This window comes from Podarcis liolepis, assembly GCF_965112155.1.
Source record: "Podarcis liolepis genome assembly, chromosome: 11".
Classification (NCBI taxonomy): domain Eukaryota; kingdom Metazoa; phylum Chordata; class Lepidosauria; order Squamata; family Lacertidae; genus Podarcis; species Podarcis liolepis.
The window spans coordinates 64,767,415-64,836,584 of NC_139565.1; the positions used below are offsets into that span (position 1 = coordinate 64,767,415).

Below are 69,170 nucleotides of genomic sequence, written 5' to 3' on the forward strand. Positions count from 1 at the left end.
GGGACCACATTTCCCTGCGTGACCTTGGGGCTGGGCCGGCCCTGGTGTTCCCTGGCTGTTGCTGGGGCCACAGGAGCCCTTGGGAGATACAGTTCCGTGGTCCTGGGGTTCTGTGAATAGATTGGTCCCTGCTGGCCTGATCCAGCTGCCTCTTTGTACGTTCTCACATCCCCGCACCCTGGGAGCATGAGATGGTCCAGAATCCCGGGGGGGTGTCCAACTCCCCCCTCCACACACCTCATGCCCTCCAACATTTCTCTGATGAAAATAGGGACGTCCTACTCAATGATGATGATGGTGATTTTATTATTATTTATACCTCACCCACCTGACTGGGTTGCCCCAGCCACTCTGGGTGGCTTCCAACAGATACAAAAACATAATAAAACACTACGCATTTAAAGGTCTGTATAGTTCAAGCTCTGGTTTTCCCAGTAGGGATGTATGGAAGTGAGAGCTGGACCATAAAGAAGGCTGATCGCCAAAGAATGGATGCTTTTGAATTCTGGTGCTGGAGGAGATTCTTGAGAGTCCCATGGACTGCAAGGAGATCAAACCTCTCCATTCTGAAGGAAATCAGCCCTGAGTGCTCACTGGAAGGACAGATCCTGAAGCTGAGGTGCCAAGACTTTGGCCACCTCAGGAGAAGAGAAGACTCCCTGGAAAAGACCCTGATGTTGGGAAAGATGGAGGGCACAAGGAGAAGGGGATGACAGAGGACGAGATGGTGGGACAGTGTTCTCGAAGCTCCCAGCATGAGTTTGACCAAACTGCGGGAGGCAGTGGAAGACAGGAGAGCCTGGCGTGCTCTGGTCCAGGGGGTCACAAAGAGTTGGACACGACTACCTTCCAACATTTCTCCATGAAAATAGGGACGTCCTAAGGAAAAGCGGGACATTCCAGGGTCAGATCAGAAACCAGGACAGCTGGGAAATAGGGACACACTTGGAGGGTCTGCCATCTTCTACAGGCAGAGTGAGGCCTCCGGCTCCCTTGGGAAGATGACATCACATCCTTCCTGCCACCAAGAGGGTTTCCAGCCCAGCTCCTGGCAAGTTTCCCACCTTTACAGCGACAACGGCGACTGTTGAGTGGGAGGACACACATTGCCTTTCATGGCGATGGCGGGGAGGGGGGGAGGCGCATCTCACTTTTCACCTAGAACAATTCCCACGCTTGCCTGGATGCTTATTTACAGCCTGCCAGCCCCCACACCACCCCCAGACACCGCTGAGCTCCCAGCCAGCAGACCTGATCCACAGGTGTCCCCTCCTCTTCCATCAACACAGACGCTTTGCAGCTGCCCGTCTCCAAAGGAGGCTCCCCAAGCAGAAATCCTCCCCCCTGGGGCACCAATGCCACCTGCGCCCCCTCCACCCAGCACCCCTTCCCAAGATGCACTGGGAACTAAAGGACATGGGCTGTTCCCTGTCAAGGGCTCTGCCCACACTGGACAGTGATCCATTCTACCACTGAGCAGTGAGCAGCCATATGGGGGGTGGAGGAAAGCCCCCCCACAATCAGGCTGGAGGGGCTCATTTTTCTGTGATGCTGATGGAGACATCTTGGTGGCCAGCTGAGGTCAGGAGCGCCATCTGGGTTGAGCTGAGGGGCCAAGGCCCCCCCCCCCCAATTTTCAAGAACAGGGCCGGGGCACCTCCGTATTCTGCAGCGATGTGTGCACGCCGTGTGCGTACTCCATGCGATGTGCTCACGTCACTCACGCCTCATGCCACGCTCAGGTCACATGCCCAGGCATGCGTGTGACACACCAGCACATTGCGCAACAGGCACAAATGATGCCAGCATGTCGGGTGGCACACACAAATGACATCAGCGTGTTGTGCAGCGAGCACGCATGACGTGAGCACATTGCACGGTGTGTGCGCATGGTGTGAGCATGCGCTTGGCTGAGGTCCTGGTCTTACAAAGGAGCTCATCTGACCCGTTCCGCATACTCCTCACCCTCCCTGAGTACAGGACCCCAAGAATTGGAGGGGACTCAGCTCATTTTCCCCAATTAACCCCCCACAACTCATAACACTCTGTGGGTTTCCGTGTGTTGGTGAACTAGATGGAGCAATGGTTTGGCTCACCATAAACAGAGCTTGGCCGGCCATCTGCCATGCCTTCAGCGTAATTCCTGCATTGCAGAGGGCCAGACTAGATGACCCTAGGTTGTCCCTTCTGATTCTACTATTCAGTGATTCCATAAGGTTGTTTTCTGGGCCCACTAGGCCCCTGCGATTTGCAGGCTGAAAGCAACAGGCATGATCAGTGCCATTGCCTGGGCCAGTTACACATACTCCTTGATTGCCCACCAATTTTTGCCCGCTGAACCATGCCAGCCAAACTGGGGAGAGGCCTGCTTGTGAGTCAGGTGATCACCCGCTCTCTTTGCTCAGGGCGAGGCCACGCCAGGGTCCCTCCCACCAACTCCCACTGTGAGCCAGGCCTGTTTTCGCCCAGGCCTCCTTCCACAAAGGACAAGTCACCATCCAAGCGGCTCATGTCCCTCACTGTCCCCTTCCACCACCTGGGGGGCTAGAAAGCTGCTGCACCCCCCTCCAGTTCCTGAGCAAGGCATGCGGCTTGGCAGCCTCAGCTGCAGTCAGGCGGGGGATTGTGTATTTGTGTGCTTGCACAAAGCAGGAGGGGGTGTCTGGCAGCGCGCGGCTCCCCGTCAAGTCGGCAGGGGCTGGCAGTAAGTGGGTGGCGGAAGCTGGTGGCACAGACATCACAGCTGAAGGGTGCCAAGGCGCCCTCCCCAGGGACGCAGCGCCATCACCGTCTGGGTCTCTGATGCTGCCAGCAAGGCTGCGTGGCGTCCCTGGAAGACCTTTCCCTTTCGAACCCATCTCCTGTCTACCAGGATACCTCTGCCCTTAACCTAAAGGACCCCTGACCGTTAGGTCCAGTCGTGACCAACTCTGAAGTTGCGGCACTCATCTTGTTTTATTGGCTGAGGGAGCCGGCGTACAGCTTCCGGGTCATGTGGCCAGCAGGACTAAGCCACTTCTGGCGAACCAGAGCAGCGCACGGAAACGCCGTTTACCTTCCCGCCAGAGTGGTACCTATTTATCTACTTGCACTTTGATGTGCTTTCGAACTGCTAGGTTGGCAGGAGCAGGGACCGAGCAACGGGAGCTCACCCCATCACGGGATTCAAACCGCCGACCTTCTGATCGGCAAGTCTAGGCTCAGTGGTTTAACCCACAGCGCCATTCGCATCCCTGCCCTTAACCTAGATATGACCAAAAAGAAAGGCACTCTGTGCATGCCCAGAGGTCTTGATCACTTGTTCCAAGGCTTAGCTTTGGCACCAAGAACATCCTGAGGAGCGTTCCCTTTTGCTGTCCTGCAGAGAAAATGGGGAGTCTCGAATGACGGACAGGCATCACCAGTGCCGCCCCCCTTCCTGGAAGAAGTTCTAGGGTTGTGGGGAAGTGGTGAGGTGGGCATCCTTTGCCCTCCCCTGCCTCCCACAACACAGGAACTGGGTTCAGAGGGTGAGGAGGCCTCCTCTTTCCTCCTGACCCCGAAGGCGGTTTGGGGAGGGGCAGGGAGAGGAGAAGGAGCCCCTTCACATTCAGTTGGGGCTCAGAGGGGCAGAAGCAGTTTTGGGAAAGGAGCCCTGCCCCCTGCTTTGCCCATGGCAAGGCCACCGTGAGGGTGCGGAGCAGGAATGGTGCTTCCACGAGACAGAGGGAGGTCGCTACCTTGGGAGGCAGAAATTGCCTAGGAATGTCGGCCACGGGGTCTGCTAACCTATGTTCAGCTCCCAGTCCAGTCAGATTTTGTGCACAGAAGTGGGGGGGGGCACCATCTTGTCCTTTGGCTCGGGCTGCTCCAGGGACAGAGGAGAAGGACTCAAGGTGCCCCATGCCTCAAGCGCCCCACTTGTGGGATGCTCTTCCCAGGGAGGCTCACTTGCCGCCTGCCTTATACACCTTTAGGCACCAGGTGAAACACGTTCCTCTTCATTCAGGGCTTGGGCTGATTCACTTCAGATGCTCTTTACAATGTGTTGTTGTTGTTGTTGTTGTTATTAATAATAATAATAATAATAATAATAATAATAATAATAATAATAATTTATCATTTATACCCCGCCCATCTGGCTGGGTTTCCCCAGCCACTCTGGGCGGCTTCCAAAAGAATATTAAAATACTGTGATACATCAAACATTAAAAGCTTCCCTAAACAAGGCTGCCTTCAGATGTCTTCTAAAAGTCTGGTAGTTGTTGTTCTCTTTGACATCTGGTGGGAGGGCGTTCCACAGGGAGGGCGCCACTACCGAGAAGGCCCTCTGCCTGGTTTCCTGTAACTTGGCTTCTCGCAATGAGGGAACCACCAGAAGGCCCTCGGAGTTGGACCTCAGTGTCCGGGCAGAACGATGGGGGTGGAGACGCTCCTTCAGGTATACTGGACCAAGGCCGTTTAGGGCTTTCAAGGTCAGCACCAACACTTTGAATTGTGCTCGGAAACGTACTGGGAGCCAATGTAGGTCTTTCAAGACGGTTGTTATATGGTCTCGGCGGCCGCTCCCAGTCCCCAGTCTGGCTGCTGCATTCTGGATTAGTTGTAGTTTCCGAGTCACCTTTAAAGGTAGCCCCACGTAGAGCGCATTGCAGTAGTCCAAGCGGGAGATAACCAGAGCATGCACCACTCTGGCGAGACAGTCCACAGACAGGTAGGGTCTCATCCTGTGTACCAGGTGGAGCTGGTAAACAGCTGCCCTGGATACAGATTTGACCTGTGCCTCCATGGACAGCTGTGAGTCCAAAATGACTCCCAGGCTGCGCACCTGGTCCTTCAGGGGCACAGTTACCCCATTCAGGACCAGGGAATCCTCCACACCTGCCCGCCTCCTGTCCCCCAGAAACAGTACTTCTGTCTTGTCAGGATTCAATCTCAATCTGTTAGCCGCCATCCATCCTCCAACCGCCTCCAGGCACTCACACAGGACCGTCACCGCCTTCACTGGTTCCGATTTGAAAGAGAGGTAGAGCTGGGTGTCATCCGCATGCTGATGAACACCCAGCCCAAACCTCCTGATGATCTCTCTCAGCGGCTGCATGTAGATGTTGAAAAGCATGGGGGAGAGGACAGAACCCTGAGGCACCCCACAAGTGAGAGCCCAGGGGTCTGAACACTCATCCCCCCCCCCACTTTCTGAAAATGGCCCAGGAGGAAGGAGCGAAACCACTGTATGACAGTGCCCCCAGCTCCCAGCCCCTCAAGACGGTCCATGGAGGGGCAGGGGCGTAGCCCTGTCACTCAGTCCCTGGTCCTGCCAACCTAGCAGTTCGAAAGCACGTCAAAGTGAAGTAGATAAATAGGCACTGCTCCGGCGGGAAGGTAAACGGCGTTTCCGTGCACTGCTCTGGTTCGCCAGAAGCGGCATAGTCCTGCTGGCCACATGACCCGGAAGCTGAACACCGGCTCCCTCGGCCAGTAAAGCGAGATGAGCGCCGCAACCCCAGAGTCAGTCACGACTGGACCTAACGGTCAGGGGCCCCTTTACCCTTTACCTTACTCTGGGCACACTGGCTAAAGATTCTAGAAAAGGCCTCTCCTCCCTGCCCAATCCTCTTTTAAAGCCATCTAGATTGTTGGCCATTCTCGCCTCCTGCAGGAGAGTTCCATAGTTTAGCCATGTGTTAACATGCAGAAGAACTGATGGCCATTCACTTCCACGGCTCCTGGGCCCCCTGCTCAATGGTGCTTAGGAAGCCAGGGCTGCCAGTGACTCCCCAGTGTTTTGGTCCCCCTGAGAGAAGCCAGACTCCTTGTCCCTCGCTGGGTTCTGGCAGTTCTGCCACTTCCTGCTGCCTGCCCAGGCTGTTCTGGGAACATGGAAACTGCGTCAGCTGACTCCTGGCGGCACAGCCAGTCTCTGCACCGAAACAGCAGACGGTGCTTCTGCCGCCCTGCCGGCGTCTTTGCCGACGTCCCAGATGGCACCGCTCTGGGGGCCGATCAGGGCCACGTGCGTGACGTGCTGCTGCCATCAGGGAGAGGGTGCCAAGCAAACCAAAGGCCCAGCCAGGCCACAAACGGCTGGGGAAAGAGACCCTCCTCAAGGAAAGGAGAGTGCCAGCCATGGATGGGATGAGCCATCGGGAGGGCACACACTCTTCATAGGACCATAGAATTGCAGGAAGGGGCCTCAGGGGTCATCTAGCCCAACCCCCTGCGATGCAGGAAGCGCAGCCAAAGAAAGGAAACTCAGGTCTCTCAGCCTATACATTGCAAGCTCGCACCCTTTCGCTCTGGATGAATCCATTGGCGGCGGCAGGCACCACCCCTGGCCACGGGCTTACAGTCCCAAGCACAACCCAATGAGAGGCAGCGTGGTGCAGGGGTTAGAGTGCCTGACTCGGACCTGAAGGACCAGGGTTCAGATCGTCACTTAGCCACAGGGTAGCCTTGGGGGCTGGTCCCTGCCTCTCAGCCTAACCTTCCTCACAGGGCTGTTGTGAGGATTGAACGAGGAGGGGGAGAACGATTTGGGCCACCTTGAGCTCCTCGCAGGAAAGGTGGGAATGAAATGCAATAAACAAACAAATCTGAGACCCCACCAGAAGTCTGGATCAGGACTCAGGGGAAAGGGGGAGGGAAAGAACACCGCCCCGCCCCAAAGGACAGCTCAGCCGCGCATGGGGCTTAGGAGCAAGTTCTGGCAGGAGCCTCCTTAACGGGAGAGGGATGTGGGGTTGGAAAAGGAAAGGGGTCGGGCTGGGGTCAAGGATGGGACGGGTGTTAATAAGAGAGTATTCCAAGCACAGGGTTTGGAGAGCACCTGCCAGTCAGGTCAGGGAAGCAGAGACCCCCATAGAGGAAAGTGCACGTGTCCCATCGGGACCATCTGGGAGCCCTGCCAGCCTCTGAGCGATGGGAGAGCGCCCCCTGCCGCGTGGCTGGAGAATCGCTGCCCAGGAACGCGGCCCCTTTGCGCACCGGGGAGTGGGGAGGGGGAGGCCTTGGGGACCCTCCCTAGCCTTCACTCTTAAAGAGGCATGGACCCTGGCCTCTTCTGCCCCACACAACCATTGCGCTCAGCGGTAGCAAGGAGAAGCAGCCATCTGGCCCCTGGACTGGACTCTTGAACCTTGTGAACTTGGGCGGAACTTGCTTCCAAGTGAGCGTGCATAGAGTCTCACGCTGTTAGGAAAGTTTGCAGCAGTGTAGATTCACACACCCAGCGTGTTTAGTGGCCAACTGACCAGAGAAAAACCCTGTGCTTTCAGCAGCAGCTTCACCCCCAGCAATCAAGAGATGAAGATTTTAGCTTAGAGAAAAAGCGAGGAAGCGGCGGCATGAAAGAAGCCTTCAGGATTAGGCGTTGCATGGAGAAAGCAGGCGCAGAAAAGTTCCCCTAGCACTAGAAGTTCGTGGACATCCAGGCAAGCCGATTGTTGGAAGAGTAAGGACGGAGAAAAGAAAGTCCTTCACGCAGTGCAGAGTTAAACTGCGGAACTCCCTCCCACAAGACTCGGCTGACTTTAAAAGAGGACTAGATGAATTTATGGAAGAGGATAAGGCTTCCGGTGGCCGCCAGCCAGGATGGCTATTTACCCCTCCACTGTCAGAGGCAGTTATGTCTCTGAAGGTCAGTCATTTTGCTGGAAGCCACCCAGCCAGATGGCGGGGTATAAATTATAAATTTATCCTCATCGTTGGGGATCTCAGGCCAGGCTCTTCGGTTCCCCCAGGCCAGTGCGGATAGGATGAAGCGCCAAAGTATGCAACTTGGGTGAGGGTCGCAGGCTGCAGCCGTGCGCAAAGTTCCTTTGGAATGTGGCCAATCGAATTCAACGGGCTTTTTACCTTTGAGTAAACATGCACAGGATCGGGCCCACAATGGGTTACCAAAGGGCCCAACATTTTTTGCGGTTTCCCTTCCGAGCGTCCTCAGCTGCAACCCAGAAGGCAGCTGAGATCCCTTTTGCAGAAGCGGCGCGTCCCTTTCCCAGCCTCCCTCAGCACCTGAATCCCATTCTGGCTGTGAGCCGGAGCAGGCTCGGCGGCCCAGCTGCGCGCGCTTAAGCCCCATCCTCAGCCTCTCCCTCCCTCGCGCAGCCAGAAGCCCCTGCCCACATTTAACGGGCCAGAATGGATCCCCCGGCGGGTGTGGAGGAGCAGGCGCGCGCCTTGCAGCCCACCCTCCGCCTGCTGGTGGGCTTGCTCATCCCCTGCCTGCTTCTCCTCTTCCTCCTGAACCTCCTGCTCTTGCTGGGCTGGAGACCCACCTGCCGAAGGGTGGGGAGGCGGGAGCTGGGCCAGGCCCCCCCGGCCTCCCCCCGGCTCTTCCAGGTGGTCTCGGGCAGCGCTGTGCTGAGGCAGGAGGGCAACGGCAGGGTCGTCCTGCAACAGCTCCTGCAGCCAGCTGAGGATCCCGGGGCCCCCCGTGCCTTCCCGCTCCCCTTGTCCTGCAGCGGGAGGGCGGCTGCCTCCTCGGGGTCTCGGTCTAGGGGGACGCCCAGGCCCCATCGCAGCAGCCAAGCTCCGCTGAGGGGCCACCCGGGGAATGGGGCGTCCCGGGGAACCGTTTCCTCCTCCAGTGACCAGGACAAGCAGCCCATCTTGGTGCCCCCCAACACGCCCGAGAGTGGCTCAGGGACTGGGGTAAGTAAGCGGTTGAGCTAATGGGGGGGGGGGCGAGTGGCAAACATTGCTTGGGGGCTGCTGTTCTTCCTCTCTCCCCGAGGAAGGTGTTTTATGCTGAGTCTTGATCATTTTATCTTTTGTAAACTGCTTGGAGAGTTTTTTCTTTTTTTTATTAAATTTTACAAGTATTGTTTTACAAGTATTGTTTTACAAGTATTTTTGGACGCGGGTGGCGCTGTGGGTTAAACCACAGAGCCTAGGACTTGCCGATCAGAAGGTCAGCGGTTCGAATCCCCACGAAGGGGTGAGCTCCCGTTCCTCGGTCCCTGCTCCTGCCAGCCTAGCAGTTCGAAAGCACGTCAAAGTGCAAGTAGATAAATAGGTACCACTCCGGCAGGAAGGTAAACGGCATTTCCGTGCGCTGCTCTGGTTTGCCAGAAGCGGCTTAGTCCTGCTGGCCACATGACCCGGAAGCTGTACGCTGGCTCCCTCGGCCAATAAAGCGCGATGAGCGCCGCAACCCCAGAGTCGGCCACGACTGGACCTAATGGTCAGGGGTCCCTTTACCTTTACCTTTTACAAGTATTATTTACATTCAAATACAATCAATTTTTATGCATACATAGGATCCCCTGAATCCTTGGACTTCCTCCACCACCACCCCCCGTGGGTTCCATTGTAAATCTTTATCTGCTGTATCTTATAATGTTACCCAAATTTTCTTCAAATTTCCAATTTTAACCATAGAATTGTTACAAGTTTTATGACAATCCTGCTAACGTTTTTAAATATTTACAGTGTTCTTGAAGATAACCTATAATTTCCCCCCATTCTTTGTTAAATTTCTTATCTACTTGGTTTCTGATCCTCCCGGTCAATTTTGCTATTTTGGCATAGTCTATCATCTTGATTATCCATTCTTCTCTGGTTAGGAGTTTATCTTCCTTCCATCTCTGGGTAAAAAGCATCATCACAGCTGTCGTCGCATCCATGAATAGTCTTTTCTGCTCCTTTGGTATCTCTTCACCTATAATTCCTAATAAAAAAGCTTCTGGGTTTTTCCCAAAAGTTATCTTAAACATTTTTTTCAACTCATTTTATATCATTTCCCGGAATGCTCTTGTTATCTTGCACATCCACCACATATGGTAGAAAGTGCCTTCTTTCTCTTTGCATTTCCAACATGTATTTGTAGCAGTTCTATACATTTTTGCTAACCTAGTTGGGGTTAAATACCATGAAGAGTTTATTTCTTTTACAATTGAGGGCTGTGTAGATTTTAGGAAATGAATATAAATAAACTGGGTCCATCTACAGCATTATTTCAGCAGCGCTCTCTCTCTCTCTCTCTCTCTCTCTCTCTCTTCCCTGCCTGGAGATGCTGTCGAGATGCCCTGCATGAGAATTGTATGCTCTTCCAGGGAGCGATGCTCTTTCCCTTTAAAACAGAGCAAGATTCCAGCCGGGCAGCAGGGCTTTGCATCAGCACCTCCTTTCAGCAGAAGCTGGGGCAAAGCTCCACCAACCACATTGCCAGGAATGGGAGGAGATCTCCCCATCAGCCTGGCTTTTGGCAGAACGCCACCCCTCTCACCAACTTGGCAGGAGGTGAGGCATTCTGCAGAACTTTGCCACCAGTCCCTATCTGCCCCTAGAAGTTGGAGAGACTAGTGGTGGAGCTGAGTGGCAGAACAGGTGTACTGCTGCTTGAGGAGAGCCATCTGAGGAGGCTGCCTCACCCAACTTGTGAGTTGCCCCAAGCTCAGACCACATGGCTCTCACAAGCCTCTCTTGAGTTCCTTTACCAATAATTTAGGACTTTCAACTCTGTAACGAAACCAAGTTTTACTGCCTGGACAACCCCAACCCCCTCCCCATGGAATGCTACATGGAAAAGCACATGAATCTGAGAGTTTGTAAGTAAACCATTTTTTAACTTCTCAAATGTGTAGTCTTTTTCTACGCTAGAGGAAGAGGGGAACTTTGGAAGGAACTTAGGGAATATGTCAAAGGTCTAATATAGGCTATTTCCATGCTTTTCTTTGCTGCATAATTTGTGGTTTTAAATCTCTGTTGGGGGTTCTCCCACCACAGAGTACTTGCCCTGGATCTTGGAATCCAGTAATTCTCCTTTTATACCTGTTTTTTCCCCTTGCCACTAACAGTTTCCCATTTCTAGAAGCTCATAGAGCTCTCCTCCAGCCCTGGACTTCCCCTCTTGGAGTCTAGCGGCCCTGCTTGTGTAGGCTTTATGGCATAATGGTAACCATAGGGCAAGGCACAAAATGGACCCTCTGTCTTCTCCAGAGAAGACGGAGTCAGGCATGGGTTTCTCTAGCTCAGTACTGTCTACACGGATGGCAGCTGCTCTCCAGGGTTTCAGACGAGGGTCTTTCTGCATGCAAGGCAGATTCCCTATCACTGAGCTGAACTCTTCATTTGGAATCACTCTGTTTGGTTTTCAGGGTATCCCAGATAGCACATTCAGCCGCTGCCACACCAGCACCCAGAACAAGGTTTGCCGCAGTAGCAGGTCAGCGCCTGCCACCCACCCACAAGCGGTGCCTTTTGAGCACGGCAGCAGCATCCGATGTGAGGACCAGAGGGCGCAGCTCAACTCTGCAAACTTCACAGCCTCTCAAGGACCAGGCCTGGACTCGGACTTTGGTGCCAGTGCTGGTGAGTGAGTGCCGACACCTCAGGCCTGGGAGTGGGGGCTGCTCTTTATAGAGACGGCCCAGTGGGGGTTAGATTCTGCTGTGTTCAGCCCCAGGGACCCTGGGTGAAAGAAGATGGCTGGTGATGAGCAGGAAAGGAATTTGAGGGGAGGATAAAGCTCTCGTCCCAGGAGAGCCAGCTGCAGGAAATAGGGTGAATATTGCCCAGGGAAGGGCAAAGTTGTTCCCCCTCCAACAAAGACAGGGCAAGAAATAAGTACATAAGATGAGTTGCTGGATCAGGCCAGAGAAACCCCATGAGCTGAACCCAAACACAAGAGTCCTCTCCTCTCCAGTGGTCCCAGCAGCTGATATTCAGAGGCATCCTCTAGTCTGGGTTCAATGGACTGAGCTTGGGGTGACCCTGCTGCCGTGGGAATGTTGTGGGTAGTAGGAGAGGATATATTGATTAAATATTATCCTTCCTCACTCATGCTAGTAGCAGAGCACATTCCCTTGTACATAGCAGGAAGCTAGCTGTTAGATTTGTTTGAATCTCGAGTTAAGCAATTCAGTCTGACTTGTCCAGATTGGATTGTTCCTGGTAAATTCCCCTTTATTCCCTTTTAAAACAATAAGGACACAAGTGTCTTCTTGAAAAGCAATGATAAGAAGTTACTTACATTCAGTTCAGAGTATGATCCTGAAGGCAGGCTTTAGCTTGTGATTACAGAAGAGCGTGTGAGTTTATCCCACATGGGGATTGAGCCCATGTGCTGCTGGCTGAGAGCCAGCAGACAGCAAAAGAACATCAAGAGAACAGCGTCAAGAGAAGAAATGGCAACAAGCGAAAGATGGCTGCATGACTGGCCCTTTTATGGGGTGTCCTAGGGTCACGCTCATCTACCTGGTCACACGCAGGGGGAGGATGCGCCAGACAGGTGTGACAGGAAGTCCTCCTGGCTGGAGTAACATCCCCGTGTGTCCACCCTGGGCAAACAGGAAATGCTGTACTTGACTGCTACAGTGATATTACAGGTGCTGGGCAGGATGTTAGCCTTGCAGCGCTGGTGCCATCACTTCCTTGAGCAGCTGACTGATGCCCAGTTTCCAATAGCTTCTTTTCCACCTTTGGCATTCCCAGTTGATTCAGCTCCCACGTCCCTCCCTCCCATGTCCTGTTCAATCTTATTCTTCCTGGTCATCTTCCTCCCAGGCACCAGTTTTTATTTCGAGATCAGTAGGCACAAACGGTCCTTGCCGGTGTGTAATGGCAGGATAAAATGCTTCAAGCCAGGCACGTGGCCCTCTGCTGGTGCTGCCTTCCAGCATATTGGAAAACTTGGTTCCTGTCGAATAATGTTGGGCTCATGAAGCACACAGATCATCTCTTGCTGCTCTCCTTTCCATCAAGTGGATGCATCCTGGGCATTTTCAGAAAACTTGCCCTGCTGTTCTTAAAGGAGAATTGGGGCTAGGTACCAGCACTCAACCCATTAAATGTTTCTGGGTGGGGGGAGAGTTCAGGATAGGGAGAAAGGGGCCCCCACTCCCTCCATTGTTTCCACCTCCAACATTCAATGGCTCAAAAGCACTCAACCATAACACGGACTGATTCATGGAATATGGCCAGCTTCCAGTTCCTGGAGAGTCTAAGTTTAGGCCCCTTTTCTTCCTCTCCTAGAATCAAAGCGAGAATTGCCCACATAAAGCAATTGGAAAATCCAGGAATTTGAGCAAAGCTGTGATTTGGCAGCATGATGTCATTTTCTCTCTTCAGAATTCTCCCCCCTCCCAAGCAGCAAAGACAGGCACTCTTCTCTTTGGCATTCAGTGTGAAACTGGTAGCGGGATCTGTTACGTTCTTTTAGAGGACAATCCATCCCAGGCGACATTGTCCCCCCTCATTGCTAAGTCCTCATTGGAATGTCGGGGGGGGGAGCACCCTGAAAGTTTTTGGGTTTTTTTTGTCCTGCAAACCTTGGGAGTCCGTCCCCCCCGCAAAAGCCTGCGGATGCCTTTCTCCTGTGTAGGAATCAGCCTGTTTTGGCTACATAAGGACCCACGACAATTGGGGAACAAAGCAGCCATGATGGTAGCTAAATTAGCAGGGCTGCTGGCATGTTTGGCTAGTATCTGAGTGGCTCCCACCGGTCTTTTGCAGGTGTCTCTGTGAGGATCTTGTCAGATTGCGAAGCAAGTCCAGGAACACCCCTGTTGGGTCGGCTGTTTGAGTGGGACTATTATGACCCCACCTACAAGAGAGAAGACCAGCTCAGTCGGCAGCTGCCTCCCATCCACAGCAAGCAATACTGGCTCTAGCCCAGGGCAGTGGCAGCGGGTGGGTTGTGGGCCAGTGGCTCTCATGGAGACCCAGCCCTTCCCACAGAGATGCCTGCCCATGTTTTTAACTTAATTTATTTTGTGTGTATTTATTTATTTATTTATTTGTTTGTTTGTTTGTTTTGTATTTTATCTGTTAAGCACTGGCTGCTAAAAGAAAATTCTTGTCTTAATGTCCAATGTCCAATTCGGAATGAGATTTGCACATCTCCTTGATGCACACTTGATTTGCACTCTCCCTCAAAGCCCTGCATTTCTCTGCACAAATGCAGCCACAAATGCATGGCTGCCCACCCCGTCAATTGCTAATCCCTTCACACAATCGGTTTAAGCAAAGGGACACTTGCGCTAGCATGGAAACAAGAAGGATTTAAGGGGAACTGGGACACATTTACAGGGAGGGTCCATCTGAGCAGGTCTCGGGTGGCAGGAACGCTCAACGGGAATTGGTGGCAGGGACTTGCATTAAAGAGAACGCAGATACTCCTGGCACTATTTTTTGCACAGGCCTGTCTTGTGCCTGGGTGGGTGGGTGGGAGAGAGGAAGCCCTCTGGGGAGTCGGCCTCCCTCGCTGTATCATGTAGTACCAGACTTGTGTTCTATCAACTTGTGTTTTATTAAAGAAGATGCTGGAGCTTTTATTCTCTGCTCAGCTGCTTTGTAAAGAATCACGGAATTGTAGAGTTGGAAGAGACCCCAAAGGGGCATCTGGTCCAATCCCCTGCAATGTGTGTAGGCAGGAGTGCCCCAGCGTGTTACTCATTTTACCCAAAGGCTCTTGGTCTTACCTGGAAAGAGAGTGTTGAATGGGACCCCCAGAGAAAACATATAATTCATCAATTAGAAAATCCTCCGCTTTTCTCTCCTGCCCCTCCCCACTTTTCTTTCACACACTAAGCTTTTGTAGCCTGGAAAAGAGCTTGAAAGTATCTGATGGAGTCTCTCAAGCAGGGGTGAGAAGCAAGACTTGTGGGAAATGGACTTTTGGAAAGCGGAGAGCTGTCCCCTCCTGGCTGAGCAGCAGAAACTGGAATGCAGGTTAAGAGGAAAAACCGAAGTGTGCATCCTTATACATTAAGGGGGCAGTCCTTGACCTTTCCTGCAGATTTCTAAGTGCTGAGGTTACAGAACAACCAAGTTGCCGTGGTCTAGAGAAGATCTGAAGTACGCACCTCTCTTGCTGAAATGTGGTAGCTTCGTTCAAGTGACTGGCCCAAGGTCTCGCCCAGTGAGCGTTGTGGCCGAATGGGGATTTGAAGCCTGGTCTCCCAGGTCCCAGTGTGACGCTCTTAACCACTGTTCATTCACGTATAAAACAAGTGTCCCAGCAGACAGGAGTAGAACCTTTTGAGTTGTAGCACATTTCTTGGAGGACGTGCTAATGTGAGGCCTGCCTAACAAAAGCAATCAGGCCTAAGAACACCCTTGAGGCAAGTTCTGAGTAAATTTTATTGACATTATTTCTCTGTGCTTGAAATTTTGTTTTTGCTTGTTTTGGAACCACTGAGAATTGAGTTAGGTCAGCACAAATGAGGTAAAACAGGTGCTTGCTTGAGCCCTAATCCTACTCACAATAGATAAAATGTTCTAGCAGCCAGCTTTCCTGTGTAATTTCAGAAAACAAATGGCTCTTTCCTTTTGCTCTTGGGGAGAGCTTCCAGGCAAACCACTAGCCCACAAGGCTAAAGATCTCCAACTTCAGTTTCCCTTTGAATAGCTCCTCAGTTCCATGGAGTGAAAAGGGGTGGAAGCGCAGGACAAAAATAGCATTGGCTGAGCCAATTAAGGGAGTGTTAACGGAAGATTCCCATATTCCTATAGCAACCAAAGTCCAGAAAAAAGATTGCTTATTTTCAAGAGTAAAAACCAGAGAAAGTGGCTTTTGAACCTGAACACTCTGAATGCAAAACTGGCAACTGGGTTGATGAGCAGAAGCTCAGGCTGCTCTCTGAAGGGCAGGGTGCAAAACCAAATAGATAATACTATTCTTTATCAAAGCTGGAAAAGAGGGATCCCAAGAGCGGCAGTTCCTTTTCTGCCTTTAATCTGACCCCAAAATTACAACCAGCTTTTCTCAGAGCAGCTCAAAGTAAGTCATAGTGAGGTGTTACTTGGAATTGCTAAGGATCTCTATCCTGCTGATTTGATAAGCAACACAGCCAGTTCTCTACTCAGAAATGTCTGGCTTGATCACAGAAGCAAGATGTCTTTTGCCCAAGGTTCCAAATTGCAATTGTGCCCAATATCACAAAGAGGACACAGAGGTGAGAGCCACAAGTCATTCTGAAGGAGAGGTTTATCAAATAGGTTAGTTTAGCTCTTTCACGGGATGTCCTGTAGTGCCCATCTGTAGGAACACTCAAGGATGAGCCTCTATAAAAAAGCACACCCAAACACTAAGTTATATATATATTTAAACTAAAGAGTGGCCTTGGTAGATCAGGCTTCAAGGGATTCCCTCTAGCCTAGCACCCTGTTCTCACAGCTGCCAAGCAAATGTCCTAACGGGCAACTCACAAGGAGGAGACAAAGGCAACAACAGCTGTGCAACTGGCATTCAGAAGCATTTTGGTTGTGATACTGCAATTGTGTTTTGTTGCAAGTGGCAGAAAATTTCATTAACTCTGCCCTGTGTAAAAAAAGAGCAAATCTTTCAGTTTAACTGGATGCTCTCAGGTATTATATGAGGCTCCTCCTCACCCTAATCCCATTCCCCTATGACAGGCACGTCCAACTCCCAAGAGACTGTGATTTATTCCCAGTATGTATAAAAAAACTGGCAGTGAGCTACACGTTGTCTTTGGAGGGAGGAGGAGCATATGTGGGGTGGGTAGATTGCCCAGAGTTCTTGAGCTTTTTTTATGGAGGATTGCTCAGAGTTCTTCAGCTTTTAACTTTCGGTAAACTTTATTTAATCCCACGATCGATAAGGGTCCTGCAATCTACCAGGATCAGCCGGAGATCTACCAGTACATCGCGACCTACCGGTTGGACATGCCTGCCCTGAGATACACCTCCATCCTGTTGTTCCCAGTTTACTTTTCTTCTCAACTGAAAAGCCACAATTGTTGTAAGCTTTCCTGAGGGAGTTTCTTCTGCCTCTCGATCATTTTGGTCACCCTTTTATGCACATTTCCCAGATTTACAGTAACTTTTCTGAGATGTGGCAACCAGAACTGTGAACAGCGCATTCAAACCATGGATTTGTGTAGAGGAACCGATGCAAGTTTTAGTGTCACACCTTTTAGTCAGTAAGCCTGAGGGCAGGGACTCTTGTATTGGTAAACAACTTTGGGAACCTCTTTTCAGCTGAAGAACAGGGTAAATAAATATATGCATTAACTGTATTAGCTCCCATGGTAACTTTCAATGTACACACAGCTGTGTCCTGTCAGATGTGGATTTGGGAATGAAAAAGTATGTGCAAAGGTCTAGGTGTGTATCTAATCACTTTTGAGAGGTAGCCTTATGCGAGTGCCATTTACAGCAGAAGTGGTTGGGAAAGGGGCAAAACAGGTACTTTTCATTCTATCTGCACAGGGTTACATGGATCTGTATGCAATGTAATCTGCTCTGGTTCAAAATAACCAGCCCCCAAACCACCTCTAAAGTTAGCATGTGAACCAGAATTGAAAACTTCAGCTTTAAATGCTGATGAACTAGCCTTGAACTGCATCTAGCAGTTGCAGTGTTTCTGAGCACCGTGATGAGAGAGCGCTGGCATTTGGTGAAGAAAGAGAAACCCCTTCCATCCAGCCCAGGTCCCCACCAGATGCTAGCTCTTGGTGCAGACTTTTGACTAACTCTTCTTCCTACCCACAAGGCATGCTGATGCCTACTTCTGATGAGGCATCGTTAAGTTGAAGGGGGTGTCTCTAACATAATTCTAGCTTGTGGTGCCAACACAGAAGGATAAGTAAAAAGGGAAAGAACCTCTACTTCAACCCTTGGATTTCTTCGGAGAAAGAACCATTGTAAACACAAACAAAAAACAGAGCCCTATTCCAAGAAGGACACAAGCAAACAGAGTTCCTGAAATTGTAATAATTGGTCTGGGGGTGGAATTCAGCCACCAAATGACAAAAACGGTGAACATGAAGATAATAAGAGGGCAGGCCCAACAGCTTATTAATTGCCAGCTGTTCCTGCTCCGAAATTGTGTTCTATGAAAGTGAGGCCCTTTTCTCAGTATTCCAACATTGAAAGGTTGTTTATGTGCAGATTGTTAGGATCATTTCATCACCAACTTTTGTTTTGTGGTTCTATGCCTTGTAGGGTACAATCCACTGGAAGCTTCTCCTATTCAAGCTGTCCCAGAACACGTTTAAGTTCTACACAGGTGGTCCTACTGATTCATGCCTCAAAAGTCAGCCACAGGGCCAGTATTATGGAAGTTAAGTGAAGTATGTTGGGTAAATGTGTTTTATTGTCTTTGTTCCCACAGAACTGAAGGAACGCCCTGCACTGATTATGCCCCAACAATTCAGGCCCTTCAAAAGCAAAGTTTCAAACCTCTTAATAGTGCAGCTGTTAAAGAGCTGTGAGCCAACAAGCCCCTGGTTCTCCCTCCATTCTCCCATCTATCCCATTTGCCGCTGAAGAGGTACCCACAACTCCAGCCCACCTGATCCCCTCCACACACGAGGACAGGTATTCTTTTACATCTGGCAAGCCCATCAGCTGGCAAAATCCTCGCTATCCCCCCTCCTGGCACAACTGCTGTTTGAACCCAAACAGGTCCCTTTCTTCCCCCTTCTTAATCTGTCTCATCTGCCTTCCTTTGGTTTTGCCCAAGAACTTTACCAAAGCCCTATAAAATCTCTACCCATCCTCCCCGGACAACTTCCCCATCTCTTTCTAACAAGCAAGTACCACCACCAAGACCCCCTTGTCCCTTTATCGGACCACATCCACATTTTCCCCCTATGGCATGCTTGTAAGAACAACTGTTGCACTCATTTTAAACTGAGCCTGTTTGTGTGTCGTCTACAAAGCCCCTTTTTTGATCCAGTACCTTTATTTTTGCTTTATCTTTCTTTGTCAACTGTTGGGGTGCAAAATTCCAGGATGCACCCCAGTCTTAACGTCAAAAGATCCCCAGAACTGTCAGATTCCATGTGAAAACTGTAGGCTTGTGTGCAAACCACAGAGTTTGTAACACTACTAAGTCCTAATGGAGACCATAAACCCTGCAACCAAGAAGATGACACAAGCTGCAGAGATGAAGTTCATGGAGCAAATCCCGGTTGGGGCACAGAGAACGCCTGACCTTCAGGGTGGCACTAACACCTCCCTCCCACAGGTGAGCAAAGCCTTCCAGCGCATCCCCTTCCTCTTGTGACCCTAAAGTACCACCTCTGCTTACAGAAACACTATTATCAGGCATGAGCCTCCCCTCCTGGCAAACTTTAAATATTTTCTACTGAAAGAATCCCTGAAGGTCCTGTACAAACTGACTGTTAAAAGCACTAGGAGTCCTGCTGTCCTACAACTGCACAGGCAGCTTTGCCAAGAGCCCGGATGGCCAAAGCAGCAGAAAAACAAGCACCAGGAAGGAAGGAAGGAAGACCAATGCCAACTTGAACTTATGGGATTTTTTTAATTTATTTTTGTGGGTTTTAAACTTTTAAACTTTTTGTTTTTACAGGCTATTGTACCCGTTGCTAAAGCTGCTGATTCTGCCATAAAACTAGAACAGAAATTTCCCAGAAGTGTAGTCAGTTCCTCAACTGCCCGCCCACCTGCCTCCCAACCAACATTGCATTTGCAGCAGCAGCAACAGACTCCTGCTGACAGAGTCTGGCACGCAGCTACACGGGTCTGACCAAGGAATGAAGAAGCCAGGAGTCCACTGACCATTGGAATTGCCCTGTACAACACGGCCTGCTCTGCAGTTTGGTCCGCTCTGGCAGCACTTTAACCATAGAGGTCGTCATCGTTGTCTTCACTGTATACGTTCCCACCACCGGCGCCTCCGGTGCCCTGGCTGGGTCCGGCACCACCCTGGTTACCTGATGGGAATCTGCAAGGAACAGCCAGAGAAGAGCAGCTGTTGAATACCTTCCACGGAGCAGGAGGCCATCAAGGCTGCTTGGGGTGAGCCACAGCCACCTTCTTCCCCACGACCAGTTCTCCCTTCGCAGCTGTGGCTCAAAAGTCTCAAGTTACCTGACCTGTCAAAGCGGCCCTCAGACAGCTGGCCACTTCTGGGTCTGGCCCTCTGGCCAGATCCATTACCCCACTTTGCTGTGGCACAGAAATGCATGGCAGACGCCCTACCTCAAAGTGCCCTTTCACAGCCCTCTGGGCTTCTGGCTCTCTGGCCAAGCGTCAAGACATCACATGTCCTGTATGCTTCATCCCATTTTACACCTTGCTGTGGAAGGAGGAGCCACACAAACAAATGGGTTCCCCCTCTGCTCAGTTCCACGCAGGCCCTTCACTCTGTCGTGAAGGCACAGAGCTACAAGGGGCACCTCAGGATGACAGAGATCCTGGGTAGTAACAGGGAGGGGAGGGGATACGGCAGCAGTGCTGGGCTACAGAGGGAAGAGATCTAGAAACAGACCCAGTCCCCTCTCACTAAATTCTAAGCACCAAGCAGATTAAATCTGCACAACAGTCATGCCATTTTGGTAAATAAATAAATACAAAATTAATTCACGGATTCCCATAAACATACTCTTCCAAAAGCTGCAAATACCATATTGATGGGGGGGGGGGGCAACACCTCATACTGGGGAAACACGAGTAGCAATGGCAATCACTGCATTCCTCGTCCCATCTAATGGGAGCTGTAAGCTCTCATGGCAAGATAGGTTTTGGAATGTGGACAGCAGGTACTGTGCAAAGGCCCAGTAGGAAAAGCAGCTCTGTACACCACAGAAGCACAAGTTGCACATTTTTGACACCATCTGTGGTGGACCCCTTTTGGACCTCTCCAAAAACCCAGGGTCATAAATGAAGTCTCATGTAAGAGCTACTAAGAGGGAGGACGCAAAGTACACGCCAATAAGCTCTGCTCACCTGAAGCTACCAAAGCCGCGGCTCTGCTGAAGAGTCTGTGCAAACATCTCATATTTGCGGATATCGTTGTCACTGACTGAGCGGCGGGCAAAGCGCATGGCCTCCTCAAAGTGATCACGCCGGATCTCGGGGACTGGGTCATCCTCCTCCACTTCCTAAACCGGCAAAGGCACAGTTAGGAGAACAAGATGCCACCAACAGCCACGGTCAACCCCCCCTTCCCACCCCGAGAGTTAATATCCACCACAAGTCCAAAGACACTCACCATGGCAGAAGGGTTGGTCTGCCTCTCCCTCTCCCGCCTGATCTCATTCTCAATCGACTCCCGGATGGCCAGCTTACAGGCCCGCTGGCAAATTTCGGTTAAATCGGCTCCTGAAAAGCCATTGGTCATCTTAGCCAGAAAATCCAGGTCCACGTCCTGAGGAAACACGGGAGGTCCCACATTCATTTATTAAGCCAACTTATCCCTGCCCTTCCACTGCATTTCCATCATGCAGGGCAGTGTAGGGCAGCAAGGAAAAACAAAAGCACCGCATAAAAAGAAATAAAACTGCGTAAAACAGCAGCAACGAAAAAGCAGGCGCAGCAGATAAAAACAAACGTTTTAAAATGAGGTTTACTACATAAAACACAAAGCAACTGCCTAGTAAGACAAATGTTGTCAGAACAAAGTAGCTTTAATCAGTTGTCAGGCAGGGGGTTGGACTAGATGACCCTTGGGTACCATCCAACTCTTAAGATTCTATGAACTGTGAGAAGGTGAATTTTTTTTTAAATGATATCCCACCCTTTACTCTAATGCAAATAATTTTTCTTTTCCCACCATGAAGAATTGGCAAGCAAATATTTCAATGCATCTTGATTAAAAACTGGAGAGGCGTCAGAAGGCTAAATAAAGTTGCATCATGGTCCAAGTCATGACCTCTGCTCTCTGCAGGACTCCTAAGTTCTCCCAGACACAAATAGTGACATCTGTACCCCCCTCCCCAACAGCATTCCTGTCAGCCCAAAACCTGCCTTGGCCACAGGCGATTTCCTCAGGTTGGCCTTGAGAATGGCCACACGAGACTTCTCATCAGGCAGTGGGATGTAGATCAGCTGGTCCAAGCGCCCAGGGCGCAGGATGGCGGGATCAATGATGTCCGGCCGGTTAGTGGCGCCAATGATGAAAACGTTCTTTTTGGTTGACATGCCGTCCATCTCTGTTAGGATCTGGTTGATGACTCTGTCTGCGGCGCCACCACCGTCCCCTATGTTCCCACCTCGGGCCTTTGCAATGGAGTCCAGCTCATCAAAGAAGAGCACACAGGGAGCTGCTTGGCGGGCCTGCGTGGAGGAAGGATGCTCGGTCAGACCTCAAAACATGCAAGCGCTAGGAAACCAATTCGCCAGACCCAGCATGGAAATGCCAGTGTGAAAAGGGGCCACCCTGCAGGGAAAATCCAGCAGGGAGAGCTGTACCTTGTCAAAGATCTCCCGCACGTTGGCCTCGGACTCTCCAAACCACATGGTGAGCAGTTCTGGACCCTTGATAGAGATGAAGTTGGCCTGGCATTCGTTGGCAATGGCTTTGGCCAGCAGGGTCTTTCCACAGCCAGGAGGCCCATAGAACAACACCCCTTTGGAGGGGGTCATGCCAAACTTAAGGAATTTGTCAGGATGCTCTACTGGATACTGTGGAAGGAAGAAGATCAGTATCAGCCCCACAAGGTTAAAGGGAAGGGAGGAGAGAACATCCTGAGCTCAGGGCCTCGCCACACTGTGTGGCCGTGGAGCACTTGGGAAGGGCTCTGTAGCAGCAAGCAATGCTTCACTGAGCCACAGAGAGGCAGAGGTGGATGCCTGTTCTTTCCTCACACATGCTGCTGCTGCTGCTACTTCTTATAGAATAGCCCAGGAGTATAAGCCGGTATCCCCTCACCTACTGGATGAGCACAAGCTGGTGACCCTGGTAAAAAGGTCTGGGGATCAGTAGATTGAAGATTTTATGGCGTCATGGTCGTTAATCTCACCACAAACGCACGACCCAAAATTATATAACTGATGCTTACACTGGAGCAGCCATATGGTGCCAAACATAAATGACATACAAGTAATGCTGTGACTGAAAACAATCCAGCTTAAAAGCTCAGAGAAAGTGAGATCTTCTGTTCTGAAGTCAGCCATGAGAACGCTACCCCCAGGATCCCAAAGGAACATCGCCAGCTGCGTTTATAAATGCAGAGAAAGTACATAAGCCACGTTCTTTGGCAAGTATGTGGCCCTAAACCTGCAGGTCTCATTACAGGGCTCTGAGTTGGGTAAAAAGACTTGGCAGGCATTAGAAACAGAACCATTCAAGCAAGATACACTTAAACAGCCAAGAGAACAGAGAAGGCTTATGTGCCAGTGGGGCCTCCCTGTTCAGTAACTGGAAGGGTGTGCAAGAGCTATGTGCAGCCCTTACTCAGGACTCCTACACTTTTAACCAATAAACAGTAGAAGTTCAAAGAACATCTGGTTATCTGGCTCCCCCCCCCCCCCAATATCCTGCCATCCATTTATATTTAAAGAACGGTTTATATTTTCCTATGCAAAAGAGTGACTGATAACCAATGCTGCTGCCTATGACTAGGCCCTTAGCTTAGTCTAATGATGGTAACTGGGAGTCTCGCATCAACAGCCTCACCTGTACAAGCTCCTGCAGTTCTCGCTTGACGTCTTCCAAGCCTCCAATGTCTTGCCAAGTAACTTGTGGCACTTCTACCACCGTCTCGCGCAGGGCTGAGGGGTTGCTCTGGCTCAGGGCCCACTGCAAGGAGAGGTGGAAAGAGGTGGTTCATTGACACATGCACAATTTGCTGGGATGATCCCCCACGCCCAGAGAGAGAAGACACAGACGCATCCCCCTTACCCTGAAGTCATCCATGGTCACAGCCAACGAGTTCATCACTTCAGCATCAATGGTCTCATCCTCAAGGTCGATGAGATCCATCTTCTTCCGGATGGCCTGGAGAGCTGCCTCTGAGCACAAAGCAGCCAAGTCTGCACCCACATGGCCGTGGGTCTCATTGGCCACCTGAAGCAAGGGAAGGAGAAGCAGGAGTAAGCAGGTGCTCCAAGCCACAGTTCCTTGAGGAAAAGGAACCCAGCTGCTCCAATCACTCAAGAAGACCCCACAGATCATGACGCTTGTGAGCCTTATCTCATAGGGGCAAGAAAACAAACCAACGAACCTGTTCCAGATCAACATCATCAGCCAGCTTCATGTTCTTGGTGTGAATCTGCAAGATCTCCAGGCGGCCAGTAGCATCAGGAATGCCAATGTCCACCTCCCTATCAAAGCGACCTGCGGGGCACCAAAAGCAACACTGACATTTGCTTCTGTATGTACACCACTCCCCCGTGCACAAAGGCCACCAAGGCCAAGCCCACACGCCGCAGAACAGCAAAATGGGAGCACTGGATGTTAAAAAGATCTCAGGGAAACACGAAAGTTAATGGACATTCCCCACAAGGTAACAAGATGATGTTTAACAAGTGAAGAAGCTTTATCTCAGCAGTGTGCTTTCAGGCTGTGTTGGCATGAATATTGACTTGAAAAGAAACTCCACTCAATTTCAGAGAATATGTGTTTTAAGACCAAGGGAGGAAAACACTGAAAGCTGTCTCTTTCAGTAAAAAAGAAAGAAAAAGGAAGTTATTTGATCCAGCTTGTTAAATTAGCTGCCATTAACACTTCACAGACACCCTGTCCCAAACATAATTACATACATTTTAAAGAGGAGGCTAATGGGGTCAGTGTTACTTTTCCTGCCTTCCACATTCTCTCATATTTATGAGGAAGACTAGTTTTGTTTTTGTTTTTTAAAGAGTCAAGTTTAGCCTTCCTTAACATGCTGTTTTTCTACATAGCAACTGTCAGGGGTTTAGGAGCAGAGGCAAGGGCAAGGGAGGAAACAGAGAGCGAAGGGGAGGAGGCAGAAGAAAAGATGAGTGATGACGACGACCCGAGATCTCCGAGTCTTTCCAGTGAATCAGAGGATTCACAGAAAGGAGCACCAGTGGCCAGGGCAAGGGGGGAGTCTAGGGGGGCACCCCAGGAAGATAGAGCCAGAGGGGACTCAGAGGAGAGCAGTTGGAAATCGGGACCAGCGTCACCGCCAGAGAGCAGGGAAGAGGAAGGGAGCCAGGGGGCAAGCGCTGGCAGCTCACCACAGGAGGGAGGGCACGAGTCAGGAGTGGCCACACCTCCATCGGGGAGCGAAGAAACGGTTAAGCGGAAAGTGGAAGGTTGGGCGCCAAGTTCAAATGCAGAGGAAGGCGGCGCAGTAAGCAGCCCGGAAAGGGAGCCAGGTCCTAAAGCCCGGCGCAAGGAGACAGGAGGGTCCGGGGGGTCAGCATCAGAAGAATCCCGGAAGGAAGAGACCCCGGGGGGTAGAGGGACCCAGAGGAGGACAGTCAGGCGGAAAAGGTGGAGCCGGGCTAGGATATTAAGTTGGTGCACACGGGGCGGAGACTCAGACGGAGCTTCGCCGATCTAGCTACTAGACGTAGAGTTGCACGCAGCAGCTTGAGAATGGAAACTGTAACTCAATAAAGACTTTTACTAAATGATCGCTGGCTAGCGTGATCCTCTGTGAGCTAGGATCTTCAAGCAGCTCTGACAGCAACATTCACACATGAAAATCCCCAGGTGCAGCTGGTTTTTTTTAATTCATTTCTGCTGCATGTACAAACTAGGCAAGAGTCTCAGTTGGATGGTGGGCCAATCAGCTCTCTGCTATCAAGCAATGTCTGTTTAAAAGGTGCCCACCAGGAAGCTCTCTCTCTCTCTCTCTGTTGGTTAGAGCATGGTGCTGATAACACCAAGGTTGCAGACTCAATCCCCATACGGGACAGCTGCATATTCCTGCACTGCAGGGGGTTGGACTAGATGACCCCCAGGGTCCCTTCCAACTTGACAATTCTACGATTCTTCTCCTGTCACCACGTCTGTACCCTCACTATCATGTGAAAGTCTAAGCAAAGGAGCACTGTGATTTGCACATATACAGTACACAGCTTTCCGTTTTTAAGTGGCACTGGGAGTTTACAACCTGCGCAAACCTGAAATTTCTCCCAGGGGCTAAAAATACTAATAAATGAGTCTGCACCGCATCCATGCTTTGTGAAGGTCTGTGCTAGTACTTAAGTTACCCACAGACTATTGCATGTATTGAGCCAACATCTACCACACTGTAACACCCTCACAACAGAACAAGCCTAGTTACCAAATCGCCGGAGTGCTGGATCAATGCTGTTGGGTCTGTTGGTTGCAGCCATTACAATCACATGCGCTCGCTGCTTCAGGCCATCCATAAGTGTAAGCAACTGAGACACAATGCGCCGTTCTACTTCGCCATGTGTCTGTGGAGAGAACAGCCGATAGTGTGAAGATCTGCTAGGAAAGTGCCCAATCCCAAGGCACAAGTCGGGGTACAGCTTCACCACAAGCCACCCTTTCCCCTGGCCACCAAAAAAGCAAGCTTAAAAACCAAGTAGTAAGATAATCCAGCCCAAGTAGTAATTCTAGGGCAAACATGGGATCAAATGCAGACTTCAGTTCAGGACCTACGAGATGCATAATGCAAACGGGAGGAAGATGCTGCCAACCCAACACTAACTCCTTTCTGTTGCAAGCTGCCCAAAGTGGCTGGGAAAACCAGTCAGATGGGAAGGGAACAAGTAAAAAATTACTACTCCTACTACAACTACTGTGGCAAGAATTCCTATCATCACCATCATCACCATCCAGAATGGGTAGGTGTGCTGCCTAGCCCTCCTCTCAGAAGGTCCGTTTACAAAGCAGAAAACCTAACTAGGCCCAGCAATGAAGTGTAGCTCCTCTGCCATGCAACTCATAAGAATGCTAAGCTTCCTTACAATACCTGATTGCAGGAGGCAGAACGTTCGGAGAGCTTAAGTCCAGACAGAGGGCCTTCAACATGCCTTGGGACAGCCAAGCGCCACCTGCACCCCAGCCTATCACTCACCACTTCCTCAAGCATCCCTTCTCAAAGTGCTGTAGCCACAGAACTGAGCTCCATCAACAGAATGGCAGAAGACTCACCTTCTCTCTTTTTGGAGCAATGGCATCCAGCTCATCAATGAAGATGATTGCCGGAGCATTCTTCTCCGCTTCCTCAAAAGCCTTCCGCAGGTTGCTCTCCGACTCACCCGCCAACTTGCTCATGATCTCAGGCCCTGTGGGAAAATGGCAGTATGTTACTTAAAGAGGAAGAAGGTGACAGCAGTCGCAAGTGACAAACCCAAGTCACAGTCCTGTTTAAAGCAGCACTGTTGGTAGGAACCTGAGAAGAGGAAAACCAAAGAGACCCCAGCTTCATCTCATATATCAGGGAAGACCCCATCTTTCTACATACAGCGGACTTTAACTTTGGCCTCAGAAATTAGCTAGAAGCAAGAAAGCTATATTAGTTTTGGCCTTCCCAGTAACCTTTTAACCCAGCTTGAATGGGGATGAGCCAAAACTTTTGATTTGTCTGTTACTTTTTCACCCTCCTGACTAATCTCCCGTAAGCAATACATTGCAGTGGTCAGCAAAAGCTTTCAGAAGGCTGCTGGCACCGAACTCCCCTATCTCGTGACCATGTCCTTTTCTCCGACCAACGTTTGACACTCCCATTGTTCTAGGTGCATTTTGTAACAGGGAATTTCATTAGTGCGAGCAGTTTCTAGCTGTGGGTACAATACTGGGCCTACGATTTCAGATTAAAACTGCAGAATGGAAGGAAAGGAGGATCTTTTTCTGCCTCCCCACTGCCAGCTACTCTCTGAAGACTGGAGAAGACCCTCTTAAGAATATTAGGGGGGTGGGCAGGGGAAGGGCTAGACCATGTGAAAAATGAACATAGTATCTTAGCTGCAATTCATTCATTTCCAGCTTTGTATTCTTGTTAAAAAAGGGGCGCATAGACATTCTGTTGTCGCACCCGTAACCTTGGTTTAAGGCGCCCTTTAGCTCCTAGCTTTCATACATCAGCTTCTAACCGTGGTACTGACCAAGTTAATAATCAGCAGAACAAGCTAGAGAAATCCCCAAACATGCCATCATCCCCTTAGCCAGGTGACCAAGTTGGAACCAACGCATTTGAAATGTATAAGTCTGTGTCATCCCTGCTGTGTAACCTTTGTGCGTGATTTGGAACTGGACTTCCCCTGTATCTTCTGACTGCAGTCTGAATAAACCTTTTCTTTTTCCATCTGCGGTGTGATATTATTTGGCTCGTCACCCCAGCTGGACAGTTTGTCCGTAACACTGTCCACGTGGCACTCAAACTCCTTTCCAACCCAACACCTGAGCCGATCAACAGTGGCAGCCCCAAACTGCCAGTCTGGGAACTACTCCAGCTGCTCCGTATCCTGGCTTTCCATTTCTCCTCTCTGCCTTTCAATGACTCCATTAACATGCAACTATGGCTTAGTGTGGATGTGCAAGAATGTAGGTTCCTGGAGGGAAGATCGTGGCTGCTTAGCTCCTCTCCCAGTCATGCTGCTGGTGCTGCCCTGCTGTGAGCTAAGCCATGGATTGGATTGGCATGTTCTGTAAACCTCAGCTCATAGACGCTCCAGACATGCCACAAGCTGTAACCAAGGTCTATTCTTCTTTTACTGCTTGTGGTTTGTCTGAAACAAGACAACATGCCAAGCCATGGTTCAACTCACAAAAATGCAGCAGCAGACCAGAGGGACAAAGTGGCTGCCATCTCCTCTCCGGGAGCCTGCACACACATGCCAAGTCATGGACTGGCTGAATGTTGTGTGAGAACTAAGCCAATGAGCCTCTGCAGACTGATGCAGCTATTTTCGATTCAAAAATAGAGAGTAGACTCACCACTTTCTATTCACCTGAAATTGCACTGCATAGATCAAAGTACTTCCTTTAGGCTCCTCAAGGGGCAAGTGAGGTTTCCAAGGAGACAGGTTCTCTATTGACAACTGAGTTTGGCAAAGCCTTTCATAAACACCCAGCACCCAAGGGAAGAATAAGGATCCTCCCCTGAAGCAAGGCTGAGTTGAGATCTTATAACTGAAAATGGGCAGCTGTTTCGAAGAGTTTAGTACTACGTTCTCTGTTAAAGTGGTGCATTTTGATATATTGTTATATTTTATTTACTGTCTACATTGTAATTTTGAGCTGTTGCCCTACATTGTCAGTTGCATTGATAACATTTGCTATTTATTTAGGTTATTTTGAGGTCACCTAATAACTGAAGAGTCTGTGTCAGTTCCTAGACTGAGAAGCATGTGCTCAATCTGGCCTTCATCCAGGATTTTACAGAACTCCCTTTGGTACTAATATCAAAAGGTGGAGGGAAACAGCTCTATAGAAGGAGAGCACAGCAGGGTGGGGCTCTGCTCCCTTGCTCATGGGCAGCCACCATGATGATCCAGGAGGAGAGGGAGCTGCACATCACTGCAAGCTGGCTAGGAAGCACAAGTATACCAAAAACTGCCCAAAGTCCCCTGGAAGCAATACACAATATGATGCAATCTCATCCTACAGAGAAAGAAGATACAAATACTGAAACTGAGATGATTGTAGCAAGGAATCCTCCATACCGAGAATTTAACTCTTGTGAAAGGTCTTGTCCACAAGGAAAGACATTTTTAAAACAGCCTCTACTTGCTCTCCACCTCATTGCCTTTTGCTCAATATCAAGCTAGCCATACAGCTGAAGGAGCCAACATGAAGGTGAACACGACCACAACTCAGACATGGTGACTTCAATGCACTTTATGGGGGGCTTCCCTTGCACCAGATCCAGAAGCTGTAGTTAGTCTGGAAAGCTGCAGCACAGCTGCTTCATAGGAGTGAGACCCTGTTAGCATATAATATCTCCGCTCAGAGATCGGCACTGGTTACCAATTGGCTACAAGAACAAGTCCAAGGCATAGAGCCCAAACAGTTTTGGGACCAGTTTACTTGCAGGATCACCTTACCCTAGAGAAGCCCACTCAACCGCTTCACTCTGTGGAACTGTCACTGTCATCAATGCCACACGAGACTCATTCCACAGTTGCAAGTAAACAGAACTTTTTAGCGTGGCAGCATCTAGCCCTTGCAACTCCCTGCTTATGGACCAGGGGGATTACTGCATTGTCTTTCTTTTCATTTCTATGATGTATTATGTGTTTTTTATATTGTGATTTTATGTTGTGAACCACCCTCAGATCTGTGGGTATAAGGAAGATATAAAATTTTTAATAATAATAATGTGGGTGCCTTCACTACACTTTTCCAAATCTGGCTTAAAACACAAAGGAAACCCTATCCAGGCATGCAGAAGCTACATGTGCTTTAATCTGTTTTAGCTTACTGTTGATTTTAATTAAATACCCATTTTAAATGTCTTTTATTGGCAATTTTAATGGGGTTTTTTGTAAACCAATTTGAGGCTTTATCAAACACTATATAACCTTGGGTAAATAAAACAAAAACCATGAAGCTGCTCCCAGGCACTCACCGTTGATGAGGAAGAAGAAAGCTCCAGTCTCATTAGCCACTGCTCGGGCAATCAAGGTCTTCCCAGTACCCGGTGGACCATACAGCAGGATTCCACGGGGAGGCTAGAGAAAGGCAGGGATGTTGCTTAGCATTTGAGGGTTAAATCCAAATTCTGGTAAAGACCTGCAGTGCTATCCAGAAAGCACCTGTGCAGTCTGGGATCAACCAGCACCATACACCGCCAGTTTGGCCCTAGAACCGTGGGTGCCTTGGGCCGTGCACGCCACAGGCACATGTGAGTCCGACATCGGCACACCCGCTGGAGTGTGCACGTGACATCACATGTGCACATCAGCAGGCGGGCTGATGTCAGACCGCATGCCTCCCGGCACAAACATTTGTGGCCAGTCCTGTCATGGGGAATGTTGTGGGGGCTGGAGCACCCACAGCCCCGCACACTCGGCACCTATGTACACCACAGAGGACTAAGCAAGGAAGGGCTGGTTTGCACCATCCTGGTCCGTGCCCGGTCTGCTCTCCTAGTCAGCAAGTGTGTGGGCTTTCACTGCAGCACTCTCTTTGACCTGCATGGTTATCTGCCTGCAGGTAAGTGTGTCTGTGCTGACTGTCACATGGGGCACTGCTTCATTGCTGGCTGGGTGAATACAGGCAGGAGATGATGCCAAAGGGATTCACCACCATTTCAGGAGCCACAGAGACAGGTGAACGCCCCCATCCCCATGATATAAAATTGTAGGCCAAACATTATGGAAGAGTCCTGCATCCCTCTCCCAGGGCGAGAGCCTGGTTGAGGGGAAGTTTGGTTTGCTGGGGTTCCCTCTTGCCCCCTGAGTGAGCGGCAGGGGGAGAAGAGTTGGAGTGGATTTATAATCTTCCTTCTGACAGTGTGGGATGTGCATACACCCAGTTTACTATCTGTGGCCCTGATCTCCCAGTCATATACAGTGATAGGAGGTGGCACTCATATTTGCCTGGGTGGGCAGGTGGCAATGAAGATGATGCCTCCATTTTCACCTTCATTGTGTTCTTCTGGTGATTGCTAAAAACATTTCTGTTTGGACAACCCTACCAACATATGCAGAATATTTACATGCATTTTAATCTGTCTTTAGGTTATTGCTGATTTTAATGACAATTTGAAAGCTTTAAACAGCTGCTTTTACCAACATTTTTGTTATTTTATTCTATTTGCAAAGTACTTTTGAGATTTTCTACAATCAAGCTATATACAGATTTTATTAAATATAGAGATACACCAGCGCATGATATCAGAGCACTCTTGAAGCAGGGCTCTAGCATTCATTAGTACATGAACACCTGAGCAGAAGAAGCACCTGCAGGACATGTTTGCTACCCACACAGAGTCCAACCCGTCATGAGTGGGGTCAGATACTCACCTTCACACCAATAGCCTTAAAGAGAGCAGGGTGCCGGAGAGGCAGCTCAACCATTTCCTTGATCTGGGCCAACTGCTTTCGACAGCCTCCAATGTCATCATAGCCCACTTCATTCAGGGACTCCTCTTCATCCTGGCATGTTTTCAAGGGACAGAGAATAAATGCACCGAGGACCTCATGGTCAAAGCAGTATGACAACCATATCAGATAAATTCAGAAATGCTAAGTCCCAAGCATACTATATTTTTATGAGCTAGCTCATAAAAGGACTTAAGGACCAAGATCCAGTCAAGTTGGATGAGTGCTTATTTGTGGCTCAGGACCACAATACCTCAAGGACTGCCTCTCTACATATGAACTCAGGCCCTGCAATATCACTGGAGGCCCTTTCTCACGTGCCTCCTCCATGAGAGGTCCGGAGGGTGGCAGCATGAGAACGGGCCTTTTCTGTGGTGGCTCTCCACTTGTGGAATGCTCTCCCCAGGGAGATTTGCCTAGTGCCTTCATTACATATCTTTAGGCACCAGGCAAAAACCTCTCTCTTCAACAGGCGTTCGGCTGATTAACATTTTATGGCTTTTTTAATGGGTTTGTGCAAGGGAAGGGTCTTATATTTGTTTTATTATGTATTTTTTATTCTCATTTTGTACTTTCCTGTTGTTAACTGCCATGGGATCTTCAGATGAATGGTGGTATACAAATAATAATAATAATAATAATAATAATAATAATAATAATAATAATAATTATAATAATAATAATATTTTCCAACATGGCCCTTAGCCTATGTTATCAAACATTTTCTTTTCCTTCTATCAGACAGTATGTTAAAAACCAGCCGGTCACTATTCCAGATACCCATTTGGGTGGTATAGCACCCAAGGAAGTGATCTCAGTCTACAGCCTTGTCCAGTTCATCCGTCATAGGAACATGTGCCAAAGCTACAATAACCACTTTAGCTGGGAATGGGAAATTCCTGTGACAGGAACATAGCACATGGCTGCTTTGGTATGCAACAGCTCTGCCTTCCTTGCCAGAGGGGGACTTTCCCCCAAGAACCAAATAGCAGACAGTGCTTTTAATCCTCAACTTTGTTTCCCCACCACACCGCTTACGGCCCACTCTAAGTCACAGAATGAGAGCTGTGGGAGAGGCCTGCTCAACTCACCTCTCGTTTGATAGGCTCTCCCTCACAGTGAATCACGGTGTCTGGAGCTACTATGCAGTATGGGCTGGGGTCTGTCTCCACCACTTTGAACTCGACTGCACGCATCCCTCCACGCACAAGGAAGATGTCCCCTGAAATTATCAGCATATTAATGAGGGTCAAGACACCACCCACCTCCAGAACAAGTACTCTCAAGAGTTGTAACGGTTCCCCATCCCTCTACTTAAGAAAGCTCAGAACTGAGCTGAGGGAGCAGCTGGAGGTTTCCAGAGGAGATGCTTCCTTTACTATAGACTCACAGTGGCACTAGTAGCTCTGGGAACGTCCCCAAAGGGAACAGGAATGGCAGATGTTGCTACTAGGAGAAACGGCAAGCCAGCCTGACCACTACTACCGGGGGGGGAGGGGGAGGGGGGCAGAACTGCACGGTCTCGCCTCACTTGACTGAATAGGGCCTACAGAATTGTAAAGTTGGCTACACACCAGAAAAGCTCAACACAAGGCCCCTCTGCTCTTGGCTACTTCTCAATGCTTCACAATCAAAAGACCCTCTAGACTTACGGCTTAGACACTGACAGCTGTTTTGAACAGCAAATAATGGTCTAGAGGCAGTTTCTGCAACACCACTGCTCACTGCACATGGCAGGAAGCCACAGACTTTCATTTGGGGCAAAATAGAACTGGGAAAATTTAGTCAAAGACACCAGCTCACAAGCAACCCAAATAAAAGTTTATAGTCTTGGACTAAAACTGTTCAGGTGTTTTAGACTCCAGCTCTCATCATCCCTGACCACGCTTTACCAACTGAAAAATTCAGTTGAAGGGAGGCATAAAAATACAATTAATAAAACAATAAACATGCATCTGGATGACAGCAGGTTGAAGAAAGCTTGTCTAAAGTATTCTCCACAGCAGCTTCTCTACAGGTTTAGTGCCCTTACCTTTTCTGATGGGTCTGTATGCTTCCAGGAAGTATGGCTTGAGGTACACCTCAAACAGGTTCCCTGTGATCCCTTCCACTGTGTCATCAATGGGCAGCACATGGATGCGCTTGCCATACTTCACATCTGGACAAGGCTGGATGCTGAAAAGAAAGAATGTGCCTTTGTGACCCTCAAGTGGCCCCCAATTTGCGAACTAGAAACATCTACAAGAAACAACTTCCCAGTCTCGATGAAAAGGACAGGCCAGTCAGCTACCTTTTCACTTCCTTCAGACTTCCTATTCATTTCCAACTTTTCGATGGTGGACTTAGGAACATAGGAATCTCTCTCATCCAGTCAGGACAAGGGGACATCTAGCTTGGTATTGTCTACATTGACTAGCAGCAGCTCTCTGGAGTTTCAGGCAAGGAATCTTTCTCAGCCCGACCTGGAGATGCTGGTGACTGAACCTGGGACCTTCTGCATGCAAAGCAGATGCCCAGTCACTCAGGTACAGACCGTCCCTGTCATTCCCCTTCCATCCAGGAAGGGTCTCAGCTCAGGGGTACACCGTCTGCTCTGCATGTAGAAGGTCAAGACTGAGTATCTCCAGGTAGGGCTGGGAGAGGCCCCCACCCAAAACCCTGTAGAACTGCTCACCAGCTCACTTAATAAGGAGTTACACGGTCCAGCGGTCTGTCTCGGAATGAGGCAGCTTCCTAGTCCATTGGTTTTCTGCCCCACCCCACCCTCCAGCTCTTCGGACTTTTCCTTCCAATTTCCTTCTCTCCCCCACCCTCTGCAAAAGGACTGGAACAAAATGCTTCAAACTCTACAGCTCTCTCAAATTCAGCATAATTTATAGAAATAAGTCAATACTGACATAATTTTTTCCAAGTGAAGAACATTTTGATAATAAGAACCCCAGAACTCATGATAAAAAGAATTCCAGAGACTCCACTTTTACATAGGTACACTGGTTTAATGAGGTAAGAATATGGGGCAGCTTCAGCAGGCAATTTGTTTTGGAGTGAGGCAATTTGTCTTGCAATATCAATTTAAAGGGGACACTGTTTACCCCCAAATGGAGTAAGTGTCTCCATAGGTCACAGACTATTCAAAGCATGCCAGTTCATGTGATTCCCTAGCCCTACCACATGCTCCCTTCCTCTTAGCAGGGAGCACACAAGTTAGCTTCTCGGCAGTTTTCCTGTTCAACTCTGTTTATTCTAGGTAACAACTGTGTCAGATTAAGCTATTAATCAAGCTCCCCTTGATCAAGTTACTAATTTGACCCATCAATACCTTCATAAACAAGTCCACACCAATGCCACTAATGTTGACAATTCCCTTTACCAACAGGCAACAATAACCAACACAAGGAAGCATGCTTGGAAGAACTCTTTCCACATATTAGCCACAGGCTTCCTGACCAAATTAACTCTGTGTGTTTAACAGGACATGCAGACCTCACCTGATCACGTCTCCAAGGCGCACCCTCAGATTGTTGCGAACAACCCTGTTCATGCGGATTTTCTCATCAGAGCAGGTGTCATCAGACAGGACGATGCACACTGCCTCTCTCCTCTTCTTCCCTTTCAGCAGGACTGTATCTCCCCTAAACAGCTGCAATTCATCCATTTTGGCCTGAAAACAGTAAGTGTAAGAAAGCAGGTCAACAACTGAATTTTAAAAACAAATCGGTATATTAATTCTGCTGATCTGAAATTGACTACAACTGGTAATGTACTAGTTTGATAAAAGCATCCAGTTAAGAACAAAATATTAATCAGCAGAAGGGATACAAGGCCGAATAAAGACAAATTTAGGAGAAAGGGTGTCCTGTTGGGGAAACCCACAGGTACCCGGTTGTAACTGTGTGGGGGTGTTAGATATGATGTAAAGCCTCTTCCTGAAAACCCACTGAGCCACTAACAGTCAGAATAGGCAATACAAATAGCCTGTTCAGAGACGGCTTCCTCCATTCTGTGTCAGTCGAAGAGTCACCAACAAATTGCACTTATCAGTGATATAGCTCTCTATTGATAATGTTGAACACACCTGTGACAGTGACACAACACTGTTGTCCTCGTTGATTGCTTCATCAACAATTAGCCGATTGGGCCTGTTCTTCTGCTTGAGAATTGCAGTTGACAAGTCATCAGCTTTGGAACTGTAACAAGAGAAGACAAGAGTTGTTAAGAGCATAGGAGACAGAGCCACACCCTTGTTCAACCATTTCCATTCTATGCATCTTTGTTGCATTTTCTCTTAGGCAAACCTTAGTTGAAAGGCAAGTACAACTTTCTATGCAACAAAACTCAAAACAAACATGAGAGCGCAAGGTGTTCTCCCACAGTGCCCTCTACTCTGTTTTCTACTGAGCAGTTATAGATCAGAAACATTCAGAAACCACTTACCATTGAAGAAAGCAAGCAGTGTGGCAAACAACCCACATACAAAGAGCCCCCCCCCCCATTAAGTGATAGTCCCTAGGCAAATCTTGACACTTATTCTGTCAAAATGTTTGTGTAGACTTCCCAGAAGATGCCCAAGCTTAGTTTGCATCCGAACACTAAGAGAGGGGAGAAATTAAAGGGTGTACAATAGCCAGAGTCCTTCTGCAAGCCCTCAACATTTCATTTCCCACATGGAGGTCAAAATTCAACACAGATTAATTGCTCAAACCATTTAAGGTTCTGTGAGCTAAAACCAGCACCTGACTTGCGCCCTGGAAGTGCAGCTGCCGCAGCAATAACACTGCTGCATCAAGCTCCCTAACAACCCCAAAGTACTGTCACAGAAAGGGTCCCACAAGCACTTCAAGGTTGACAGTTGGGGAAGTTGGACCCCATCAATTAAGCCTTGGTGGGTCATAAACCCTGTCAGTCAAAACTGCCACGAGTCCCCCTTTACCATCACCTGCAGGCAATCTCCCTGGCCAGATACAGAGCAAGATCAAAGACTTGATAACCTAGAGTCCTGAAGGATCACACAGCAAAGGTTCTAAGAAGATAAAGAGCAGCCCTACCCCATCACTTGTTGCTCTACAAACACTTCCACTAGGAAGAGGCAGAATCACTGAAGAGTCTCTTACAATATCCAGTTTGCAGTCCAAATTGTCCAAGGGTTTTTTTTTTAAAAAAAAAACTAAGCAAGAACTTCAACACGAGTCTGAGAATGTGTTGAACTGAAAGAGGCCTGGGTAAGTTTCATTAGCTCATCAGTTCCACCCTTAAGTTGGAAACTGACACATCATAGCTTTACGTTGCCAAAAACAAAAGTGAAACTGACCGTTTCTTTTGCAAAGTTCAAGCAGAAAATACATGAATGGTATGAAAATGGGAGTTCTTCAAGTATTTTGTTCCCTGGCAGATATGCTTATAGGCAAAGCCTAAAAGAAGAAAACCCCTAAGAAACTCAGGACAGGATAGTGTGAAATGAGTGAGCCTACTGGAAGTGACTGGTAGATGCTTTGCAGGACGCCAAATAGGACACCAAGCCAACCCTCCTAAATCTGCCTTCAATGATATGCAGCAACTGAGGAAATACAGATGTGTTTACACCAGTTAAGGCTGACAACTAAGATGAAGAACAACTGTTATGGTACCAGCAAACCCAAACTTGGAGGAGGGTGAGAAGCAGCACCTGGGGCCAACTCTCTAGAACTAGAGAAGAGCCAGATATTGTTCAGGCAACTTAATGCGCTCAAGTGTGATGCAGTCAAGTAATGCAATGTGGGGGTTTTCTCCACCATCATATTTTGGCAGGGAACGTGCCATTATTAGACACAAGTTGCTTCATAAAATTGTCAGTCATATGTTGAATAGAAATAATGCAATTCAAACTAAGCAACTGGAATGGATTAAGTATCAGTCAGCCCTAAAAAGGTTGTAATCGATTCCCCATCCCCCATTGCATATGCCTGGAAAGCACAGCTTCTCAGGTATGTTAAACAGTTTTCAGTGCCTTCAAGTTTTCTTACCTCTAAATAATGAAAGGGAATAGCTTAAATGAGTGGGAATATCATTAAATGTAATCAGTCTGCACATCTTTAAAAATTTAATTCCAGTAAAATAATCTTGACGTAAAGTACTGAATATGCTTCGGGGTAACATTTAAGTACTCTAACTGCACTCTTCTAATAATGTTTTTCAGTTCATTTACTTTGGGCTATTGGAAAAAAATTAATATTTATGCAGAACATAAACTTCAGTTGGGTGGCCTTAATGTAAGGCAAACAGACATGCTAAATCAAATCACAAAACATATCTGGAAATGGAACATTGAGAAAGTTCTCTGGAAAAATTTCCAGTGCAAGAAAACCCACATTCCTGGTGGCAGAGGAGCAACTCCAGGTCCCTCTTACCAATCAAGAGAGGTGAAGAGTGTAAGCAGCTACCAGAGAGCTACAGGGAACTGATTTTAACCCTCTTCATGACTTTTGGAATGGGGCACTACCCAGGCAGCAGTCTTCAGAAGAGCAAAGGAAAAGACACTGAGGACAAAAGCCTCAAGATCCACAGCTGGCTGTACCAATCTAGGTCACTTCCAGTGGAAGACGGTCCTCCAACAGAACATGCAAAAATTGAAAACTGAAGAAAACACAAATGTGAATAAGCAAGCATTGTGGCAATGAAGTTTCAAATAACAGCATGGTGGCTACTACTTTCTTAGAACCAGGCCATCAAGATTCCTGACAGATCTTCAGGAAGATACTTGGCTAGAGGAAATACTGGAAAGCCAAGGGACCAGTTAGCTCTACCACAGAAGACACTTCATTTGGAATTGTAACTGGAAGCAGATTATGGAGGAAGAGATCTGTTGTTTCACAGCTAACCGGAAAGTTGGTTCTTCCAAGCTGCTGTAACTGCATTAAAAATAGAAGGAAGGATCTCAGCAATGACACCTGTGAATTTCAAGCAGCTGGTCTTGCCTCACCCATGTCACCTGAGAACAACCAGGTTAAAAGAAAAACAAATCAGCTTCAGCCCACAAAAGGAAGATGAAGCCTAGATTTGCAAATAATAATTTATGAAGGTTCAGGAATTTTTCTAGGCAACAAAGCTAGTAGGAAAGGGTTCAGCTGTCTGTTTACTATTAGTTAAGAAAAAAGCTAAAAACTGTTAGATTCATGTATTCGAGGCCTGTATGTTTAAGTAGAGGAACCAATACTTGTATTTTTGACTGGAAACCAGGGAATTCCACAGGAAGAAAATACTCAAGCATCTACCTACCTGCCAATTATCTTCCTGCTCTCATGCAAAGTCATCCAGACATACTTTACAATGTTTTAAAAAGGAAGTTTCTGGCAAGGCTCCTTTCACCTCACAATGTTTGCCAAGTTGAGAAGCACCCAGTGATGCAAAATTAATTCCAATACTGATTAGTTAAGTTCTTGTGAACTCAGTGCCCCCAAACTTATCTATTCCAGCCATCAAATTTTTTTAATGTAGCAGAATTAGAAGAAGGAACAAGACTTCTATTGTTATTCTATTGTTAAAGAGAGTGCTGTTTTCATACAAGTGTGTTTTTAGGATGTGAAAAGGGACCATAGTTCACAGGAGCACAAAATACCCAGATTCAATCCCCAACATCTCCAGGTAAGGCTGAGAAGACTTCATGCTTGAAAGCCTAAAGAGCTGCTGCCAGTCAGCTCAATACTGAGCTAGATGGGCCAATAGTAAGAAACAACTCTGGCTATTGTTGGACTGTCCCACCACCCCACTTCCCAGCAGATGCTTCAGGATTCCTGTTTTTAAAAGGGCATGAGTTTTTTTGCTGCATAACATCAGAAAGCCAAATCAGAGCGAGGGCATGAAGCAGTTTGCTCAGAGCAGGCTTTGTACCTACTCCACAAAGCCAAATAGTTGTTGTGACATCACGCCAAATAAGAAAACAATGCTTCCAGACCTTACTGTTGATTGGCAATTGCTATTCATATTGCAGGAAATCTCCCCCCACCCCAAGAAATGGACAGTACATTTTTGCAAGGTGACAATGTTTTGTGAAATGCTATGTTTCTCTTGTCACTTAACCATGACTGTTTCTCACCTCTCCCAGCATAGCTGTGGAGAGCCCTTTTAAGACAGAATTTTTTAAAATTATCCTAAGCCTTTAGTTACTCTACCAACAGCATAAGACCAGCTTGAAAACCCTAACATGTTTCCCTCTGATAGCCAGTGGAGCTCAAGCCAAAATGGAAGAGCCTAATCAGCAAGTGATGTGCAAATTGGTTTTATTCCCATTCCTTGTTCACTTGAGAGTTAAGACCAGGAAGTGGTGAACCTAAGGAGTCCTTCTCTAGCTGGTATCACATGACCAATGCTTTGTGGCTTCCATATGACAAGATGGCTGCCACAGCTAAGAATTCCTACTGAAGCACCCCAGCATGCTACCTTGCTTACTAGTGAGAAAATCCCACGAGGCAGTGTGTTTTCCTAAGTGGAGCAGGTGCAAGTTTAGCAGCCACAATTCTCCCTTGGAACAATGGGAGGCGATGACCATCTTGAGCATTGTATACTCTACTGAGCCAGCCACATGAGGGGGAACCTGGCTTCAAAGTACCTAATGGCAGCAAGGCCAGTTACCCTGCTGCTGTGCACTGGGGAGAAAGAGAGCAGCTGCCCAAGAGCCTCGGAGTTCAGCGGGCGGAGCATTCTCGCCAGGGTGGCTTGAGGATCCATCGAGAAGCATAGAAGCATCTGGCCTGCAACTTGACAGCATGTTGGAGAAGGGACCCCCCCCTCCCCATATCTGACAAGTGTGAATCTCAAGGCCCTCGCTTCTTATTAAAGAGGCTTGTTTCTTATGTGAAACGAAAGATCATTGGAGCCCCAGGGGCTCCTTGCAGGTAATATTCTCCTTTCTGGGGAGGCCCCCTTCCTGCCCCTCCTCCGTGATTCAGCAACCCTTCGGGAGCCACGTTCGGAAGCTGCCCGGCGACGCCCCCTGAACCGGCAGATCCAGCCAGGGCCGCAGCCCGGGAGGCGCCTGGCGGGGGGAGGCGGCGCTGGAGGCCCGGGGAAAGGAGCCCCACAGCCCCCGGCCTCTCTCCCCTCCCAGCGCCGGCCCAGGAGGCGGCGGGTGACTCGGCAGAACTGGCGGAGCAGGAAGTGGCCTCGCCGAGAAGGAAGCGCCGCCTCCCTCCGGCTCCGTCCCCCCCCCCGGCGCCCGGGGGCATCGCGCCCCCCCGGACCCCCCCCACAGAAAGACCCCTCAATGAGAGGCTGGGGGGGAGGCCAGAAAGGAGCCGGCGCCCCCTCCCCTCGAGGAAATGATGGCGCGCCCCCTCCCCTCAAGGAAGGCTTTGGGGGGGAGAGGCCATGGCGGGGGGGGGGGGGAGAAATGGCGGCGCCTGAGGGAGGGGGAAACGGGGGGGCTTTTCTGTCTCCTCAGTCCGCCGCCCCCCCCCCGTTCCAGGCCTCGTAGGGCCGGGTGATGGAGCGAAGGAGGCGGCGAGGCCTTCCTCAGGCGGCGGCCCGGAGGGAAAGGGGTCCGGGGGGGTCCTCCTGTCAGGCGGGTCTCCTCTCCTCCCTCCCCCCCCCCCCGTGAGAGACTCACTCGGCTCCCGAGGCCATGGCGGCAAGGCTGGGCTGCAGCGGTCTCGAAGGGTGGCTGGGCCTGGGCGCCGCGCTCGCTCTGCTCGCTCTCTCTGCTCGCTTTCCCCTCACGGATCAGCGCCGACTCATCGGGAGTGACGCTCCGCCCGGCGTGCTAGGCCGCGCTCTGCCTAGCAACAGGTGCCGCGGCGGCCAATCGGAAAAAAGGAAACCGGCCCCGCTCGGCCAATCCGGAGGAGGGGCGGGAAAAAAAGCCGCAAAGCTGCCGGACACGGAGGTTGGAGGGAGGGGGGGTCATCCGGGTAGCGCATGCCGTCGGGGACGGGCGGACCAATCGGAAAAATCCCTCGATGCGAAAGGGAGGGGGGAATAAAGGGGGGGAGCGCCGCCCGGATTCCTTTTCTGCCTGGCAACGCAGCGCGGATTGGGTGGAGCCCCGAGAGCGACGCAGCCAGTGGCAACCTGACAAGTCGATGATTGGCGTGGCGGGGCAGCCAATGGGAGAGCGCGCGCCCCGCGGACTCTGCGCAGGCTCGGTGCGGAGCTGCGTGGCCCCGGAAGGGGATTTCCCGCCCTCGGCTTGCTGGGGCGCGTGACGTCATAAAGGGAAGGCTGGGCTGGGGAGAGAGTGCTTCTGAGAATGTGCAGAGCGCGCCGCAGGGAGAGACGCTGCTGCTGGGCGGGCGGGGCTGCTTGGCGCAGCGAGGCCAGGAGGGGAGGCTCGGAGCTGCGGCAGAGAAGCCGGGAGCAGCTCTCTCTCCTGCTGCAGCCACAGCGACGCCGCGTCTCCCCCACGCCAAGGATCCTAGACCCACAGGGTCGCAGAGGGTTATCTGGCCCAGCCCCCTGCAATGCAGGAATCCCAGCGAAGGCGTCTCTGACAGATGGCTGTCCAACCTGCTTTAAAAATGTCCACCGCCTTCAGAGGCAGCCCGTTCCACCGTTGTTGTGGTTCCCCCCATAAAATTTTATTCAGGCTTCTTCTTAATAGAATATACTAAAAAACTAACCTAAATAAAAACAGAGAAAAGAAAAAACAGAGAAAAGAAAATGCAGAGTCCTTTCTTAAATACAGTGGTATCTCAGGTTAAGAAGTTAATATGTTCAGGAGGTTCATTCTTAACCTGAAACTGTTCTTAACCTGAAGCACCACTTTAGCTAATGGGGCCCCCCACTGCCGCCACACAATTTCGGTTCTTCATCCTGAAGTCTGTAACCTGAAGTGTATGTAACCCGAGGTACCACTGTATAGTTCTTAACGCAGAAAGGGGTGCACCCTTCCAGATCTCACCTAGGAACTTCCATTTCTTCCCCCAGCCTCCCACTCAAGGACTTCTTCCCTTCCCTGCCTCTCAGGGTCTTTCACCAACCATCCATCACCTTCATGTGTGTATAATCCCAATAATGTCCCAGAGGAGAGGACACCATACAAAACAAAAGGGGGAAAAACTGAAGAGGGAATATAAAAAGAAGGGGTGGGGTAAAGCGAAAGGGGATAAAAAGGAATTCTGCTTTTCCGCCTATCAGTTACATAAAAAACATTCACCCTAAGATGACATCCAGCAGTTCTACCTTCTGCTAAGCGATTATTTCCCCAATCTTCAGACCCACATTCCTGCGTTGCAGAACCCTTGAGGTCCCTTCCAACTCTACAGTTCTATGATTCTATGAAATGTCTCAAATTTTCATTTCCACACAAAAAGTCTAAAAGGGGTTGTCTGATTATTATTAACAATAAATGTCCACAATAATTTTTTTTCTAATGACATGTAACAGCTCTGCTTCCAAGCATTCCTCCATATTAAGGCTGCTACATCACTTCTGAAACTTAGCAGAGAGATGTGGGAAGAGTGAGGCCCTTTTCTGCAGTCCCAATGCCAGGGCCAACTGCTCTTTGGTCCCTCCAGTTAGCAGGTAAAAAAGTAAAGGTAAAGAGACCCCGACCATTAGGTTCAGTCGTGGCCAACTCCGGGGTTGCGGCGCTCATCTCGCTTTATTGGCCGAGGGAGCCGGCGTACAGCTTCCGGGTCATGTGGCCAGCATGACTAAGTCACTTCTGGCAAACCAGAGCAGCGCACAGAAATGCCATTTACCTTCCCGCCAGAGCAGGATCAGTTTATCCACTTGCACTTTTGATGTGCTTTCAAACTGCTAGGTTGGCAGGAGCAGGGACCGAGCAACGGGAGCTCACCCCATCGCAGGGATTCGAACCACCAACCTTCTGATTGGCAAGCCCAAGGCTGAGTGGTTTAACCCACAGCACCACCCGTGTTACCAGGTAGATAGTCACTATTCATGAGAGGGAGAGTTGATACTTTCAGTTCGACTGACCCAACAGCTATCTTTCCAGGACTCCTAGGGCCACTAGGAGTTTTCATTAGATGAAAAACACAGGATAGTATTCAACTAAATTTTACTCAAAAATAGACTCATTGAGATTAATGAAAAAGACTTAAATTGGGTCCATTTACTCAGAGTACTACTTTGCTGAATACCACTCACAGCAGGCATTGCTTCAGACTTCATCCCCTCCACGGCTCTCTTCAAATAATTTAGAACTAAAGATTTCACAAGAGACATTTTGATAATAAAGAGATGAGTCATTAAAAAGAAATACAGGCTTTATAAATTCTTAAGTGCCCTGTATGATGATCAGGCAAATGGAAGAAAATAGCTTATACAACACATCTTTCAAAAGGGGAGCTGGGGGGGGGGAAGCAAGCCTCTGTGTCACCCAACATCTTTTGTGCCGCCCCAGTACAGCTTGGAAAGAGAAGCTACCCAGAATCAGATGAACAGGAAAGCCGACAATTGTGCCCACAGACCAAAATGGAGACACCACAAACCCATCTGTGTGCCGTTGCCACATGGTGCTGTTTGCAATTCTCTCTCTCGTAAATGCCAAGCAACATGACTGATGGAGCCCTGGGCATAAAGGATAAGCACAAAGGAAGAGGTAGCAAGAGGACAGAGCTAGGCTTGCTTCTACCTCAGGAATGGATTCTTTTGTTGCCAGTTAAGAAAGCGCCCCCTCCCCACCCTTCCTCCCAAATCTGCAGCAAAGAGCACCTGAAGATTTTCACAATACTGTGGGGCTTCGTTTTACAAATACCTGGACCAGAGTCACCCCTTTTTGCTTGCTTCCTCCTTCCACTAAGGACATAATCTCAAAAATAATGGACTCATACAGGAGCAAAGACATGTGGAGCTTCTGCAAAAACCCCACATCCTTTCCACTAGGACGAGGGTCACTGTCATCACTTGTCTTTGGTGACTGCAACTGAAACACTCCCCTTCCCAAAGGCAAAGCGGAGCCCTGGAAAATCCGCTGAGGAAGCTGTCTGGAAGAAGGGCCTGGCAAGGACAAAGGAGAGGAGAGGCAGCGGCAACAGCAGCAGCAGCTCCTCTAGGGTCCCTGGCTGCTCGCCGCAAGGAAGCTTCCCACATTCTTGGCAAGGGATTCTGTGTGAGGAAACTTTGTCTGCCTCATACATGGCTGCAGGTATATCGGGAAGGATCTGAAACATAAGGAGGGAGTGGAGAAGTTGGTGTCAGTGGTTGCTAAATGACCGAGGGTAGGAGGAGAGCATGTTCTATGGTGACCAGTGCCAAGGGCAAGAGGAAAGAGATGCCCAAAGTGTTGCAAGCAGCCAAGAGACCAAGGCCCTCCCTGCAGCCTGAGCATCGTTGGTCAGGTGTATGTAGGGGTGGAAAGTCGCAGGAGCAGAGAGGGAACCTGGATGGCCTCCTCCTACATCCCACATCCTCTGTTCAGGGGGCAGGGACAGGATTCACCAGCATGCACACACCTTTCCGCCTCTTTCTCCAAGCCTCCAGCGTTCACATGGAGCTTCTGCCAGTGGGCAGCTGCCTCCTGCCTTCGGTCCAGCTTCCAGAGGGTGTGCGTAAGGTACAAATTAGCAGAGGGCCTGTCTGTAAAGCACAAAGGAAGCGGCATGACCAGAGCTGGCCTCAGGGCCGCTGGGGACCCCAGGAGAAATCCCAACATGTCCCTGCCCTCCCCACACTGGATCTTGCTGAGTGGCCCCATCTCGCCCACCGCCTTGCTCCACGCCCTCCCTGCATTTAGTCTGCCCCAAAGAGCTCCAAATTCTGTCTCCTACTTTACAGAAGTTACCTAAGCATATATCTAAATACTTACTCTGCATAATTTATTTTGCATGCTATGAAAATTACTCGAGCCTCCCCACCCACTCCTTTAACCACTAGACTGACTGGAGGCCAGGCCCCTCCCATAGGATTCCTGGCTATGGGTACCTGGACAGACAAGCAAGCTGTGTTGGAAATCCGCCAAAGCCTCTTTATTCCGCCCCAGATGCAGGAACTGGATCCCTCGTCCAGTCAGGGCCAGCTGCCTGATTTGGGGAAGCACCTTTGCTTCTGGCAGCCCCATCTGCTCTGCCTCCTTCCCAGTGCTGCTATTGCTGCCTGGTAGAGAAAGAAGACAGTTGCCCTTGGGTTTCGCTCTCCCAGCCATGAGCCAGAGAGGTCAACAGAAACAAAGCCAATTCTCTGGCCCTGTTCTCTCCCTGCCTGCTGCCCTTTCTGCAGAGTCTACTCTTGCTCCCACATGCAGGGGGGGGGGGGGAGGCGGTCAAGAGAAAGAAAATGGAAGCAGGAACCTCTCGTGCCAAGTGGCTGGACTTCAACTTGTGATGTCACAAAAGGACCAGTCTGGACTCATGGCATGATTAAACGAGAGGTGAGGACTCTCCTAAACCATTCCCACCTTGGGCAGCAGTAGGTTAGCTCTAGCCCTACAAAAGGGCTTTCCCAAGCATGGACCAATGGTACCAAATAGTATGGGAAACAGCCCTACTAGAAAAACTAACTAATAAACTGAAACTGACACGGGGACAAACAGAAGAAGACGCCTTCACCCCGGTATGGCTCCCCTTTATCACATACACAGCCCAACAGGACAGTGACAAGAATCCACCAACAGCATACAAATCAATATGGCTAACCTGATCCAAAACACCCACCCACCTCACCCACACACGAAAACAAAGATCACCACAGCCAATCACAAGCAAACAATCACACCCTAGGCCAACCCCAACCTCTCTCACCACCAAAGGAACACAAGTGAACAACACAAGCAACGCTGACACCAAACTTTACATACATTAAACATAATAGAAACACCGCCACCCGACCCCACCCCTATCCATCTTCCCTCTCTCCACCCCCCTTTCTTTTTTCTTTTCTTCTCCCCCTAATGCCTCAACAAATGAAACGGATTTGTAAAAATGTTACATGAAAAAAAAATACGAGGCACTACACTTCTGTAAAACAAGAAAATCCTGAATAAAATATATATTTAAAAAAGGGGGGGGCTTTCCCCAGCTCCAGAAATCACTCCAGCCAAGAGGAAGGCAGACAGAAACTGGCGGTAAGCATCCCGATCCATACCTGTGGTCACAAAATGGACTCTCAGAAGATCATTAAGACACCTGTTGGGGAAGGAGCAAAGCACAATCACCTTAGGGCTCTCAGATGAAAGCCAGAGTCAAGAGAATTTGAGGGGCTATTCAGGTTATCTACTCAGTTTTCCTGACAGAAGGGGGAACAAGCACTTATGGGCATGCTGGCGGGTTTCGGCCTGAATGCAACCAGGCCACACAAGCACAGAAACCTGACCCTGGGGCCGGCTTCTCATTTCAAGGCTGCAAAGAGAAGCTCAGGGGTGGAAGCAGGACTTTCAACACTCTCTGCAGCTCCTCAGCAGACTCCATGGCAAGCAGAACCAAACCAGGAGGCATGCAGTTGTTCCTTTGAGCTGCGGGATCAGGGGTCCTGGGGCAGAACACGGATGTTTTAAGTACCAAGGTAGACACAGCCTTCCTTAATGGGACACATCCATGAATATCCAGGGAAAGTCCCTGGACAAGCAGGATGAGGGCTGCATCTAATGCGCCATCCTGTCTCACAAGGCCAGTTCTCTTCAAACGGCTGCAAGAGAATGCTCTCCTAGCATCCAATTAAGGGACGGACATCTTCCCTGCATCACAAACCGGGAGCCCGATTACCTGCTCAAGTGGCTTATGGCTTCCTTGGCTTCTCCTAGCCCAGCCCATGCCAAGCCCTGGATCAAACAGGCAGCTGCTCGCCAAAGGACGCAGAGCAGGCTCTCCCTCTTCCGCTTCAGGAGGTTGCCAGCAGAATTTGTCAGTGAGGACCCAGCAGGCCCCGGGAGGTCCTCTGCAGCCCCCAAGTCCAGCTCAATTGGCAGCCTCTCGGGGATCAGTCCATTCATCCGGGTTGCCACCTCTTCGCACACTGCAATGGCATCTCGATGCCTGGCGAGCTCTTCCAGGGCAGAGGCAGCCTCTAAGAAGACCTCGGGGATCCTGGGCAAGGCCAGCTCACCACACAGAGACACCTGCAGAGGAGGAGGGCCCCACCCAAAGATCAGAAGCTGCTGGGTCCACAACAAGGAACACAGCACAGGCACTAGAGGAAACAATGCTTGAGAGCCAAGAGTGCTCAAGAAATTGGGCAGGCTCGGGTGCAAATGTCTCAGGCCACCATCGGCTGCTGAAGCCAACATGGAAGCCAGGATAGCAACTGATACATGAGAAATACTGGGGGGGGGGCTGAATCCCTCACTTCTTTATCGTTGCTGACAAGGGTCCTCCTTGGCTATGGCTGCCCCAGAAAGATGCTGGGGTGACTGGGTGTATTGGGGCAAGTCAGCACTGACTTACCCAGAGGGTTACTGTGAAAGGACACAAGTCTTCAAAGTCATTTGCACACAAGGAGAAGCATCACCTCAAGGCTGAATGGCCACCATGACCTCTGTGTGCCCTTGAAAACTGCAAAACATTGCATTCCTCTCCCTGGGACGCCTCTGGCACTGGCTTCTTGTTATCTTCGAGAGACTGTTCAAGATGCTGCTGCTGACCTTCAGAAGGCAGAATACCACCGCCGCCACCCTCTGCCCCAGTAACTGAAATCTTTCTCTCGACAAGTGCACACATGCAACACATTGGAAGAGCAAGGAGCGTTACCAAGCCCTTGCAGATTAGGAAGCACAATTCACAAAGCAAATGTAAAACAGTCTGTCAAGCTCCAGTTGGAGAACTATTTAAACTGGTAGCTGCATAAACCCCATACATTTATGCCAGAATTCGGGGGATGATTGCATTTATCTTGTTTCTTTATGGAGCTGTTTAAGTGGACTTTCAAGCTACTAGCTACATTTGTTATTTGATTTATTGTTAGCCCATTCTCTGCTATTGTTGAGAGTGGGAGGCTTGCACATTCCTTCAAACAAAAACCAGCAGATGGCAAGAAGATTAAATAGCTGCAAGGTGCCAACCTGGTGAAGAGGCCCTTCCTGGAACAGAGCCAAGAGGTCCAGGTAGTGCTCCACTGCCTCACTCACCCTGCAGGAGGAAAGAAAACAGTTTGCTTCCACGCCTAATCCAAGGTGCTCATATTAGTATTTAAAGCCTCAAATGACATAGCCCCACCCCAATATCTGAAATACCCTCTCCCCCTCTTTAGCTTGTTCTTCTTTTTCTTTGGGGTTGATGTTTTTGCCGTATTTATACTGCTCTGGAATGGTTTTACTTGTTTTTATCATTGTGATTGTTTCATCTGTTTTTATAATTGAATACTGTATGGTTGTAACCTTCCCTGGGCCCTAATGGTGGATAAGGAATCTGATAAATAAATGAAAATAAACAACAGGAGCTGCAAGGACCTACAAGGACATCCCATGGGCCTCCTAAAGACAGCTCCCTGCCCTCATTCAATGTGAGCTCATGAGCTGATGAACAATTTCCTTCCAGCAGGAGTCTCCTGTTAGTCATTTGAGATGCCTCAGGAAAGTTCTCCCTAGAGAAAACTGAAGCCAACAATTCCCTCCCCACCTCAAGTGAGCAACCAGGGAGACTTACGTAACAGGAGGGGGGGCACTCACCTCCCTGCCTGGAGGTTCCTTTGTGCCAGCAAATATTTCACATCTGACGGACAGTTCTTGACAAAGATGCTGCTCAGTTGTGAAGCGCAGATGAGCAGCTCCATTTGGGTCAGGAAACATGGACTGGCAAGCTCTGCCGTTACCTGTGCAGGACCATCCAGAGCCTGAGGCAGGGAGAGGGGGGGGGGAACGGGAACATTGGTGATTTCAGAGGCAGAGCTAGCTGCTCCGGCACCTGTGCACCCAGGGGTGGGGCCATGGGGACGGGGCAAGCATCCTGGGGGGCACCGCGGGGAGCATCTCAGGGCAAGACACCCATGGGGGGTGGAGCGAGCCGCCCATGACGACCTGCTTCTTGGGGGGGGGAGCCTGGGAGTGGGGGGCAACAGTGCAACGCCCACCCACGACTCCTAAGCCTCCCCCGAGCTGTCAAAACAAAGGGGAAAGGCCGCAGGCAAGGGGGCACAGCTCTGCCCCTTCGCCCGACGGCTCGGAGTAGGCTTGGGAGTCACAAGCGGGCAGTGTGCCAAATGTCACCCCCTTCAGTGATGACACCCAGGGCGAAGCGCCCCCACTGCCCCCCTTCCTCCACCCCTGGGTGATTCAACACTGTTGGGCATCAGACAGAGTGGAACAGTGCATCCAAGGAGAGATCTGCATTGGCTAACTCCTCCTGCCCTTCTTCATGAGGGGATATTGGACCCTGAGAAGGAAGGAAGGAAGGAAGGAAGGAAGGAAGGAAGGAAGGAAGGAAGGAAGGAAGGGAGTCCAAGGAAAATGGCTGGTCTGCCTGGACCAAGGGCAGGCAGGTATCTATAGCCACCTCCTGGCCAGTCGGCTCCCTCAGGGGACCAAGCCAGACGCGTAGCCAGTTCTTCCCAGGCAGAGCAGTTGCAGTGCCAGTGCAGCCTCTTGGCATCATCATGCCAAGGAAACCCTTAGACACACCTGATACAGCAGCACCAGGACCTCCAGCTCAGCCTCCAGAAGCCCCAGTTGGTGGTACAAGAGGGATGCTTGGTACAGGGCAGGGAGGAACGTGAAATCCACCTGCAGGGCTCGTTTCAGGTACTGAATTGCCACCTGTGGCTTGTCCTGGAACACAGAGGAGCAGATGCAATACGAAGCGCCAAGATCCAAAGGTGCTTTGCTTTAACCTGGGGCATAAAACTACCTTCCAATAAACAAAGGTGCGTAGCAGAACTCCCATAATTCTCTGCTTGTGCATTTGTTGTTCTAGAGATCTGTGAAAAGCTGGTTTCTGATCACAGGCTGAGGGTTAAGGCCCCCCCCCCAACTGTATAATCGTAGAAATGCTTTTATTGCTTTTAGTGTTTGTACCTACAGTATTTCATCATGTTTTATCTCATTGCACACCACTTCAAGAGTGGTATTAGTAACCCTAATTTACTAAATACGGTGTTTAACATTATTTATTAAAGGATATTTCTCTAAAATATTTCTCAATATTTTAACATTATTACTGCTTGGCAAGAAAACATTTGCAATGCGTATATTTTATCGCGAGAATACTGCAGTATGAGAAATTCTACCCACCTGGTTCTTTTGAAGCATTGCCTTTTAGTTTAGAATTTTTAATTCTTATTTTTAACACACAGAATTTTAAATGTTCTACCATGTATGCTTTTTATCACTATGAGTTGCTCTGAGATGTTTTTGTAGTAAATGACAAATGCATGTAATAAATACATAATTTTAGGCCTTTCCTGCTTAATAAGCCAAATTCCTGGCTCTCTGGCATTAGCAGTGCTCCCAACAGGGGAGTGGCAAGGCAGAGCACCGCCTGGCAAGGGGAAAAGAGAACTTAGACCAACATGGCACTTTCTGCTGCAGCTCTCAGAACCGCTAGAGGCCCCACACTTCAGGGGCATATTGACACAGTTTTGCCCTAATAGCAACACTTTCCCCCTTTCCTTCCCTGTGCTGCGTTCACAAGCTGTGCCACCCTGCCACCCTGTTACCCTCTCCCCCCTCAATGCACCCATACCATTTTCAGGTTGCAGCATCCCATTAAGGTGAAGATCTGGGCAAGGCGTCGCCTAGAACAGAGTCCCGTAGCAGCTGTTTGGAGAAGGGCAACAGCGGCAGGGAGATCACCGGCTTCCAGTTCCTGAACTCCTGGAACAGAGAGGAAAACCTCAAGCTAGCCCTGTTCCCACCTACTGAGTAGAATTTGACACAGAACTCCAGGAGCTGCATGACCAAAGCAGAACAGAGCGTGGTCCCCCATCTTTTGTTTGGACTAGGGTTTACACAGAGAAGTATTTTGTGCTATAGGGTTTTTAAAAATAGGTCTTAAAAGCTGCTATTACAGTTACTGAACATTAGCAGAAGCTAAACAACAGAATCAATTATCTTGGTGGGTGCTGGGCTCTCCCTCACAGGAGGTTGAAAAGCCATCTGTTGGTGGGGAGGGGGGTGCTCTAAATCTCTGGTTTTCCCCCTCTGAGAAAGGGGTTGGTCTAGACTGCCTACAAGACCCCCCCCCATTATACAATTCTATTATCCAGACTTTGCTCCTGAGACAGAGTGGAAAGCAATTAAAACAAGTCTATCTAACATCCGAGCCAGAAGAGCAACTGGGAGTGCTATAGCTTTGTTATAATCCAAAACCACATCCCCCTCCTCCTCTTTCTCAGAGGAAAGCATTTAATCTGCCTTGGCACACTCAATCCCTGACTTAAGTACCCTGCAGACGGACTGATTTTGCCTCCCTAGCAAGTGGCTTCCTAGCAGAAGCAACAGTAGCTGCCAAGGTGCGGGTCAAAAGAGAGAAGGCGTACAGAAGCAGCAGGCATGCGGAGAGTGGGAAATCCCAGCCCCACCTTGCAGAAAGGCAGCCGAAGTCCACAGGATACCTTTCAACTCTTGGACACTCTGCACAAGGAGGGGGTCAGACTCTGCCATGCCAGGTGGCTGCCACACCTGGAGCAGGGAAAGGAACTTGTTCTGATGGCCATGGCAAGGAGGAGGCCTCAGGCTCTGAAAAAGGAATGGCGGTTCATGGGCAAGAGTCCTGCGGCACTTTAAACACTAGCAAATTTCTTGGAAGAACAGAAGAGCAACTCTGCTGGATCAGACCCAAAGGGGGCACACCTAGTCCAGCATCCTGTGACTGTCATGGCCAACCGGATGACTCTTCCGCAAAGCCCAAAAGCAGGACTCTCCCCATCTGGGCTCCCCTGTAACTGGTCCTCAGAGGCATCCTGCCTTCAGGACTGGATGTGGTGCCATTCTCTACATGCCAGCCAGGCTGGCAGCAGGGAGAATCAGAGGAGAGGCTGGAGACAGAGGGGAATGCCTGCTTCAGACAACAGGCAGGCAACTGGGCTTACCAGGCGGAACTGCAGAAGCCCTCCTGTTCTTTTGCTGTTCCTTTTCCTAGCCCATGGCCTCTCAGGCTGGTTACTGTTGTGTGATTCAACCAGGGCCAATGAACAGTCAGTGCATGCCAGGTCTTTCATCAGAGCTCCTTGCAGAAATTGCAGTCCCACAATTTAAGCTGAATGGTCATGTAGAGGCAGCACCACAAGCTGCCATCCCATTTGCAAAGGGTGGGGAAAGCTTTCACTTAGGAGGTAAGGGCGAGCAATGCCTCAATACAGACGCTATGCAGCTCCAGGCTGCTGTTAGCTACCTTGGCGCCGTTCAGAAGCTGAAAGAGGCCTTCCGCGGTTGCGAGGCGGTTTGCTGCAAGCCACAGCACCCCCTGCAGGGCAGCCAGTCGATGCAGAGGGGCCTGCAGTTCTTCAAGGGTATCCTCCTGGAGCACCCTCTGCCAGCGGCCCTCTGAGCCAAGTCCTCGGCCAGACACTGCACAGACCTCTAGAACTAGCAGAGACAGACAGAGGAAAACCTGCATGGATATAACTTTCAGTCAAAGGTGGGGTTGGGGAGAGAAGTGCTGCATCACAGGATTCTTTGCACATAGAGAAAGACCAGGCTCCCTCTAGAGTTACAGGGGGATTTGGAACCTGGGGGGAGAGGAAGAATCCCCTCCAACTCCGGCATCCCACTTCCTCAAAAAAACAGGGCCAGCAGCAAAAACATCCAGGTATGTATTTAATCATGACTTTGATTCTACCACCCATCATTCGGAGAGCACGTGGAGACATTTCTCTTACCCCTGCTCAGCCCATGATCTATCGCTCCCAATAGTTTCTCGCCAGAGTTGCTGGAGAGGCAGATATCAAACACCAGGGAATTGTAGAGGATAGCCAGCTCCAGCGGCAGAGCTGGGAGTGCAGCTGGAAGCCCTGCAAAACAAGAGGGAGAGAGAATTCAAAGGTGAACCCTTCCATCCACCTGAAGAACTCACCAGGTAGCCCCATGTCAATGGTCATTGGGGGTCAGCACCCAAGGCGTTTGCAGGATCTGAGCACCCAAAGTCAGGAAGGGCAGGCAGGCGCTTTCAAGTTCCAGACTTGGCAGCAGTGAAGTTAAGGAAGGATGGCCAGCCAGAGTTCAGGAGTGAGAGTCTAGCTGTTCACACAAGACAAGAAGCCCATCTCAAGGTGGAGAAAAGCAAGAGATAAAAGGGCTAAATAAGCAAATCATACTTTTCCTGTTGCCATCACCTGGACAGTCCTCTCTTGAGAACTAAGAATGTGGGGAACCAATCCAGCCGGGCTGAAACAAAAGCAGTTTCTACTACTCCAGCCATTTTTCAGCTTAACTTGTAGAGGAGGAGATTGTTCACCACCCTCTCCAGGGCAAAAAAACCCAGCGTGAAGAGAGCAAAGCAGCAAGGAAATCCAGATTCCTTACAATCAGCTGGGGTGGCCCTGTTGGTGGTGCTGCCACTGGGGTTTCCTGTGACAGGGCCTTCTGGGTGGTGGTCCCCTATTTGTGGGATGCCCTCCCTCGTGAGGGTCTTCTGTCTCCTTCACTATTAACTTCTAAGAGAAAGGGACTTTTTTTAAAAAAAAAGAACAAAAAACATCACTGTTTACCTGGCATTTGATGGCTTAAAGTTCTATCTCTGGCTACTCTGAAATTATTGGTTTGGGAGTAGGTGGTTGCTTTTTAAATTGTTTTATAGAACACTGCTATTCATTGGGTTGTATTTATTAGAAGTTTTAATTGTATTGTTTTAGAATTGCCTGGGGGTTCTTTAGAGGAAGGTGCAGGATACAAATTGAATATTCACCCCAGTGCTTTACCAGCTGCACTGGCTCCCGGTGGCGTATCGGGTCAGGTTTAAGGTGCTGGTTTTGACCTTTAAAGCCCTTTGTGGCTTAGGGCCCTCATACTTACGGGACCGCCTCTCCTGGTATGCCCTGCAGAGGACCCTAAGGTCCATTAATAATCATAGTTTAGAGGTCCCGGGCCCTAAGGAAGTTAGATTAACAAGGGCCAGGGCCTTCTCAGTGATGGCTCCAACCTGGTGGAATGCTCTGTCCCATGAGACCAGGGCCCTGCAGGATTTAACTTCCTTCCGCAGGGCCTGTAAGACAGAACTATTCCGCCTGGCTTTCAATTTGAACCTGGCCTGATCTTTTGTTCCCCTTCCTTCCCTCCCCCTCCCCTTTTTGTGAAGATTGCACGCTCTGGGATTCCACAGCTGGTTCTCCCCTGGTCTCCTCGCTGGCCCAAGCAGGATTTTGATTTTTTATTTTATTGTTATTTACGCTTTATACCGTATTTTATGCTTTTTTTTGTATCATCAATTAAGTGTTTTAAATTTGTTGTTAGCCACCCTGAGCCCGGTTTCCTGAACCGGGAAAGGCGGGGTATAAAATAAAAATTTATTATTATTATTATTATTATTATTATTATTATTATTAATTAAAACATGCAGAAGGAAACCAGGCTTAACCCCATAGGGCCCCAAAGCCCTGCTGGCTTCAGTTTCATCAGGGAGAAGTCAGCCCAGAACTTCACCATGAGCTGCCCCACACTTGTGCCACAGAGGGGGCCTGGCTACTGCCCATTTTCCGGCCTACCAATAAAGGTTTTTTTTTTTCCTGAACTGCTACCTTGGATCTTCTGAAGCAGCTTAGTGAAGGCGAGCTGGCACTCGTGAGCCGTTTGCGTCACTGAACTGTCAGGACCTGGAGAACTTGTCACCTGCCGAGAAAAGAGGAGGAGGGAGCTTGAAGGTCTAGAGGAGGTCAGAAACAACGGCCATGAACAGATTCTAGGACAGGAGCAAAGACACTTTACAGTAAGATGGGGCTCTCACAACAATCAAAAGTACAGTAGTACAGTCGTACCTCGGAAGTCTAACAGAATCCGTTCTGGAAATTCATTCAACTTCTGAAACATTTGGAAACCAAGGCGCAGTTTCCGATTGGTTTCCGATTGCGCAGGCACGCTGGAAACAATAGCAGAAGCCACGCCGGACGTTCAGCTTCCAAAAAAAGTTTGAAAACCGGAACACTCACTTAGGGTTTTCGATCGTTTGGGAGCCGGAACGTTTGATTCCCAAGGCATTTGGGAGCCAAGGTACGACTGTACTTGTTAGATCTCACACAGAACTAGCTGGACCACTATAGAGACACTGGACCAGACTCCTTTTCTTCTGTAAGCCCAAGGGCTGTCTATTATTACTGATACTACTCCACCCTGAGAGTCATTTTGGCACAACCGTGGGGTAAAAATGCTTTAATTAATAAATGTATCTCCAGAGCTTGTATGCGAGGGCCTAACTGCAGGCAAGGCAGCCTAACATCACCGCCACAAACCTCATTATCCACCGTATGTTCTCACGCCTGTGAGAGACTTCCATAGGAATGTCATTGCTGATGGAATGCTCCAACTGGGTAACATAAAATAATGTAGTTTAAAATGGGGGTGGGAGTAATAGGGTGGACTTTGCATGCAGGCTGGCATGAATCTACAAAAGCCACTTTCCTAAATGGCCATTGGGCCTGCTCTTCATACATTTTAACTGTATGATTACAAACCACCTTGAGGCTTATTATTATTATTATCATTTAGTTATATATAACCACCCTTTTTCCTGACGTGGACTTGATGCAGCTTACAGACAAAATATTCAGTTTTATCAACTAATGCTATATTTCTCAATTTCTCTTCCATGGTGTTTGTTTCATTGTTTTCCAAACTATATGCAAAATTAATAGAATCGTAGAGTTGGGAGGGGCCCGAGGGTCATCTAGTCCAACCCCTGCAATGCAGCAATTTAATAAGAGTATTAAAAATGAAAATAATAATACAATAAATTAAATGTAAACATTTCTTTAAAAAAAGGGGTTTCAGTAATAAAAACAATCAACTTATTTTGTGTTTGTGGCGTTTCAGTAACAGCCAATATTATGATCAAAACACGGAGAAGGGATTGAAGCGCCGGGCTTGAGGGGGGCCCTGCCGCCGCCCCCCCCAAATGGCTTGTGGTCCCAGGTCCTGGAGGGGCCCCCGCTCGTGCCCAGCAGCTGAGAGCGGCTCGCTCCCTCGGCTCCGCTTCCAGGTGTTCTTGGACTACAACTCCCATCAGCCCCGGCCAGGAAGTCCATGGCGCGGGCTGAGGCTGCGCTCGCGAGGCCTGATGGGAATTGTAGTCCCAGGCTCCTGAAGGGCCCCCGGCTGCCGTAGCTGAGCAGCCGCTTTTCCTTCGCCCTCGGTCGGGCGTCGCTCAAGGGAGGCCGCGGGGAAGAGGTACCGTCCGCCAGCGCCGCGCCAGCCCGTCGTTCTCGCCCCGCCAGAGGTCCAGGCAGCTCCCGCCGCCAGCCATGGAGCAAGGCCTCGCCGCCGTCGCCGCCATGGAAACAGGCCCCACCCCGCTGTCTCTATTGGCCGCGCTCAGCGCGCTGGCGGCTCCCATTGGGCGAGCGGACCGGTTGCCGTGACGCTCAAGCGCGGGCGGCAAAATTGAACAGGGACGGCTACGGCGCCCGAGACGGCCCATAAAGCTCTCGAAGAGCAGGACGATCCGAAGTCTCTAAGGCCGCCTGCTGTCTCGTTGCGCGGCTGCCCAGGCGTCGCCGGTTCGATCCCCAGCAGCTCCAGTTCCGGGGCCCTCGTGTCATTTTCATTATATTCCCCCCTTTTCTCCCAAAGAGCTCAGAGTGGTGCGCATGATTCTCCAACCTCCCCCTTTAACCCCCAAAACTGCCCTGTGGGGTATGTGCGGCTGAGAGGCAGTGGCTGGCCCAAGTTCACCCGGTGAGCTCCATGGCCAAGTGGCAGGATTTGAACCCTGGCCTCCCGGGTCCCAGGAGTCCGACCCTCGCACCTCAGCTTGCAGGAATGGAAGAAATGTCCCCCAGAGAGCTGCTGCCAGTCCAGGTGCTGAAGGAACAGCAGGGAAATGCAGATTTTTGGGTGGAGGTTCTAAGCCAGAAACTCAGGCGCAGGGTGATGAGAGATCTGCATTAAGCAAAACTCCCTCACCTTTCTAAGAAATATCCTGTTGACAAGTCCCAGCTCAAATTAATCCTCACATAGAAGCTGGGCCACTCAGAAGAGGATTCTGGGCTAAGCAGGCTCTCTTTGGCCTGATGCAGCTTCAGGACTTTTCCAATGTTCTCAGTCCTATACCTGCTGTGAGAACACCGGAAGAACCCTGAAGCAGAATCAGGCCAAAGGGAACCTGCTTAGCCCAGAATCCTCTTCTCCCAGCAGCAAACCAGATGCCCATTATGGGAATCCCACAAACAGGATCTGCAAGCAGCAGTGGAGCTCTCCCCACGTGTTGCTTTGTTCTGAGGCAGCAGGGCTTTCCATTTTATTATCTTTTATAATAAGAATTTATTATTTATACCCCACACATCTGGTTTCCCCAGCCCCTACAGTTTTACACACATACCAAGGACATAATGTCTTACCCACCTTCACCATGAAGTCCCAGGGCTGGTTGCAGCAATATAGAAACAAATTAAATCAGATCAAACCAATTACAGTCAAGAGAAGAGGGTGAGACATCTCTATGTACAGGTGTCATGGCCAGACTAAAGTGGTACATCTTCCTCAGGCGACAGAAACCATACAATGAAGGTGCAAGATGGACCTCTGTGGGGATCCTGCAGCTTAGAAGCTGCCACTCCCTGAACTCCTCAGGATGGTGGAACTGCCAAGGTTGCCCTCTTGGCTTATCTGAATGCTCATGAGGGTGTCTGCAGAGAAGGAGGTGATCTTTCAGATATTTCAGGCCTAAGTTTGGGAGGGATCTACCCCACTCTTGATGTGGTCAGCACCTGCAGCACCACACACCGCCCACAGCAGGAGTGGGAAGCGTGGCATTCCCTTTTTGGGGCATCCAGCATTGGCAACAATTAGAAGATGGTAGGAGCTGGAGTCCAGCTACTGACTGGTCAGGCAACCCACCCTAAAGTAAAGACTGCAGGAGCAACAAGGTTCAGAGCTGGTTGCAAAAAGGGAACGCTGGCAGAAGATGGCACTGCCCACTTTGAGAGGGGCCTTGACTTACAAGGAATAAGACAGTTGTTGCAGACTCCGGGGGGCAAATAAAGCTTACTGCCTTTTCCCACCCCAGCATGTTCCTTCCTTTGGCCCCTGCACATCCCACCCTCCAACACAGTTTAGTCTCAGGCTCACTTGCAGCCCCCCCCCCCAATTCATCGGCCCCTCTTTCATCACTAGAATGTGCACGCAACCTTCCTTCCTTCCTCCCCACCCAGGAACAGATCTTTGTTTACGTCAACAAAGAGGCAAATTTTCCATCGTTTGGGATCAGACATTTTATTTACAGCAGTTTTAGAGCCAGCCCTGGCACACGTCTCCCCTTTCAACCTTGTGCACCGAAAACCCTTTTCTTAAAAAAAAGCACTTCCAACACCTACTTTTGACCCTCCCCAAAGGAAGTTAACAGGATGACTATTCAGCATAAAAGGACCAACTCAGAACTACTTGCTCGTGGGTTTTGGTTTCATATTGCAGAAACAAAAAAGAAGCTGCAGAGTTATTCTATGCAAAGCCACTCCTTTTCTTGGTCTTCCCATAAAACATACCCTAAGAGGTAGGCCAGGGTATACCCAGTTTTGCACGTCAGGATAGAGAGGCACATAAGGTGAAAACACTTGCCCAAGGCAATAATGGTTCCAGCGGAGAGAGACTACGGACCATGGTCTGGGCTCCCTCAGAGGCAGGAGCAGGCCAAATAAAGGCACTGGAGGGTTTGTAACTACTCTCAGTCTTCTGCTACCCTTCCAGATCTGAGAATTCTAGTATGGATGGCTCCTGCTAGGAATCTATAAGTAAAGTGACCATGTGCAGGATGGGCAGGAATAAGCCCACCTCCAGCTCAGAACTAGCAATGTCCCTGGTCTGAGCCACAGAAGCTCCTGGCAACCTGCTAAGTGTGATTTGTACATATCTGTAGGGAGAGCAAAACCCACAGGGCTGGCTATTTGTGGGTGCTTCCTTAACACTAAAATACACCAGAGCATTTTACAGAGAAGGAACAAGTATTGTGGCATGTAGCAGCAGAACTGCAGGTAGAAAGTCCCCAGGTCCTCTAAGGGAGAATTATCTATATACTATGAAAGAAACATCAGAAAATCCAGGCTATAAAAACACAGAAGTATTTCTCTTTTGCTTTTATAGCCCAAGAAAGAACACAGGCCCTGACGGATGGTTTCCAATGTTTGAACGTAATTCCTTCCCATTTGAAAAGCGGCACTTCTGATTTTGAAGCCCAGATTTTCTGACATAATACTTCATAGTAAAATCAACTGCCCCTTAGGAGACTGGGTGTCAAGATCTCATCAGCTGGTTCCTCCAACTTGCAGCTCACAGTTCCCTCTAACAGTAGATGAAGCAAGCCGTCACCTGTAGAAATTCTGGCTCTTTCAGGGCGGTGTAAGGAAAACCTGGCTGCCAGATCAGGCCAAAGGGAGCCCATCCAGAGCCCTTGCCTATTGTGATGCCCCAGCAAGTGGTATCCAGAGGCATTTACTGCCCCAATCCTGGAGGTAGTGTGTCGTAACGAGTAACCACTGAAACTCTTAGTACGACTTCTGTTCTTTTTAAGCTAAAGCCAGCAGTGCTAACCTTGAGTAATTTCAAACCAAACAGCTGTGAAATCACGGATGGAGAAGGATGCTGACGAGAGCAACAAATCATGTTTAATGAGCCTGGATCTGCCCCTGCATGGAAATGGTGGGTACTAAACTTCAGAGCAAGTGCTCAGAACTGACAAACTGGGGCTACTTAGGGGACACTTAAGAATACTGACTGATCAGGGATTGCAAGGAAGCAGGCATGTGAAATTTGAAGCAAAGCCCCAAACATCTGCAAAACGGCAAGAGATGCCAGGAAGAAACCTCTTGGATTGTGCCGAGTTTGGGGCAGAAAAATGTACTGGCTTGGCCTCTCAGGTTCTCAGAACCAGATCCCAGGTCTCAGGGAAGCTTCAGCTAATGAGGATTTTTAAGGCACCAATTCTGTGTAGAGAGGGAGAAGCAGCCAACACACCTGGGCTGGCAGGCAAGGCTGAAAGTCTCGCTAGCACTGCTTTACTGGGCAAGAAAAGCCAGAGAGAATGCATAGAGTTTGAGGGGGCTGGAGAAGGTCAGGCCCCCCACCAGCCCCACCTGTTTGCCTGCAGCAGCCCCAACATAAAGCATGTCAACCACAAGCCTTTGCAACCACCTCATGGAAGTCGTTCCCTGTGCACTGTGTAAGCTGGCCATAAAAATGCATGTATCTTCCATGACACAAGAACACAGAAGCAGAGCAGCATCAGGGTCACTCCCGTGGCTCAAATACCCTGAAGCAGCCGAGAAAACAGACAATGATAACAGACATCAGAGGAAGGTGTTGACCATCGGGAGTTGCGTCCTCCGTTTTCCGAGGTATGGTAAGGCAGAGCAAAACAACGATCAGGGATGTCTTAGCACGGCCAAATCTTGCAGCGTTCAGTGGTGCAACTGCTCAGCTGCTTCCAGGCGCCTGTCCATTCCACATCCACTGTGAGGAGTTCCCTGGGCTGAGGCTGCTGCTACACCATCCATCCATCACAAGGAAGCAGCATCCAGCAGGCCAAGGGGTCCCCGCCTGAGCAGCCTCACATGCTCAGTGCAAAGCTGACTCCTTGAAGGCATTGAAGAAAACTCAAGATGGGACTCCGGACGCAACTCCCCTCTTCCCGTGCAGATCCTCTGAAAGCAGCCCCACCAACCCACGTCTTTGAAAGGCAACCCATCTCTGTTTTAGCCAAAGCAAGACCCAACAACCTTCTCAAGGGAGACCAAGCAGCAGAGCAGGAATCCAGCCTGCCAAGTCCTTGACAGAACATGGATTCTGAAGCAACAAACAGAAAGTCAGAGCAGAGTCATTTGATGACTCCTTTGCTAGCAAGCCCAAAGGGAGGAAGAGATGTAGCCAAGGATAAAGAGGGCCTCTCTTGCGTCCTCCTCCTGAGCACAGAGCAGGTTCAGGCTAATCGTGGCTGGAAATGGCTCTCCCCCGACCTTTCCTTCAAGGAAGGGACCTTTGGGCTCGATGATCCAGAGCAGCCAGTGAGGCCCAGAACAAGGGGTCTGTCCCCAAAGGAGGAGGAGAAGCAGGGAGGTGGGTTCTGGCACCATGCGGAAGTGGCGCTGAGTTACACAGAACACTACTGCAGGCATAAAAGCAGGGGCGGGGAGGCAGGCCGTGGCTCAGTGGGACAGGCACATGCTTCGCATGCACTATGTGTGGGATCTTCAGGGAGCAGACTCGGGCAGAAGCGATGAGGAAGGATGATCTACCTGAGGCCGGGAAAGCGTGTATGTCTGAGCAGACGACACTGCCTGGGATGGACTGAGCAGCTTCCTTTGTTGCAAAGCCAGCGCAGGAAACTACCAGAACACCCAGCCAGAGGCTGCCAAGCGGCCATGCCAAATTTCACCTTGTGGAGAACTGGAACTCCAATTTTTTCTTCTTCAAAAGGCCAGATTCAGAAATCTGGAACTCAAAACAGAACCAAGTCTCAGCGACGAAATGAGACTTAGGCTTCAGCACCAAAAAGTTGAGGTTCTTCAAAATGTTGGGCCCCGAAAGAACTTCTGGCCAGTGCTGGGGGCCGTCCAGGTGCCTGCAACCAAGGAGGATGTTCTGTTCCTGCTGCAGCCTTGGTTCTTGAAGGAGAATGAGCCTTTTCTGCACCGACAGGGCTTTGAGCAAAAACCACAGACCAATCAAGCCTTTCTGAAGGTGCCACCAGCCACCAGCAGCATTTGGTCCTCAAAGAGCAGTCCAAGCAAGACCTTCCTCGGGTTGGCAAAGAATCCGTTGGCAGTCAGCTCGGAGGGTGCTTTTTCCTGGTCCAGAATCTGGCCTCTCCAGCTCGGGGCATGGATTTCCCTTTCTGCCATTCCCAAGAGGTGCCCACAGCCTTTCCCCACCCCCCACCCCCGCGTGCAGCTGCTCAGACTCCAGACTCATGAAGGAGCCAAGGAGAAGCAAGCAAGTCACCCGCAAGAGCGATGCCCACAGATCTGGATCTCAGCCGCATACGCCCGGAAGGGTTCTCTTTGGAAACAAGGGGCAGCTCCCTCCGCATTTCTCTCCCCCCACTCACAGACCAAAAGGGCCACTCCCCAGTGATTCACTGGCGACCCACAAGCTGTGAGTGGCAAGTGAGATCAGGGCGTGTCTCTTTGGAGCTTGGGAAGGCTCTTTCTGCAAAACGAAAGACCCGGCAACCGCCACCAAGCTGAAGACTCATCTTTCGCCCCCCCGCCCCCCGCTCTGTCACTGACAAGTGGAGCTCCAAGCCCTACAGGAAAACCCAGGTGGGGGAGACCAGAGAGAACGATGGCTCAGCCCACTGAGTTGTGGGCAGCTCGAGAATCTCCCCAAGGCTCTCTCTGCGGTTGTGCGGGCACTTTGCCAGAAGGCCCCTCTTCCTCCTCTCGTGCTACCTGGACTGAGCAAGGATGAGCCGCTTGAACCACAGGCTGACGGCGCAGTCCACCCGCATGACCAGGCCGATGCCCAGCAGGAGGAAGAGGCTGCTCACCATGAAGCCCAGCACTTCAAAGAGGAACCTGGAAGTGGAAGAGAAGCCCCAGGTGAGGAAAGTACCGCAAAGGCCCCACGGGAGGCGCTCTGCATGCGAGAGGCCCCAATTTTAAGCCCTGAGGGAAGAGGGGCACACTGGGGGGGGGGGAGGCAGCTGGTGAAGACACTACAGGGGCAACTGGCCTAACTCAGGGGCAAGTCAACTACTCATTTCTGTGCTGGGTGGTAGGGCTAGGCGATATATCGTCCAAAACCGCTTTGAAGTCCTTATCATGATACTGGTTTCATAATTTTTGACCTGGCAATATATTGCGAATCATGATGTGTGCATGTGCTATGCCAAAATCACAATGTGGGGAAAACCCTGAAGCCGGCCAATGCCTCTCTCGATTCCTGCAGCCCCCGTTAACTGCCAGGTCAGCGCTTTCTCTTTCTGAATAGTATTGAATGGAAGAATCTTATGTTGTTTCTGTCACTGTCTTTGTTTTGTCTTTTTCCTTTTCTTCTGTTTGTTTCATTTTATATATATATGTAGAGATGTACGGTTATTAAGTCTGATATTATTTGCTTTCTGTAGTGGTTATTAATGCATGTGTCTGTTAACTATGTATTTATTTGTATATTTGAAATAAAAAAATAATACAAAAGAGAGAGAGTGAGAGCAGCCTACAGCTGACAGAACTCTAACTCAGACCACCCTTTCCCCATCCAGCCTTGCAACTCTGCCCAGCAGCCCTGGGCTCTGAAACACCCCACCATTTCCCTGCTAGGCACACGGAGGGGACTGAGCTCCAGAGCCACAGGACACTTGCCCAACTTACTTGGGGGCAAACACCTTCCAGACCATAAGGTGCCTTCTGAGGATGATCGCTGCCAAGACACAAGCCAGAATCTATGGGGGAAAGAAAAGGAGTTCAGGCTGCAGGTAAACCTCTTGGCGTTCATTCACTGTATCCTCACATGCACAGCCCACCAGTCCCCATCACCGCCTCTCCCTCCCTCTCTCTGGCTTGCAGAAAAAGGCCTCCCCCGGTGTTTCAGGCACATACCTGAACCCCCAGAACAAGCAGGTACTTGAGCCCCAGCTGCAGAAGCGCTGCTGAAAACTTCTCTGGGGCTTCCCGGAGCCTCATCTCCATCATCTGCTCCTCCCTGTCTGGAGGTTCTGCCTTCGACTTCTTGCCCTTGGAGGCAGGGGGCATTTCACAGACAAATGGCCAAAGCAGAAGCAAAGGGCAGCCGGCTACCTCGAGGAAAGGAGGAGGAAGAGAGAGGGGTCACTGGAGAGAATGCCGGGGACCACCAGCTGATGGAACCCAGAGGAAAAAAGAAAGGGGCGAGAAGATAAATCCCTCTAAATCAGTGCTTCCCAAACTCTTTCGGGGCTTGGTTCCATCAACGAAGCCCCAGCACCTGCTACCCTGCCTATAAAAAGCATTATTCAGAATAGTGTTTTGCACAGTCCACTCAGGAAGAAAATAACACAATACCAACTCAAAACAGTAACAATTAATTGCAAATTTATTCAGATGCTTTAAGTTATGGATTTGTGTAATGAAAATGTAATGAAATATGGAAAACTCAATGAAAATTACTGTAGATTCCGGCATATTAGGCGACTGGGTGTATTAGACAACCCACGAAATTGGCAGCTGCAATTTGGGGGTTCGTCTTATAAGCCCAGTCGCTTAATACGCTGGGCAGCTCCACGCCGGGAGAAAGCCACCCGGCGCAGAGCAGAGCCCACCGCCCGCTGCAGCTGCTGCTCTCTCCCGGCGCGGAGCCCGCCGCCTGCCGCCCATATCCCGCGTATAAGACAGCCCCCGACTTTTTAACCTCTTTTCCGGGGTTAAAATGTCGTCTTATACATGGGAATCTACGGTATGCAAAAAAATAAAAATTGCAAATTTATTCAGAATCCAAGTAAAACTATTCAGTTTAATTAATTCAACGAAACTGATGAGCTTGATCCAAGGATATCAGCTTTTTGAAGTCAGGTAGCCATTTACACCTCTTTGCCTCCCCCCTTAGGAAACCCCAGTGGCCCCGCCAGTACCGCCCACTTTGGAAAACACTGTGCTAAGCAATGCCTGGGGGGGATTATGCCCCCTCCCCTTCAGCCAAAAAGGCGATCAGGATCCAGGTCCCACCAGACTCCACTCTCTGATTCCCTCAGGACAATGCAGAGGAAGTTGGAGGCCCTCCTTATTTCGATATATTTAGGAAGAAAAAAACAGACCACTTAATCAGAAAATTCTCCATGTGCTGTACTGAGGACTGCAAAGTGATCAATAAAATGCAGATGAAATCAGCAAACATGCAAAACAAGCACAATTCTAGGTAGGCTTTCTGAAAAAAGAACTGCCCCATAGCAGTTCCCATCACTGGCAAAGCTGCGGAGAAAAGCAAAAACCAAGCTATGGTATAACAGATGCTGGGTGGGGGGCACCCCAGTCTTCTCTTCCCAGGTAAGGCCCCATAAACAGACCCCCCCCACACACACACACTCCTATTGCTGATGCCAAGATGCTGGTGATATTTCGGGAGCTGCTGTGGGCCTGTAGATCAGGAGTGGGGAGGCCGTGTCTCTCCAGGTGCAGCTGTACCTCGACTCCCAACACCCCTGACAAGTGGCCACGCTGAATGCTGGGAATTGGAGTCCAGCAATGCGGGGGGGGGGGTCCACATGCTCCCTGCCCCTGCTGTGGATGCCAAGAGTCTTCATTTGCTACCCAAACCCAACTCTTAGTGCTGAGCAGGCAGCCTCAGCCAAGCCACCCTCCGCAATCACATACCTAGGACATACGTAGGACCAAAGCAAGCACCATTCACGCTCTGCCTGTTGCAAGCTCAGAGAAAGAGCCGTGGGGCCTTTCCAGGAGGCAGCGGACTCACCTGCAAAGAGGATGTGGGAGGCGAAGGTGTTGGCCCCAACCAGGAGCGCCGGCAGCAGGTTGGTTTCATGCCCCTGCTGGAAGCCGACAAAGGCTGCGTTCCAGTGGATGGCTGGGAAGACTGGCTGGTGGCCTGTGGCATAGAAGAACTGGGCGGCAGCGAGAGCCCAGGCGATGAGGGCGTACCAGGGCACCACAAAGGGATCTGGGGTGGGAGGACGAGAACCGTCAGGGCCAGCAAGGAACCCCTGGAGACACAACGCGGCAGAGCTTCCACGGCAGGAACCAGAATTATGTTCAACTAACCCACCCAGATTAGAGAACTGGGCAAAAGCAAACAAGATGAATTTTAACAGGGAGAAATGTAAAGTATTGCACTTGGGCAAAAAAAATGAGAGGCACAAATACAAGATGGGTGACACCTGGCTTGAGAGCAGTACATGTGAAAAGGATCTAGGAGTCTTGGTTGACCACAAACTTGACATGAGCCAACAGTGTGACGCGGCAGCTAAAAAAGCCAATGCAATTCTGGGCTGCATCAATAGGAGTATAGCATCTAGATCAAGGGAAGTAATAGTGCCACTGTATTCTGCTCTGGTCAGACCTCACCTGGAGTACTGTGTCCAGTTCTGGGCACCACAATTCAAGAAGGACACTGACAAACTGGAACGTGTCCAGAGGAGGGCAACCAAAATGGTCAAAGGCCTGGAAACGATGCCTTATGAGGAACGGCTAAGGGAGCTGGGCATGTTTAGCCTGGAGAAGAGGAGGTTAAGGGGTGATATGATAGCCATGTTCAAATATATAAAAGGATGTCATATAGAGGAAGGAGAAAGGTTGTTTTCTGCTGCTCCAGAGAAGCGGACACGGAGCAATGGATCCAAACTACAAGAAAGAAGATTCCACCTAAACATTAGGAAGAACTTCCTGACAGTAAGAGCTGTTTGACAGTGGAATTTGCTGCCAAGGAGTGTGGTGGAGTCTCCTACTTTGGAGGTCTTTAAGCAGAGGCTTGACAACCATATGTCAGGAGTGCTCTGATGGTGTTTCCTGCTTGGCAGGGGGTTGGACTCGATGGCCCTTGTGGTCTCTTCCAACTCTATGATTCTATGATTCACCCCATCAGTGCAAGGATTTCCACTTGCCTGGCGAGACTCCCCCCTCCCCTGCCAGAGGTTCCCAAGTGTTTTGGGGCAACCGCCCTCCCCTCAGTTCCATAAACTCGTCCCCACCTTTTAAAAAGAGCTATTCAGAATAGCTGTTTGTATGCCCCACTGAAGGAGATAACAACAAGACAAAATTCAAAATTCTGATAGTAAATTGCACATTTATGCAAAATCCAATGGAAAGGTGGGGAACATCCCATTGCGCAAGCAGAAATCCCTGGTCTCCCAGGTCCTAGTCTGCCTTGCTTTGCAGTTTCTGTGGCCTCCTCCTGCTCCCCTCTTCCCGGGGACCCCCCTGCAGATTCCTAGGGCACCATTATGCCTTAACAGCGGGGCCCTGTTTAGCTTCTGCCATTTCCCTGAGAGCGAAGCCCTTCCTGCAAGAGGACGCTGCCCACAGCCCTGACTGAGGAGGAGCGGAGGCCCAGGGCCGTGCCCTTACTCACCAGCCTGCGAGGAGGAGGAGAGCGCCATGGCGCAGGCGTGCATCCAGAGCAGCGCGAAGGCCTCGAGGAAGAGCAGCAGGAAGGCCAGGCTGAGCCGCTCGCTGTGCAGCGTCATGAAGAGGAAGCCCAGCAGGGCCAGGCAGATGAGGAGCGCGGCCGAGTAGACGCTGCCCAGCCCGTAGGCGGCCACCGTGGCCCTGCCGCCCGACTTGGCCTCGTCCAGGCGGCTCTTCAGGGACTGCTGCATGCGCCGGTAGAGCTGGGGGATGACGTGCTGGAGCTCGGCCTGGGAGCTGGGCGAGACGATGGGGGCCTCCGCCGGCTCCCGGCTGTCGCGCACAAAGACGGTCACGGGGTCCCAGAGGACCAGCAGGAGCCCCACCAGCACCAGGCCGAAGATCCCCTGGGGGAAGGCCACCAGGGCCAGCTGCACCCAGGCGTGCAGCTTGACCAGGGCCTCCTCGGCCCCGGAGGTGATGGCCCAGTAGCCCCCCACGCAGACGGCCAGCAGCGGGAAGCCCCAGCGCACAAAGAGCACCGGGGCGCTGGGGCTGTTGAGGTTGCCGTAGTGGCGCAGCCAGCGACGCACGCCCCAGGCCAGGAGGGCCAGCACAGCCAGGCAGAGGAGGTAGAAGGAGTTCTTGGCCCCCGGGTCCTGCAGGCTGGAGAGCGGGGCCAGGAGCGTCGAGGAGCGGCAGCAGGGGGTCTCCTCGCGGCACTGCCGGAAGAGCGCCGAGAGGCGGGCGCAGGCGAGGACCACGCCCAGCAGGCCCAGCAGCCGCAGGGCTGGGGGGGAGCCGCCCTCCAGCCGCCCCTCCCAGTGCAGGCGCAGCACCAGCAGCACCACCAGCGAGGCCAGCAGGAAGGGCGCCACCTGCGCCTCAGCCACCACGAAGCTGTCTGAGAGCATGGCGCCGCAGCGAGCCAGCAGGATGCCTCCGGGCAGGCCCAGCCCCGATGCCCGCAGCCTCTGCCTCAGGCTGGTGCCCGCAGAGGGAGAACAAGCGCTGGCCGCATGGCTCCTCCACGGCCGCTTGGCCCAGCAGTGCCAGAAGAAGCCGCACTGGGAGGCTGCTGCTCCCCAGGAGGAGAGCAGGACAAGGTCCGCAGCGGCCCAGCCAAGGAGGTGAGCCAGACTGGGCAGGGCCACCCCCACCACACCCCAGAGAACGGGGTAGAGGAGGAGGCGGCGGTAGGAGAAGCTCAGGCCCGAGGCCACCCTGGAGGCAACGTAGCACAGCACACAGGAAGACGTCAGCAGGGCGCAGCCAGCCAGCATGCGGGCCGGGTGGAACCGGGCCCAGGACTCCGCGCAGACGGCCCTCGCCTCCTGCAGATAGCGCCGGAAGCGTCCCCGGAGGTGCTCCAGGTGAGGCAGAGCAGGGGCCCCCGGCTGGGCGGAGAGCTGCTCGTGCTCCTCCACGGCAGCAGAGAAGAGGTCCTGGAGCCGCCGCAGCTTCTCCACCGAGAGGTCCTGGGCTGCCCGCGAGTAGGAGCGCAGGAAGCGGTCGACCTGCAACGCCAAGTGTCTCCGTCACTGAGCGCAGGAACACTCCAG

At 50.3% G+C, this 69,170-nt stretch overlaps 4 protein-coding genes across 9 annotated transcripts in view; 1 reads left to right on the top strand and 3 right to left on the bottom strand.

The window, feature by feature from the left end:
• Positions 1-8,118: 8,118 nt before the first annotated feature.
• On the top strand, positions 8,119-13,686 carry LOC310688219 (protein huluwa-like; the record flags this gene model as incomplete). Its single annotated transcript, XM_083464359.1, has 3 exons — positions 8,119-8,631; positions 11,079-11,292; positions 13,435-13,686. 3 exons carry the CDS (start codon positions 8,119-8,121, stop codon positions 13,590-13,592), a joined length of 885 nt encoding a protein of 294 aa, XP_083320485.1. The 3' UTR covers positions 13,593-13,686.
• Positions 13,687-19,193: 5,507 nt separating this feature from the next.
• VCP (valosin containing protein) lies at positions 19,194-41,631 on the bottom strand. Of its 2 annotated transcripts, none has more exons than XM_083465873.1 (17): positions 41,207-41,631; positions 35,705-35,816; positions 35,118-35,290; positions 33,662-33,804; positions 32,721-32,851; positions 31,552-31,683; positions 30,153-30,255; positions 26,735-26,868; positions 25,896-26,031; positions 23,859-23,971; positions 23,537-23,701; positions 23,312-23,434; positions 22,105-22,317; positions 21,661-21,969; positions 20,906-21,061; positions 20,641-20,795; positions 19,194-19,636 (listed from the first exon to the last, which is right to left on the bottom strand). In XM_083465873.1, exons 1-17 carry the CDS (start codon positions 41,221-41,223, stop codon positions 19,531-19,533), a joined length of 2,421 nt encoding a protein of 806 aa, XP_083321999.1. In that variant the 5' UTR covers positions 41,224-41,631; the 3' UTR covers positions 19,194-19,530. The 2 variants fall into 2 exon arrangements, with proteins under 2 accessions (XP_083321999.1, XP_083321998.1); XM_083465872.1 differs by lacking the exon at positions 41,207-41,631 and adding an exon at positions 38,193-40,693 and having other exon boundaries at positions 35,705-38,100.
• A 2,177-nt stretch (positions 41,632-43,808) lies between these two features.
• Positions 43,809-51,295, bottom strand: FANCG (FA complementation group G). The gene is made up of 9 exons (XM_083466223.1): positions 50,430-51,295; positions 50,105-50,301; positions 49,157-49,320; positions 48,551-48,617; positions 47,259-47,611; positions 46,642-46,682; positions 45,484-45,654; positions 45,015-45,138; positions 43,809-44,723 (listed from the first exon to the last, which is right to left on the bottom strand). Exons 3-9 carry the CDS (start codon positions 49,258-49,260, stop codon positions 44,612-44,614), a joined length of 972 nt encoding a protein of 323 aa, XP_083322349.1. The 5' UTR covers positions 49,261-49,320; positions 50,105-50,301; positions 50,430-51,295; the 3' UTR covers positions 43,809-44,611.
• A 3,860-nt stretch (positions 51,296-55,155) lies between these two features.
• PIGO (phosphatidylinositol glycan anchor biosynthesis class O) overlaps positions 55,156-69,170 on the bottom strand; it is a 125,719-nt gene continuing 111,704 nt past the window's right edge. For 3 of the 5 annotated variants that reach the window (XM_083465785.1, XM_083465784.1, XM_083465783.1), the window contains exons 7-11: positions 67,613-69,125; positions 66,002-66,205; positions 64,156-64,349; positions 63,928-63,998; positions 58,825-63,132 (exon numbers count right to left, since the gene is read on the bottom strand). In XM_083465785.1, coding sequence (XP_083321911.1) covers positions 63,003-63,132; positions 63,928-63,998; positions 64,156-64,349; positions 66,002-66,205; positions 67,613-69,125 — 2,112 coding nt within the window. In that variant the 3' untranslated portion in view covers positions 58,825-63,002. Of the gene's footprint in view, positions 55,247-58,824; positions 63,133-63,927; positions 63,999-64,155; positions 64,354-66,001; positions 66,206-67,612; positions 69,126-69,170 lie in introns of those variants that run through there. The other 2 variants (XM_083465786.1, XM_083465787.1) reach the window with 2 other exon arrangements.

Coding starts and splice junctions, on each gene's coding strand:
- FANCG (XM_083466223.1), bottom strand. CDS start 49,260: ATGGAGCTGCTCATCTGCGCTTCACAACTGAGCAGCATCTTTGTCAAG. Junction 45,655..46,641: donor AGTCCATTTTGTGACCACAG/GTATGGATCGGG, acceptor TTTCTCTACCAG/GCAGCAATAGCAGCACTGGG. Junction 45,139..45,483: donor CAGCTTGCTTGTCTGTCCAG/GTACCCATAGCC, acceptor TGTGCTTTACAG/ACAGGCCCTCTGCTAATTTG.
- VCP (XM_083465872.1), bottom strand. CDS start 35,908: ATGCAACAAAGATGCATAGAATGGAAATGGTTGAACAAGGGTGTGGCT. Junction 33,805..35,117: donor CGCCTTGGAGACGTGATCAG/GTGAGGTCTGCA, acceptor CTTTCTTTTCAG/CATCCAGCCTTGTCCAGATG. Junction 23,435..23,536: donor TGACCATGGATGACTTCAGG/GTAAGGGGGATG, acceptor CTCTCCTTGCAG/TGGGCCCTGAGCCAGAGCAA.